Genomic DNA, 72,089 nt, shown 5'->3' on the forward strand with positions numbered 1-72,089 from the left:
TTGCTAAAATGTTGTTGATTCTTGTAAATAATGTTTGATTTAAAAGCGGTAGCATGTTTGTGAACAGATTTAGAAAGTGAGTGTTTCTAATGCAGGGAAAAAGTTTCCCATGATGTTTGTATTAAGGGATTAGCGCTTTATTGAAAATCTTAACGACTTAAAAGGGGTGATTTCGATTATCTGTGTAAATAGGTGGAAAAGATAATAAAGAAGAAAGGAAAAGTAAACTATGTACATGTAGTAGTATAAAGATAACTTAATTATGTATGATTATACTTTTTTATTGCAAACATGACAAGAAAAAAACATGGGAAAAGAACCTTTATTAGAAAAGCGCACGTTACGGAAATATGATAGGAAATAAACAGTTTGTATTCAAATTCAACCTTTTAATGCAAATAGCCTATCATATATTGTATATTTTTCAAAGTGTTTTTAATATGTACTTGCAACCACCCCGACCTCGAAAAAAATATGTTTGTAGATCTTACTTTATGTTTATTTGAATTTATCAATAATGTCCCTTTGTATAATCTTCGCAAAAACCTCAGTACCACACAGGCAATTATCTTATCTACCAAACTACCAGGAGTTATGTAGGTCTGACAAAAATAGGTATTAAGTACGAGAGAGTACGTATATAATACCACGTTTCCTGTGCAAAACTTTCAAGTTTGAATGCGTTATGTTAAATTTGGTTTATTCCCACTTAGCCAACATTCTGAAATTCTCAATTCCCACCTGGCCAACATTTTGATTTTCACATATGAGTGATCAGGAGGCTATAGTCTGTTTTCACATGTTAATGTATTTGTTATCAATTACCTGAGGCTAGTTTGTTGAAAACAAATAAGAAAAAATAGCATTTAATTTGACCTTGAATATGATAACCAGAATAGATAAATAAAAATAACCATTTCTTTTTAAATATACGTGTAGATCAGCAATTTTCTGCAAGATCATTGCACGAAACATTTTATATGTTGAAACCAATACGCGGGCACTTGCATGATTAAAAGGTTTATGTAAATAATTCTAAACTGTTTAAATTGGATGTATAATTATAATATGTATATATAAATAAGATCGATTAGCAGTTTTTAAAGAATATACTAGAAACATGTATTACTATTTTGTAATGTAATATTATATTTAATAAACTTTGACATTACAATTTAACGCAAATAACACAATACTGTACCTCATGTTCATGTGTATTTTAATGGTTTGAGAGAATAAACAAATTGAAATTTAGAAGCATTATTATGGCCATTAATTTACAGAATCGAAAGCCTGAACATTATGAGTTCTTAATCGTTTTATTGACTGCTAGTTGAAAGATATAAAAAATCAAAATGCCAAATCTTCAGATACAGGTCAACTTTATAGAAAATGACAACGGAGGATTTTATCTTCATAACACATGATGTATTGATCATCATACAACGAATCTTATTAAATGTGAAGTATACACCTTTAAAAATATAAGCAATGTACTCTAGATTTTTTGTGTTTTGTTAATTTTATATTCTGTAGATTGGAATTAAACAAAATAATCATAGAAACCAAAGAAAATTGAAAAAAAAAGAATCGAAATATGACCCATATGATGTATAGTTAAAATTTCAAACGTGATTCTTACATAATTACAATATTTTTTTAATGCCAAGTTTAAGTTAGGTCAGCTTATATAATTATCTCACTTTATGATGAAAACAGACAAACCATGATATTTGTACCCTACTTAAGGGCATGAATTATAGGAGAATATGTAACAGTTCATTTTTTAAAAATAACATTTTCATCTGAATTTATCGAATAAAATAAAGTACTGGGACATAAGCTCAATTTATATGTATTATTCTGTAGGCCAACAAATATGTATTATTTCTCCTACTTTCATCTGAAAACGGACTAGAGCTTACCTGTAATTAAATTCTTTTGTTCTCCACCTGCATCCCATTTCAACTTAACCAACACAAATCTACCTGTATTTTACATGTATTTTTTTTCAAAATGTTGGGTAAGTGGGAAGACACCGGTTAAATTTTACCCGGCAATGTTTATTCTGATTGTATAACTGTATTTCGTTAAAAAAGTAGCATTAATCGTATGTCTCAGCTTATAGGAGGGTGTTGCACCTTACATACATTGATGCAAACTGATTCCTTAGTTTTTAGTTGCACTTAAGGTATGGATTAATGACATGGAGCGATGGCACTAGATTCCAAAAGAGTTACCCCTCTTTCAGGTACATGCAAGAGCATGTACAAATGACATGTTTTACTCGAAAGCTACCTTAAAACGAAAGTAGCCAGAAATGTTTAAAAACAATTAATGGATGGATGTGTCTGTCCTCGTTTTTTGTTCAATTTTCAACAATTTATTTCTTTGATAAAGAAACAATAGAAACGGTTTTCAGTAAAACCTTTCGTTCCGCAAACCTCTCAATAGATGTCAGTTTTTAAAATACGGGTTTTTTTCTCCAATAGGTAAACTGTTGAAATGTTTAATTTGAACCATGTAGATAAGATATATTTTCCAGTCTGTAAGACTAAGAAGAAACTGTTTTCTTTTTGATAGGGCTTATTCAAACTTTAGTTCAACCCAGACTTATCTATTAAATTATTTATCATGTTTTCTTGCACGGGCAAAATTGAAGGATAGTTATCTTTTAAAATGGCGCTACACCCGATTTAAACCCTATGGATCAATACGGCATTATTCTCCTGCTTTTGTAGATTTTCAATGACCCGAAGAAATCCGGTCGATAGCTATATAGGTAATCAAAGTTTAACCAGGAAGAAAAAATACGTCTGAACGTTTAAACCATTCCATAGTCACATTCAAGTGAAAAGAAGCGGACTGCTAGAGTAATAAACTTCCTGAATCTCTTTTAGAACTAAGGATTTAACAATTTGCGATTTTTTCCAGGTATGTTTATAAATTCTACAATATTGCTGGAAAGCATTTCTCCTGAAGGTTCTTGAAATATGTTAAAATGTTTTTTCCACAAATTGTTAAGATATATTTTATCTTGTTCAGACTTATTTTCAAAATGCACTTTTAAAAATTTTTTTTAACCCCTTCCAATACTTTTACTTAGGATGAATAATTAATCCAATTTGGGAAGAATTTAAAGTTTGTCTTTAATTTGATACAAAGACAAGCGTCAATTTATTCATGTTGCACGGGTGAATTGAATGAAAACAATTACGCCTTTGTTGTATTGTTTTAGAATGTGAAATCACAAGGAGGTGAAAATGAGTGACCCAGACACTGCATCCACTTCTCGCGAGGACGAGACTACTCTGCGAGAAAAAGACGTAAGTTTTCCATACATTACAGGAATTTCATTGTCCATCCACATGTAACAATGTTGGTTTTTTCGTAATGGGAATAACGGGGTGGGTGGGAGTGGGGGGGGACGGAATCTTCCAGCAAACATATGTTGGATCGATTCCCTACAGTACACCTAACAATTTTTGTCTAATAAACTTAAGTATGTGCACGAAAGGGCCTCTTTCGGCATATGCGCAGTCTAAGAGTCTGTCGGGTGAGACCTTAGGTCTGGGTCCATTGTATGTCTTGTTTCAGATCGCATAACAGACAGATATTTAAATTGTTACAAGTTCTAATTTACGCATTAGTGACGAACGGATAGAGACATTAAGAAGTTTGTGTTGAAAAGATCGATTTTTTTTTTGGGGGGGGGGGTTAATTTATCTAATTTAAACCTGTTGTTTGTTCAAGCTTGGTTGCTATTTAAAATAACTGATAAAAAGATAAAAACGTGGAGAACCAATTTCTAAAAAAATCGAAGACGTGTTCAGTTAGGGAGTTTACAAAATGCAGATATAAATAAGACATTTTTTTTCATTCTGAACACTATAAACTTTAGCCGATTATAAAACGTAAATTACAAATATTAAATAAAATTAATTACAAAAATGTCGATTTTTATACGAATAAATATACCATTAAACGGTTATTAAAGAATATTTTGATCCAACTGTTTTATAGATAATTTAATTTACGACTCAATATGAAACAATTCAAAGGATCTTGGTCGTCAACGAAGTATTCATCAGATCTACCTTAACTTTTAACATAATAATGATTTTAAAGCTGTTTTAATATCTGTATAGCTGTAATATTTGAATATTTTCCTTTATTCCCATACAGACCTCTTCTGTTTAAGGAAATCAATAAAGTCTAAAATTGTCTTAAATATGAGAGCTAAATAATCAATTCCATATCGTTGTAGAAGGTTTATAAAATGTAAGTTACAGTCGACATTCTCGGTAAATGAAGATTTACTTTCTTCTATTATGTCAAAAAGGGCGATTGTTTGGATCAACATATTTCATTTGTTTGTTATTTGTTCAAAGAAATCATAATACTTGCATCTCTCTGTTTTTGGGGAAAATATATATATAAAAAAACCAAACATGTTTATAGCAAACTGTATGTCCACAAAAAGGGACAATTTGTTGAACAAACTATAAATTTATACCTAAGAAAGCCGAATGGTCAACTAATTAACCATCACGTGTTCCTGCATATTTAAAATGTGGTGATTTATCTGACATTAAATTAGTGCTTAAGTAAAGAAAAAAGTCCTTATTTCTGAGCGTTAAAATTTGATCAACTCCCTTCATCTTTTCACAAAGGTTTTTTGTAAAGAAGATACAAATCGTCACGAATACCGAGGTCTCTTAAGCTCTTTCATAGTTTATTATGCGATCCCGATTCAGATGGACAAACATGCCGTATCTGAATATACATAAGAAAATTCAATTACATTTGAATGTGTGTGTAAACATACAGTGTTTTTCTGCGACGTTATTCAATCTCTTCGCAAACAGACAGAAAGCCAGACATACGAAGCGACAGACTGAACAATACCATTTCTATCTTACGGAGTACGAAAATATTTAGAAAAAAAAAAGATTTTCAGTATTATGCATGGGGTATACAAATACTTGAATCACTTGAATCAATGTGTATTGCTTGCCAGTTTTATTACGTAGCAATAAAATTGTAAGGGTTATATAGACTTGATCAGATTCCAAGTAGTAAAAAACTTAAACATGTAGAAAAAAATCGGCAATATTGCTCATTAAAATCTTACCTCCATTTCTTGTGTCACTTAGAGGTTAAAACTTTGAGTTATAGACTAAAGACGTTAAAATTGTGCATGTTGTGCTTTGCCTTAATTCACTAGATGTTCGTCAAAAAAGATAAAGTTTATTATGTCTATGGTCTAGATTAAATTTTAAGTAGCTTCATTCGATATAATTGTTGACCGATGCAGACCTACAGGCTATCTTTAATTATGTGTGCATTGTTATAATTTTAAGCCCCCCCCCCTCAAAAAAAGGAGAAAAAATATAATAGTAAAAAATAACAAGATTAATTATTACAAAATTAGCCTTTAGAATTAAACACGCAATATTTCTTTTATTCATTTTTTTTAAAATTTATATTTTGTTGTTTCTCATTCGCATTTTTGTTGTTTCTCACGTTGAATATTTCTCTTCTGCAAAAAGCAATAATTTACCTATCAGAAACAACGATAAAAACTATTGCCACCTTACCAACAGCTTGACAAATGAAGTTTACGACCCAGTACATACTGCAGAGTTAGTTTGACAAGCGCATGCAGTTAAAATGAATGCTTGTAAAGATTGATCAAGATCATCGGGAAAAAAATAATAATCAATCTTAGAAAACCAATAAATTTATGCTTGTAAAGGACCATGGTCTGAAATTGCTCAAAAGTGCAGTGTTCCATGCGGTGTTCCGTGCATTCAATGCAAATAAAAGCTAGAGGCCCAAATGCATGTGCACATAGTTAAACTGGATTACATTGAAATTTATCAAACTGATTAAAATTCTAGATCTAAAGGTTGGACGCGGATAACGATATAATACAGTATAGAAAGTATTAATACAGCTATTCCAGCTGATTAACGCCATTTATTCAATAAAAGGTTTAAATGTTATGGTGCATCATGCGAATATTAATTAAGCAAGCATTAAGTAGTGCAGAAGAAATTAATGCATTATCTGCTCACGCCTAATTCAATCATTTTTAATGCAATTATCGCTTCTTTCATACCCCGATGATCTATCAACGACAGCAGCATTAATGTTAATAGTTTTAAACAACATCTGTATAAAAACTTCTCCTCAATTGTCTATAAAAGATATACAAAAAAACTCAATATGTGTATATTTTAATAGCAATAAGTAGGTTCAAGGAAGTTAACTATATAAGCCAAGCATTTCAAACTGAAACATACTAATTTTGACATACAACACTTTATGTACTATGTCAAAACTATTACTCTAGCCACTATACTCGTAGCATTTATTTACATTTTGAAAATTTGTCTTAATGTTGCATTTCAAATTAATACATACTTATTTTGACATACTTCACTAAATAAATGTCAAATGTAAAAAAGGTCAAATTGAATTAGTTTGTAGTATAAAAATGAATGTTTAAATGATTATTTTTGCATTTATTATACAATTGATTGTTTTACATTCAATTTCAAATGTTAATACTAATTATAAGCTTTCTTTTACTTCCCATACTTTCAAATAAAAAAATAATTACATTATGAAGTATGTGAATACCTTTGTCACATTATCTTTTAAATCTAAAAGTACATTAGAATTTAAGGATGAACATAGATCGACTTTTTCTTCCCAGGATTTCAAATGGTCATTTTTTCAAGCAAAAATTGGCGCGAAATAATAAAAAATAATAAAATGGTTAACAAACTTACGATAAAACATCATTGATTAGACTTGCATACAGATATCACACATACTCATTTGTTTTAATTCTTCGTCCATTGAAACAATGTTTGCTGCTCATTTAAGAGATAGCTAACACTTATAGAACCTACGCTGCTTCTAATTTGCACCCAAGTTTCTCGGTAATCAATGTCGCACTTGTGTGCTTTAGTGATGCAAGCAATATAATTCTTTCTCTTTGACAGATTCTCGCAATTAAACTTCTTCGAGCCATAAGAGAGAAGAAAGTCTCGGAGGCGAAGAAAATATTGACAGAAAACCCAAACATACATTACAGAGATAAGGTAAATCATACATAAAAACGGACTTCGAACTCTTGCACATTATCTACGAATATGAGTTCATATGTACTGTTTTGAAGCAACAAAGAAAAAAAACCATAGAGAAGTTCCCTAGAAAATGTCATTGTTTTTTAATTTCCTATTTTTTTTTAGGTCACTGTAGCTCATATCCCAGGATATGTCTCATTTTTATATTTTAGAAATACGTATATCCTTGTGCTTTAACTATCGACGCCACCAAATTCAATGTGGTTAAAAAGTCGAGTTTATTTGAAATTTTGACATTTGACAAATCAAATAATAAATTGCATATTATCATAATTGAATACATATTAAATTTCAGACCGGATGCCAAGGTTTACACTATGCAGCGCAAGAAGGTTTTCTAGATCTAGTCAAAACACTGATAGAGGAAGGAGCACATGTCAACTGTTTTGATCAAGTACGTAAATGCAAGTCTACAATCGAACAGTTCAAAATATCTTATGGGGGGATTAAAATCACCATTTTGGCCTGTAGAACAATATTTTACACGCATTCTGATATTGATTTTAAATGCCACCTCATTGTGCAAAACAAATACTGTTTGTTTGTTACTCTTTTGTCCTAAAAATAATTTATATTTGATTTCATGTTTACATTGTGGTCTTTAAAACCTTGTTCGAAGACAAATTGCGCCTACATTCATATGTATGCCAATTTTTTTTAGCATATCATAGAAGTTTTACAAATTTACAAGGGAGACTAATTATATACTTTCAATGAGTCAATTTAAAAAAAATTAAAAATTCCTTGAGATTGAGAACAAGAAGACTATTTGTTAGAAGGAGGTGCACGAGTATGCGATCCTAACAAAAAACTAAATAAATGAGAAGCAATTATGTATAATTTTTATAGAAATGTGCATTTTTAAGAGTACATGATAACATTGCGGTTTTTCACTTCAAAAAAGATCTTTACAGCAAAACTTTCAATTTTTTTCAAATAATTATAAATTCAGCCAATTCTCACAACAACAGCAATGTTCAAGATTCCTTAACCATTTCATTAAAGTTAAAACAGCACATAATTTTTTCACGTGTCGTTTAAATCATGATGATTTTTGAAAAATTTAAATCATGTTAAACAGTTTATTAATAAAGAGTCAACGAGCGATTGGATGTTTTGCGTTTTAAACATATATCATTGCAAATCTTTAAATAGGACGAATTTGTTACTAAAATGTAAAACCATGAATGATTGATCTTTCTTTGATACATTCATTCGATTGTTCAGACAAATTTTCATTAATTTATGATCTTTTGCTTGCAAAACTTACATATAGTAACAGTAAGAAAACAAACTGAAATCTTTAAAATCATTTAGAGAAATTAAATTATACTACATTTATATGTTGCCATATTTTTTATGAAAAAAAAATTTACATACACCAAATGCAAAGGTTGTAAAAAAGGAATGCTGAACTTTTCAAAAGAAAACATATTAGATAAGTACTGTGGTTTCATTAATTGTCAAGGGCATCAATTTTCGTGGATAAAGTGAAAACCACAGTTCAAGGATACGTAAATTCGTGGCCAATGACCCTATCAATAACAAATGTTAATAATCAAAGTACTGAAAGTACTGTTAGACGGTGGCGTCGTTTGAAAGTGGCATATTACATGTAACAATGAGTGATGTACATCGTATGATATAATTATTTTTGTCGAAAACCGCGGCCAGTATCGCATACATGTACTAATACTTAACGCTTACTCGTTTCCTACATGGATAATTCTGTGGAAATCGTAGCTGTGATCTCACTCTACACTTTACAAATGCTGTGTCTCTTGGTCGTCATCTTTTGGGAAAACCCCAAAGATTTATCACAGTAGTCTTTGTCGTATAGAAGATTGTATCTTTATTTTGTATCAATATGTTGGTATCTATATCAGTTGACATTAAAACCCCGTTTGAATGGTTGCCACCACATATTGAATGAATAAATCAAATCCAAAGCGATTTCATCACAGTACACCCAAATATTTGATTGTTTGAAGAAGGGGAATTTTGGTTTTTCCCTTTTGACCTTTGGGTTGACCCCGCAAAGGGGAAAAACTTTTGAAAAGTGTTGATTGGACTATTGTGCTTTAAATATATTGTAGATTTCTCAAAGTAACAAGAACAAATAAAGCTTTGGTATGATAAAATACTAATTTTTACTAACTTTTTGGGGATATATATATATAGTATGTTAATTGTCCCTCTCGACAGCATTTTCCCTCATTTTCTTCACGGGGAGAAAGTTGCAGTCTTGTGGATCATCACATTTGCTTTTTTTCCTCATAGTCAGTTAATACATTTAGGTGTAAAGAAAACGGAATGGGTTTACAAGAACCTGTTTGATAAAACTGGTATTGCTTTTGGAATGCACGTCATCATGAAACTGAAGAGTAAATCAATATCTTATCATCGACTTTAGTGGATTATTTCCATTTGCTCACAACGAAAGTGAATGAAAATTTAAAAAAATATCATACAACATTCGGTCGCGGAAGTTTCATTAATCAACGTTTTAAACATGTTTTCTATTGTATTTAGCTATAGATTTATTCAAATCATTTGAATGAATTCGGGAAAGTCACATGTATATTTTATCGCTTCTCAGTACACTTAAACACGCATAAATTACTTGCTACATTAAACTTTTCTAGTAAACTTACAACAAATATTAATCAATTATACAAAATAAGTTTTTAAAAACACCAAACAAACAAAATTCAAGATGAACGCACGTTTTTCTGACCGTACAGCTGTGTATATAAAGAATATGGGGGGATAAGATGGCGCAACTGCCCTTTTGGTTTAGTCGTAAAATACAATTCCAAATTTAGCATTTTTTCAAATGAATATATTTGATATGTTATTATACAAGTTTACAAAATGGTAATTTCTAACTCTAATTCAGTTTGAAATATTTCAAAAAGATAAGAAAAAAATTATAAATCTTTACGTTTTGGTGGTATCGAACCCACAACCTAAAATCCCAAGTTCTATAAAGTTTCCTAATGGCTGGTGCTCTAACCACTGAGCCATTTCATTCACAACACAAGTGCGTTGTTTAAATGCTATATGCGACTATGACCACGGATTTACGGACTTGTATTATATTTCTAAAACGTTCAATTGTTGAGCTACAAAATGACATTTTTGAACTGTAGTGGGTCATCTCTTCACATTTTTATTGAGTTCAATCGGTTAAAATTCCATTAAACCACATTTAGACTGTAAAAAAAAAATTTTTGAGCTAAGACCCACTCTATGAAAGAAAATGCATTGAAGTTATAAAAATATAAAAAAAAAAGTTTTGACACGCATACACCAGTTTAAATCAATATATTGCAAGTATTTAAAATATTTAAAGATTACAACCCGATGTTACGTTAAATATACATTGTTTTTAATTATTTTTTTTAAAAGTATTAGATTTAATGATATTTTAATTTTGCCGTATCTAATCATTCCTCATATGGGCATTTTACACGCCTTATTCACCCATCTTCTTTGATTTTATTCTTTGCATGTACCAGACAATAGATCTAGGGTTCGCAAATCCCGGCAATATTTTCGGAAAGCTATATTTCTGTATCTCAGCAGAATTCTAGAGTCATCTATGAAGCATATTTTTTTGCCTTCATGTTTCATTATTTATCGCAAATATAGCATGGATGTATACGCTACGGCCGATGTAGCATTGCGTTAAGTGATGACACTTTCTAACCGATGTGTATTTCAATTGCGAGTCGCAACAAACTGGCGCATTTATATATGCCCGCCTATTTGTAAATGCATGTTGACAAAATGCTGCTTACACTTGGAAACAAATGTCGAAGAAAGTTCATAATAGAGTTGTACTCGCGAGTTAAAAAATATTTGAGAACAAACCGGGCGATGTTTACGTAAATATGTATATAATGTTATCTGTTAGGGAAAAAATGCCCCCAAACCAAAGAAAAGATTTTCTAACACATTAAGCAGGGACGGGCGCATATGAATTAATGTCATTATTTGTACTTCGCTCATTGAATTGCGTTATTCAGTTCATTGTAAAAAAAATTCGACAGAAACTGTTTAGTTAACAAAATTATTATATCTTACATTACCGTTCACAATGTACAATAAATGTATATGGAATATCGCATGTTTTTTCTCACAAAAAAGCTAGCGTTTGCTGCAAATAAGAGATACACGAGCTGACACGCCGTAAAATCCATAAGACGTTTTACAGCATATGTAAAAAAAAATCTGAACAAAAAATCTTTGAAACATCGTAAAATAAAGTTCATAAACATTTAAAATGGCGACTCAATTTGCACGTGAATTTTACAATCCGACGTCGATTAGCATGTTTGAGAGAAAGTCAGCAGCAAGTAAAGCGTCAACATCTGCAGTAAATATTGTCTGATGAATATTGAGGTGCCTGTAATAAAATTAATGTTTCTACAGACTGAGTGAGGTACAAAATAAGGTACATTGTAAATCACAGGTCAGTCGAAAATTTAACACATTTGTATCTAAATTTAAAGTTTTTTGTGTGTTTGAAAACACATGCACACTTGTAGAAGAAACTGTGCCATTGATCGGTTGAAGTTCAATAAAATGTAATTTATGTAATATTCATTGTCAGTATCTGTTGTGAAATCTTTGGAATAAGCTACAACAACAAAAAATATGCTGCTCAACTAAAACTAATGCGTTGAAAATGGCTGAATTTATCGATGAAGCATAATTGCTGAAATATGAAATGGCAAACCAGTTTAAAAAGTGTGTTTCTGACAATTATTTATATCATAGAAAAACAAGAAGCAATTATTGTGAGATCTCTTGACCAATTATCGCAGTGATATAGTTTATGTAGTCCTGATAAAGAGTTAAACGTCAAAACTGTCAGTTGGTTCTTATATATATATATTATTAATACCGCGTAAGCAGATAGGGTAACGGCTCATTTAAAATAAAACACGATTTCATTCATTATTTAAATGTATGTACAAAATAATTAGCAGCTATAATGCTTAAAATATCTGATAAGATTAAAATTAGTTCTCATACTGAAATCGACACGTAGATAAAATATTGTCTGTATAACACTGCATACATGTACCTAACAGAGTTATCGTTCGTTATCCGCTAGGGTCCCCGTGAGAAATACTCTTCCGGTCAGGACCGTAGCAATAGACCGTGGCTATTTATAGCCACCGTCTAAAAAATGCACTTCAATGAATATTTAATTTCGTGGATCAATAAACAACGAAATCCACGAAAATTGGTATTCAACGAAAATTGATGAAACCACAGTATTTGATACTCAGTCTGATATTTTTCCTTAAAGAACGGACAATCTCCTCTACACAAAGCCAGTTCAAGGGGACATGTAGACGTTGTAATACATTTAGTGGCCAATGGAGCCCAGGTTGGATCGTTGGATTGGGTAAGTATTTATCTATTAGTCTTGAAAACTGTTTATTTTGTCAGAACGCTAAATATATAAATGTTAATGAATATCAAATTATAGAGATTAAAGCAATTTTCAACATATTTGTATCTTTTTGGGAGGAGAAAAATCAACAAGAAATGAATTAAAAGCTATACAAAGAATTCACTCAAAAACTGGTAGAATAATTGAAATTTAGGTAAACAAACCATATTCTTGCATAGTTTGAGCTTTGTTGAATGCTGGACATTCATAATTAAAAACTTCCGCATTATTGATTGCCATCTTTTGGACAGAATAATCACACACCATTTGAGAAAGCAGTAATATCACGTTCAGTTAATGTGGTGGAGATTCTTCTCATGTTTGGAGCGGAGCCAAACCTGCAGGATTGGGTAAATAGACATTTGTACAGTAACACTACTGACGTTATTGAACATATTTATTTACAAATGGTTAAACGCTCCCCCGTGTTTTTATAATTAAAATGTTGATTTCTTTAATGCGTCATACAGTGTTCATCAATGGTTTATCTCATTTACTTGCATACTCATATTTGCCCACTTTTAAAATGTGTTTTCTTCTTTAAGATAACTCTAAATTAGAGATAAATTATGTCGTATGTTTTATTTTAAGTCATGGACGATGGAAAAGTTAGGAGAGAAAGAAATAAAGATCCAAGAACTCATCACAGACCACGTCCCACTAGTGCCCGGATATAAATACGAGTAAGTCCCATGGATAATACAGCGTTTCTTTGTTTTAAACTACGGTTTGCAAAGATTTCTCTTATAATGATCTAAAACCTTTAGCGTAATTAGTTTCTTTCCCTTAGTCTTAAAAGGTTGAAAAAACTTATATGATATGAAAAATTACGTTTCAATTCCTTCAAATAAAAAAAAAATCTTTAACAGACAATTTTTACAAATTGATTTTTCAATTATTCAGTGATTGTTTCTTTGTTACCTAGTAATAATTTACAATTTCAACATCCAAGACAAACTTTTTACATTAAGTAACAACCTTTAACAAAATTCAGGGTTCTATTTCTTTGCAAATAAATTTTGACAGGCAATGGGTATACTTTATACTTACATGTAGCAGAAGCTAAAAGTTAAGAGAAATTATAGATCAGTGTGTGTTGGTAGACATGTTTATACTTATTGGCGAACCAAAAAAGTTGACACTGGCATCTTGTAATGAACGTGATTAACATCACATTTCAAATTCTCACGTTTGTTTCATTTTCATTTACACTTTTTTCGTCGCATATATTACAGGGGTATTCAATTTGAAGTTGTCTGTGCCAAGCCAAATGAGGACATTACCCTTGAGAAATTACGACTGACACTCTGCGCAATAGATGTGCGGAATTCCTTTATTTTCTTCTGTCGAAAAATGCAATCCGAGTACACAGAACTGAAATCGCTTTTGCACGAGGATCAGACACCATACAGTGATATGTTTGAGCTTCGGACATGGGGAGCCACTCGGAAAACCTTGTCGCTGAAGGTTATTGTAGAAGGAATTCCGAAATGCAACGAACATCTGTTCGTCGTATCACATGATAGACAAGTAGGACGAGTTGATAACTTCATTAAAAACGAAGATGAAAATGTAAGATTAAAGGCATTCAAAAATTTTACAGTTACATTGAACAGTCCCCTACAATTTCAATTATTTACAATATTGTTTCTTTTATAAACAGACAACAGAAGTTACGTTGACAATAAAAATGAACACCAAAGGACCAACACAATTTGCTATTGCCAGCGTCTTTAAGAAAGAAACATTCGCAATTTCGGAAGATGAAGTCGTAATTAAGCCAACTGCCGAACCAGAGGCGGAAATTGACATTCCAAAAGGAACGTTCGATAAAGCAGCCGAACTACAACTTAATGTACGTCTTTTTTTTCCAGATATATGATTATCATTATACAAGTAATAGATTAAACATATATCAGAACAACTGTTTAACTGTTTAAATAAACAGTAATTTGTTTCAATTTCTTAGCGTTGACCATATTAAGATTATCAAATGGGTATATGTTTATTTGAATAACCTTAAGAGTACATGACATTTTTATAAAAAGATATCTGACTTTAATGTAGTGAATGCATGCGAGATATCATTGTTTTTTTAAGGTGGTTGACACGAACGATGTCAACGAGGACGAGGAGGACGAGTCTGGACCTCTACTGATGACAAACGTCATCGACATGTCCATGAGTGATGGTCAACAGCCCAAAGAGGAGATAGTGATGAAGCTACCAATCCACAAGAAAGGGGACGATGTGGAGGAGATGTGTGTGTTAGCCACATCAGAAGAGGACCCGGATGATGTAGATGATTGGGAGGTAGAGTTAACGTCAAATCAGTTAAATTCGTGGAGGCTTATTTTCACGACAGTTAGTAATTGCGGACTGTCGATTTTCGTGATCTACTTTAAATTGTCAATAACTAAAATTAATGATAGTCATTGTGCAAAGATATGCAAATATCAACTTACATACATTCACATAATGCCCAATAAGATTTTGAAATCGAAAGTGTGATTAAAACTAATCGGGAAAATGCTTAAAATTTTTCTTTCAAGAAACTATATGAATAACAATTTAATTTTGTTATAACTATTTCAACCTCGTGATATAACATTCAGTCGAGCTATGAGCTACAGTGCTATCTTTTTTAAATAACATTGCAATAGTCTTGATAAAGTAGGATGATTAAAAAATCTATAACCACGATTTATGGAGATAAGAAAACTCTGAGAATCAGATGAGAACCATGTGTCAGATTGCTTTTCAATCGTTTCAAATATTTGCGACTTTGAATTTAATTCCGATTTTAATGATTATTTTTTTCTATTTCATCATAAGGTACACTCTACAGTTTTTATATCATTGTTAGTATTAATTCGTATCTAAAATAAATTGTAGGTTATTGAGGCTCAGACAGATTCAAAAGGAAAGGCTGCTGTCTTCAAGATAAAACACTTTTCTATGTAAGAAATTCTGTTTGCTGTTAGACATTCATTACAAAATATTTTATCCTGAAATAGTTTCAGACTAATACTTTTTTTAACCATGTATATAATAGCATCATTATGCATTATGTCATAGTCAAATTATCACAATTTTATTTATTTTATTTTAATAATGAATTCATCAGTTATGATTTTGTACATTTATGCACACAAGTATAAAAAATGATGCAAGCATACTGCAACTAGCTTTTAGTTATTTTTTATAAGCAATATATGCATTTTGCATTGTAATCCTTTAAACATGCAAGTATTGTTGTGGGAAAATAGCAATTAAGCACAATCACGTAGGCTTAAATCGTTAACTCATTAATTTCAAACATTATTTTCACAAATGATATGTCCCATTTAGTCAAAGTTCTCCAAGTCATTGTTGAAAGAGTTTAAGATTTACAGCTATGCTGGAGCCAATAAGAAGAAAGTTTTGGAGGACAAACAGGCAATAACTGAAGCCATTGCACGGTCTATCAAGAAGGAGAGGAAGGTGGAATTTCGACTTTTTACCAGATTGGAACAAGAAAGAGGAAAGTTTCAGTTTATCTTAGAATGCTGGACTCCAAAAAAACTTAAAAAAGGCGGAAAGTCCAGATTTGAGAACGATGGATGCGAGGTCATAGACTTACCTGCAAAATTGTACATCGTTGATGAGAACCAGACTTTCAAGGTACTTTGATAAGGAGTTGTTTGTTTAAAAATATTCTTTAAGGACCTAAAAACAAAATGAAGTAGTATAGTGTTAGCAACACTTACTTAGTAAATAAAAATATGATTCTTGCTACAATCAATTGCTACAATGTTGTAATTTTATTTAAATACGACTTACAGCAATGACAATACATTTGAAATTATTTGGATTATATAACGATTTAAATATTTTGTAAACTGTTTTTGCTACATAATTGTAAAATTATCATTTTGCTTTAAACATAATATTGTTCTTGGATAATTTTCATATTTTAAATGTTGCAATGTATAAGTAGCACACTATAATGTAATTCTATTAAGAATTGCAACTATATATGTATGTTAATTAAATGTTTATTTTTATTTTATTTCCATGAAAAATTTTTTTGAAAAAAAAATTACGAATAAACTTGATATTCTTTTAAAAAACCCTGAAATAGTGTTTGAGCTACATGTATATACCCATGGAAATTTATTCATTCGAGAAATTATTCAAAGGCAGCATTCAATTTCATTTCATTCGTTTTTAAAATCGGAATAACTTTCATGCGTTTAATTTGAGCCACTTTTTTAACTCAAAGTCCGATTGCACTTGTTTTTTTATCATCAAGAAAAACTGCATCACAGAAAAATAAAGTTTCTTTTGTGTAACGAAACATTTATTTACTGCATGGCTATAAAGACAAAAGCAAGTTTATTTTCCCCTAAGACAACAACTACATGAATATCCCGATCATTTTCTTTATTAAATAAGAAACCCTATGTGAAAATTCAAATAATAATAATTATTCTTTAAATATTTTTCTGTAGATAAAATCTGAACCAAAATATGATTTATCAATGGCTTTTAAGCATTTGGTTTTTTTTTTTGTTCAAACAGTTGAGATTTAAAGGCAACTGCAGGAAGGTTTCGAGTGAAAACACAACGAAAGTGAAAGAGGAAGGCAACAACGACGACGAGACGAATGAAGAACAAAATGAAAATGAAAACGAAGATGCAGACTCTGAAGATAATGACTTTGTTATATTGGACTTCGTAGGTAAAAAAGGTAAGGTTCATGTAATAAAACATTTTTTTTTATCTCAAACAAAATTTGATATGCAAAAACATGTCATATATGTTAACATATTATGACAATTACCGGGACAATCAAGAAAACTTTCGATTGTGTATTTGGTTACAGACATGGTACACAAGTTTTATATCATTAATGAAACCTCCTAAGAATATATTTGAATTACTTGCCTACAAATTCTTGAGACAAATCGTTCAGAACTGTTAAAATTACCTAGATTTTATGTTTACGATAATTCAAGCGACAAGCGATAAGCACGAGCTATGATAATTGTGAAGTCATGAAACAGAATTGAACGTTTTCGCTATTCTATAGGTTCATGTAAGGAAACATATTTTCAAATGTAAATAGTGCATTGTGACGTCACGTTTTTCCCTCCGTCTCAATTCGGGTGTACAAAAATTTACACCCGGCTTGTTAGCCAAACAAATTTTGTGTTGCAAGCTACATCGGATTTTTTTTATTGTGCTGGCACGTGATTGGCGAGAAAAAAAATCAGACATGTTTAATAGAATTTTGAAAATGAGTACTATATATATAATTTATGCTATTTAGGTTATTCATTTACTATTGTGGACATGATTGTTCTTGATACCGAGAAGCCTAGTGGAAAGGTGATCATTGATAAGGAAATTCGAACCATAGAAATGATTGAGCAGATAGTCAGCGAGCCAAGTGGTATCTGCAAAGGAAAGGGTCAGGTGGTCCCCGTAGAAAACATAACATTCCACTATGAAGACCTTGCAGAGGTTGCATTTGGAGTTAAACTTCCACCACCACCTAAGCCAGTGAGAGAGCGTAAGAGCTTAGTAAATCTAGTGGGCCTCTGTTTCAATATACAATAAAATAAACTACATGTATTCTTTATATAAATTTTAGATATGGCTTATTGAGACAAACACTTATTTAATTTCCATTATAGAACTTGATTTTGATAAAACTAACTCTTTTTTTATAGCTACAGACATTCAAATTCAGTCTTTGGTGGAAGAGAAGAAATTGGAAGAATTCGTCGAAAAAACGGACGCAGAATATCCTAGTAAGTTTTGTATAATTCACCAATCGCTCCTTTTACTAATCATTATTTATCATTCAAAGGACTTATCTATACTAACCCACAAACATAGTCTTACAGTGTTAGTGTTGACACTTTTTATGCAATTTGCGTTTTTAAGGCTTTGTCCCGGGCATGGACATGAAAAACCTTAAGTCTATTGGTGTCCAATTGAACACAGAGGAAGCAAGAATATTTGGTAAAAATTTAGGCCTCAACAACGACGACATTGAGGACTTTATGAAATTACCTTTTGGGGCTGTTTTCATGATACGAAAATACCGAGGCAGACGGCCCCATTATTCTCAAAAAGTGAGCATAAAAAGAGCTCTGGAGGCGATTGATCGCCACGATCTTGTTCCGCTTATCATGCCCGAAGAGGCAGAGAAAAATACCAATGCTGTTGCACGGGATGTTGACATTGGAAAAAATGACATAAATGGTACGCCAGATGACGAAGATGTCAGAAATAAAAGTGACACAAATGTAGAGAAATCAAACGAGGAACCAACAGCACAAGAGAATAGTAGCGTCAAAGAAAACGTGCAAGATATTGAAGAGACATGTATTCCAGCACAATTTGATGAAAAACAAAACGAACAATTCAATGAAACAGTTGGTCTGGAAAACCACCAAGGCGACGAATGAACGAAAAATCATTCTCTTACTATTGCATTTACAAAACTTTCAAAGATAAACATTGCATTGAATATGATTTTTTGTCGTTGGATATATACGGCATTAACTTAAGTACATTTACTATATGTTAAATCGTCAATTTTATGTTATTTGCAAAGCTTTGTAATTTGTTGGTCTTTTTTTCTGGAGAATTTGTTATTGTTATCTACGGGTACACATGAATAGGTTTGTTAGTGGTTTTATGGTGTTTGAAATTGTACATGTATTTTAGTGAAATTGATTCTTGGTGAACTTTCGTGCATTGGATAATTTTTAATTTCTTTCATATTTTTGTTTACTTTTTCAGCTGATAATAATCAAGGTATTTTGAATTTAGTATGTTCTGAGCACTACACCTTCATATCTTCAAGAGTGTTATTTCATGACAAATGTACTTTTCTGTTCACTGTTTATAGATCTAGACACTGTTTTAGCACCTTCTGTTTGCATTTTTATCATTTCCGATCTGATGATTCAATGAAAACTGATTTTATAGCTTGACTCGTAGACATAGTGTAGAAGATACTTGTTGTATACACTTAAATTTTCATATAGTCTCAAATTCAAGTTCAATATTTCACACTTTTACCTGGTTGTTATTGCACGAATTCCTAATACTAGTTTGTGATGTTATATTCTAATAAAATTCAGTATTGTTAGAATTGTTATTAATATTTGGAAGGCATATCCTTTGTAAAAGACTCAATTTTATATAACATTTTCCCCTTGAAAGACAGTAAACTAGCAAACTTCCGATATAGAATGCAATTACTTTGAGGATCAAAAAGGGCACCTCAGGACGACTTTCTTTCTGGTGATGGAATGAACTTTGTGTGGTGCAATCAAAGCATCAAGCTTTCTATCCTTACCTCCCTGCAAAGAACATGGCTTTATTACCGTAGATATGATCGATTTTCCTACAAACAGATTAGTTCAAATCTTTTCTATTACCGCTTGAGACTATTGCGTGCATTATTCAATCCAATTTTTGCTTCCACGAAATGTTTCCAATGAAGTGTACAAGAATTTATTATCAAAATGTCATTGAAATAGAAAAGAAAAATTAAAAACACCTTGTTATTAAATTCGCAAATAATGTAAATCGATTTCACGTTTCAAATAACCTCTACCTTCAAATTAGAAGAAACAAACCATGATAGAAATATGGATAACCTTGCTTCATACACAGAGCGTGTGTCTTCTACAGCTGGTAAGTAAATGTGGTACTCGGAAATTCATAATATCACCGTTGTTTGACTTTCTTGTATTCCAAATTGCTCACATTGACCCAAAAACTAAAATAAAATTCTACTTCCATAAAAAATTATTCACATCCCACATAAGATTTCTAATAAACCTAAATTCTGAAAATAAAATTTTAAAAGATTGAAAGTATAACTCTAGAGTGCCAAATCTAACCAAAAATTAATTATTTTGATCTTATGATTAAATTCGAAAACGTGACTACGAATTATTGGAAGATGCATTGCAAATTAATCAATGTAGTATCGATGCAAACAAGCTATTACTGTATATTCCTCCGCATTTTTTGACGTTGACATGCAAAATGTTGATAAATATATTATATTGATATTTCATGTAAGTATACCACAACATAACAAATTAAAAACATTTGCACAAACATGAAAGGACCATGGATCACATCGTTAACCTAAGAAACATCAGCCAAAATAAATCAGTTTAAGGAGCCATTCACTTACTATTGTATGAAAATATTTTCACAGTTTTCTCTATACATTTTTCTTTTAAACATTAAGCCCCTTTTAGTAACTTAATGATTTCATAATTATTTCACATTTTGAGCATTGCAATTTTCAGAGAGATCTTTAACAACTGTAACATGAATATAAAACTGTGCACCCATTGTGTGTTGTCCAGAGGCTACACTAAACAATTGAGAATCATTATGAAATTTGAGTGTTTTGAGAATCATATGAACAATACCCACCCCCTCCCCCCAACCTCTCGCCTCATTGTGGGTTACCTCTAACCCGAAGGATCATGATTTTACAAACTTGAATCACAAAATGCTTCAACAGAAGTTACCGCTTTTCTGGCTAATTGGTTTTAAGGTAGAAAATTTTAAAAGAAGACTACATATACCTCTGAACTAGGGATGTCAACGAGTACTCGAGAATTCAACTATCGCTCGGTCACAGCGATCATCGACTAAAATTTTCTTAGTCGATTACTCGTAATAAAGTGAATAAAATTGAAAAATATTCTTTTTTTCTTAACGCGGCAGTTTTTGTTCTACGAATGTTGATAACAGTTTTTCTTTTATTGACATGTTTGATCCGCAAGTTACGCTCTCTTCCATCGATGCCCCTGGTGTATTTTTGAAGCGGATAATAATTAATCTCTTTTGATTTACTTAGACAGACACAAACCGTTATTTGAGAACAATCTGTGTTTCCTCCAAGTTATACATTGGATGAGATGTTTGTATAATCAAAACTTTAATCATGTCAATAATAATCTTTAGGCGTTTGTTTTTATAATCATTAAACTTTGATTGTTGATTAGGCACGGACAATGACTTAGTACCGTGGAACAGGGTCTTTTTTGATTTGCCGAAGATGATACGGACCTCAATTTTATGTAAGAGTCATGAGAAAAAAGGAAAAGCCAGGCATTTTTTAACGGAAATATAGATAAATTACTATCAAATTTATTTTAAACCAAATACATTTAGTATATGTTATCATAAGTTTGTAAATATTTTTTAATTTAAGATGAGATCAATGTGGCAGTAACATTATTTGATTAAAAAAAGACTCACAGTTTCAAATACGCTTAAATCATCGAGTACTCGACTATCGCGCTACTACAGCCTCCGGTCAATCGACTAAGCCAACCGAATAAAATTGACATCCCTACTTTGAACACATTTGATCGCCTCCCATTACGGCCCTACCTTACCCTTTAGGATTATAATGTAAACAAACTTGAATCTCTTCTACTTAAGGATGCTTCCACAGAACTGACTGCTTTTCTGGCCAATTCGTTTTTGAGAAGATTTTGAAAGATTTTTCTACCTAGATGAATTTGAAATTATTTGACCCACAATTGTTGTCGAACCCTACACCCGGGGCTTATGGTTTGAACAAACTTGAATCTACACCACCTGAAGATGCTTCTATACAAGTTTTAGCTCCTCTGAGTAATTGGTTTTTGAGAAGAAGATTTTTGGAAAATAACGACACATTCATTTGATTATTCTTTATCTATCCTTATAAGGAGTGTTAAACGTTTTTAACGCACTTACACCTCATCACCCACCAATACTTTGTGGAAAAATTATTTGAAATTGGCCCAGTGGTTCTGTAGAAGAAAATGTCAAAAGTTATAAGACGGATAAACAGACAGTGAGACAGAGGAACGACAGACAAGGTCGGGTGGCCAGCAATGAAATATTCAGATCTGCCTCTAGGTTTTAGGCATGAATAGTCTTAGCCATTATATCAATTAAGCATGCAAAAATTTTAAAAGACAAAATTAAATTGAATATTATCCTATATTCTTAATGCAGAGCTTTTCTTTTCAAAAAGATCAACATAACCAAAAATGGCCAAGCCATACAGTTCTAAGACCGATGTTTTGTGAATGTGTGATTAAGTCAGAGATACCAGATTTAACAAAAATAGCGAAGGGGAGACAACTACAGCATTTGTATAATAAGCAATCATAAAAAAGTTCCAAAAATGTACAATGATCAATACTACATTAAAAATCTAATGAAATATATGTATTGCGTATATAATACAAAATTTTAATAAAATGTAAAGCAATATCGAACCAAAAAAATAAGATAAGAAATCATCAAGTTTTATACCCAGATTCAACCAAATACCCGTTTAAAAACCTTTCAGAGCCTAGAATACCGGGAAATCTAACTTTGATCATCACATAACTCAATCATGCCTATAAGATCTAACATAATTTTTATGTTAGGTAGACCTTGTAATATACACGTAGTCAATCTATTTAGCTCTATCAGATTTCATTGAAATCGGTTGATATTCAAATACGTCGGAGAAAAGCGGACAGTTTAAACACTGATTACAAATAATAGGATACATTTTATTTCATGAACCAATAAATATTGCAACTGATGTAAAAGACAGATACTATGCCAAAGCAAACACTGTGAATAAAAGCACTTATCATTATTGTTAAAAAAAACACACGCTTCATAAAACTAGTATTATCTCAATCACCAAGTATAAAGAGCAAAAAGGAGATCAATACACACGAATTGTAACGATTAAAAATCGTCTGTCAACAATTATGTTTTGATATATCAAAACAGTCTTATAAAGGCACAGAAACACCTTTAAAGTCCAAAGCTTCCTCATTTTCTAAATAAAAACTACAAATCTTTATTTACGACAAAAATTTCATCACACTGCAATGTGTGCAAGAAAAAAAATCTAAATGGCATTAGCTCAGAAGGATGTCAAGAAAGTATATGATAAATAAACATTAAAATCTCGATACCTTTGAACTGAATCAGATCATAATGATAAGCACGCTTTGAAACACCTTCTCCAATTGCAATAGACGGTACCTTATTTCGTTCATGCACAACAGTGCACGCAAAATGACCTTAATGTAGAAACATTATAGAACTGCAGAATAAATTGAGCTAACATGATGTTGTTTAACATAAAGTAGAGATTTCTTTGTATTTTTTATACTGAGTTTAATAGACAATGCACGGTAAAACCGAATAATTCTATATCTCATATATTAATAGATAAAGAAAAAAATCGCAGTTGTAATTGACAATATCATGAATAATTATTTCAAATTTTATGTCCAACATTGTACTTTTTAAAAAATATAAACTTGGTGATTTTCGTCAGATTCTGTTGAAGTGAAAGAGGAAGAGGACATTATGTCTCGAATATCAACTCCTGAAATAATTGACGATACGGAAGGTAAGCGAATATTATAATATAAATTGTTATATCAAATTTACTGATTTATTACAAATTTTGTATACTGTGCATTGCATAACGTTTTGCTTATCTATTTGATTTTAGAACACACTGAAGCAGAGAAAGAAGACGAGCCAGCATTGAGAACACCAACTCCCGAGAGCGATGAACCCACAGAAGGTAATGTATTCATATACATAGATGAGTTATATTTATATGTTAAAAACATAAAGGTGAGGATGCCTGTTAAGATGTGTAAAAACACATCCAACAGCTGGGCGATAGATATTACTGCAAATTACTGTATAGTGCATGTATTTTGCAAGTTATGAATAAACAGTGTAAATGTCTTGTCAGTTTGTGTATAAAGAATAATTTAGCTCTAGTTGTAACGCGGTGTTTGATTAGATGGAAAAAATAACTTAACTTGTATAACCTGGTTTGCACGTCACAATACACGAACGTCCAAAATGTACTAATATGCTTGACGTTACGTTTGAATTTTGAATAGATTAATATCATTTTTTAAAGCAAAACGCACTCAATTTGTACAATTAATTACAGAAAATAAAATCATAAGGTATGAGCTCAATGTCTACCCAAGTTATACGAGTATAACCTAGGTTGGAGAAATTAATGCTTTTTTATTATCCGCTTCGCGGATTATAAAGCGTAAACTACCCAAACCCAGGTTATACTCCTATAACTTGGGTAGACATTGAGTTCATACCATAATTAATGATTATACAGTTCCTTTAAACGGTTGACTTCTCAAACTCCATACTATTTGCTTAAATTCAGTATAGAAATATATCTTTGAGCATATAAAATTCGAAAATTAAGTAAAACACAAAAAACAAAATACAAGCCAAGTTGATTAAAGATCTTGGTTTTTAATAGAAACTAAACATTTGCAAACAACTCAACGCTTTTAATATGTGCAAAAAAAACACCTTTTTACTTTTGTTTACCAATAAAAAGTACTATGATTTGGCTTGATATTTTTTGGCGTAAAATGCTGAATATTCTACAGAGGATATAAAAGAAAGAGAACATGAAGTGCAGAAGCTAGTAGCAATGGGACTCAACGAAAATACGGAGCGTTCGTATACATTTTTATAAATATTTATAAAAACTGTTCTATATTTTTTTTCAATCTTGATTTGCATGTAATCAAAACGTGATTAGAATAACAATATTTTCAATAAATGTTAACATTAAACCAGATTTATGATCAAGAAAAGTAAGTTTACTAAATTGAGTGGTTTTTCCCCTTCACATTTTGTACTTTAATGAACATTTGAATTTAAAAATTGCACTCTAAACAAACATTAGTGTATTATATGTTAAATGTGTTTTATTTCAGCACAATATGAATTTATATGTAGTTTTCTGTCTCTGTAACATTACAGTTTCCTACTCGGTTTTAAATCCATCTAGTATCACCTCTCTTTGTAAATGTTTGTCCATGGAAGAAGCAGGACTTTTTGGACTTCAACTAGGGCTGCCATTATCCATAAAGGAAGATCTGTTTTACGCGGCTAACCCTGCAAAGGAATTGGCCTTTAGACTACTTGGGATTTGGAGTGGATCGAAACATAGTTCTCGTCGAGTAAGAAGGTATGTTTGATTAAGATATAACTTATACTTAATTTCAAAGATTTATTTATAAGATCTTATTATTTTTATTAATTGTTTTTCCTCCATAGATCATTATTCTGTTATATTATCTATAATGAAATATTTCGGCTAAGGTTCTTATTAATTATGGTTTTTATTATTTAATACATTAAATATATTAATTAATGATTTCTTTTTAACACACACATGATCAAGTGTTTTCTGCCCTGTACATGCATTGGAAAATGCGAGATTAATATAAAAACTTACATGCCCAGACTTAGATGTGTTCGTAAATTGTCATATATCATTTTAAAATATTGTACTTCGTTTTCTTCTAGAATTCAAGAAGCACTTCGTCGGATTAGCAGGGATGATCTTGCTCTTGCAGTTGGAGCAGCATTTGAAAATGACTTACCGTTCACTTAAAATACACTATCACATCTTTCTAGGAATTAGACTCGATTTATCACATTGCAATACAATTGGAATTTATTGACAGTTCACTGTACGAGTTAATGTATTATTAATATTATTATTTCATAATTATTTTATTATTGTTATTAGTAGTATGCATAAGTCGCATATTTTGTATAGCATGGTGCACAAGCTTGTAAAATTTAAGTTATTTTATGTATAAGGAAAAACTCCAAAAATGTTAAAGTAGTGATGCCAGTTAACTTTCAAACCCCCCAAATATTTACCGAAAACAATATCTTAAATGATTAACTTTGATTAACATGATTTTATTTCATCAGATCTGCACTAGGAGATATATGTATCTACCGTAAATCGAATTTTCACGATGTAGATGTAAAGTATAGTTGATATTTCACCTTAGATGTTAAAGTCACAATGGTCTTTTCCTCACAATATTTGAAAAAATAAAAACAATGTTTTGTTATTATTTCACTGTATTTAATTGCTTATGAAAATGATACAAATCATTCATATAATATATTTCAAATCCATCCATAGGTGTGATTTTCTCCTAATTTAAATCCATTTTTCTACTTCAACGGACAACAAAATTTGAAATAATTTATTTCAAATAATATTTTTTTAAACATGTACAGTGGAGCCTCAGTTATCTGGACGCCTTCGTTCCCAAGTTCAATCGTCCGGATAGATGAAGCGTCCGGATATCTGAAATGTGTCTATTGTTGTCATGAATGATAATGATAGTGTTGATACTAGGTTTTTTGCCTTTCATACCATATAGCAACACATGCTAGAGTTGTCTGTTGATATGAACGTTTTTAAGAGATAAAGAACTCTGGTTTATTTTATCATTTTGTCAAGAAATATTAACCGGACAATAATGATAACCGAATCTAGCTAAATTCTTTGTGTCCAAGTGTGATATGTGTGTGATACACTGTTGTTCGCAATTTTCCAATTTTTGAAAGTGATTTGGGAAGTCAGTGTTTTTATACAAGCTACTCATGAGGGTCTAGCATGTAAAAAAGGTGTAAAACTTAATTGACAGGGGTAATCTTTTGTTTTGAGTAGGGTATCATTAAATTTTACCGTCCGGTTAAATGAAGCAAGATTAGTAGTAAATCAGTGCTTTGTGGTAAAAACAGACCGTCCGGATCCGGAACACGAAATTCCGGATAAATGAGACAAAATAACGTATAAAAAATCTGTCCCAAATAATATCGTCCGTAAACTGAAGCGTCCGGTTATCTGGCGTCCGGATATCTGAGGCCCCACTGTATATACATTTTAGAAAACTTGTTGAAAAAAGAATTAACATTTTCGTGTTGTTCAGTTCTTTTTTTATTTCAAAACATCAACTTGTTTATTGCAAATTTATTCTTTATATAGTTTTTTTTAGATGGGCTGAAAAGTGATAAAACCATGGGTAAAAAAATTCCATCAGGGTTTTCTAAGGAAATACTGGTCAAAAAAAGTGCTCAACATCATATTTTGTTCGATTCGAATATGAGTAATTGTTGAATAGAATATTTTACTGTCATATATTGAAAAGCAAAATTCATGCATAATGTTGTACGTTCATTTTTATGTTACATATAAGAAAAAAGAAATGATTTTGCCGTTATTGTTTTTATTTGATGTTTTGGTTACACATCCTCCTTGAGAATTATTCTTTTATGTCTGCCATTGTTGTGTTTGATATGCTGAAAAAAGTATGGTTTCCAATAAAACATAAACCTGAAGTTATATATCTTAAGCCTCACTTTTAATGCTTCTTCAAATATTTTCCTGCAAATGATATTTTAGCAATATGTTGCTGTTTGCTTCAATAAGAAAAAATAATATCTTTTATTTCGCTGTCATTATATCGCTATTTAATAGCATCAAAATAATAACATACTACTCAATCATCAGCTTTTTTAATCATAATAAATAATAAAATTTCGAAGTTAATTATTTTTTCTTTTAATCCTGAACAAATCAAAACGTTATCAAAGTTGTAATCATGCAGACTCTGAGGAATTTCATAACGTGACACATTGAAAACAAATTTAAATAAAAAATAATGAAAAAAAAACTTCTTTCGACCTCAAAAATAAACAATCATTAATCTATAGGTCAGATTGTCAATAAGATACTCATGACCGGCTTGGTTTCGTTTTAAAGCTAAAATTTATAGTTGTTTGTTTTATTTTAAAAACATACCGGTATTTGCATATTTGAAAATTCACTATTTTCACGACATTGGTTTTTCCTACAGTTATGCAGTAACGAAGAAAAAGTTTGCAGATCAACCTGCTCAGCTTCAGAAAGTGGTAGAAAGCATCAATAATTCACTCAAGGAAACGAAACGTGTTCATTTTCTTGTTATGACAAAGTGGGATTTTGATGTAAGTTAAAGACACTTGTCATTTGATTTTATTTATTCCTTAAGGATGCAGTTGTGTAAAACTGAATATATTTTGATCATGTGTCAGTAAAAATTGTTGAAAAGACACTTTTGCAGAAGAACCTTTTATAGCCTTTTATATAATCTAGCCACATTTATTTTATTTTCATTTGAGTAATTGTAAGAAAACAATAAACGATGAAACGCTTATGCTTATGTAATTGATTTTTTGTTTTATCAGTCAACATTATAATGTACGTGTACCGATAGACATACTCTGTGTTTAGAACTAAACTTACTGCCTTATATATTTTCATACAACTATATTTGTAAATTGTTTTACTTTTTTGTTATACCAAGAGTCATTTTGATGTCGTAATTGAGATTATCCGAAAGAAACAATCTAAAGACAGAAAGAAACATTGGACAAAAGAAGGATATGAAGCGCTCGAATTGTCAAAAGAATGTATTATAAAGAAGAAACAAACTTTTAAAGTAAATGAGTAATATATGATCAATACAAACAGGTCAAATACATTTCTTTCTGACAAAACTTTCATTTTTAAAATTTGGATCAGAATTAGTGACTAAATAAATTAAGTGGCATTGAGGTACCTACGTGTATAAGTCATCTTATATGTTTGAATACATTCGTTATTAAAAAGAGCACTACACTGAAACGCAAATATATGGTGCATACAATTCTATCGCGAGGTGGTTTGCAATTATATTTCGTATATTTTAGATATTACTAGGAGGGGATATTGAAAAAGATGTTGAGACACAAAAAACAATAGAGTACCATCACAACCGCCAGAACAATAGCATTGTGGCTCGAGTTATAATTCAGAACAAAGTAGAAGAACCACAAGTAAATGTTGATATATTGAAAGGAGAAACCGTTTCGTATGAACAAAACGTCGTTGTAAATGAACGAATGGATGGCTTTTGTAAGCGTCAGAAGACAATTACTGAACAGGGAGAACATATTGAATATGAGGGCTTTCAAAAGATGAGCGCAAATTGTATATTTCCAAATGGTGTGTAGACATTTCTTCTTCTTCTTCTTCTTGATAGCTGAAAGCACAGTCATGTAGTAATGCAAGGTTTGCATGTGAATTTCTTTCTTTAAACGTTTTTAACTTACAAGTCAAAGGAAAACATACCTTCGGGAAACTAAAACATTTAAAAAACTAATACGAAGGACAAATGCATGTTTTGTGTTCGCTTACTTCTTATATCTTTAGAATTTTATACATATATTATATTGTTTTGTCAAATTTCATCATTTTATAAATGGCAATTTTGAAAACAACCCGAAGTTTAACCAGATGTAAATCCACCAGTTTCATCAACGTGTTGGTTAAGTTTTCTTGTCTCTATTACAACACACTTGTTACGGGAACAGCACGATTATACTTAATTTCATAGGTGCATTGCTACACTTAATTGTACATGAGAATAATAACTGGTACATGTACTCGATAAAATTCTTTTCTCGAACAGTTAGTCTTTTAATGTTTTGTTAATGACGTTCAAATGGTCAAATTATACAATGCAATAAGAATAATATCTTTATTTTTTCAATTACAGTATCATATCCCGTGTTGGATGCGCCCAGTCTTCAATTACTCTGTAACTGCTTCAGTTTGGATGAAGCGGGAATGTTTGCACTTCAAATGGGTTTCCCGTTATCAATTAAAGAAGATCTTTTTAAAGCACAATTTCCATCAAAGGAACTTGCAAATAGGTTGCTTCGTATTTGGAGAGGAACCAGACACAGCCTAGATAGAATCAAGAAGTAAGTATTATTATAAAAGTAATGATAACAATATTATTAATACCAGTAGTCTATGTACAGCATTTATTTTCTGAATCTATTTATAAACACTGTCTATTACGAAAAGAAGTAAAACAGAAGTTACAAGTATATTTATATAATCCGTGCATCTATTTTTTTTAAATATAAAATTACATTATCTTTAAATTGTTGTAAATATATAAAGTTTCAAATCACCAAACGTTTAGATGTTTCTTGTGAAAATGAAAAAGTATATCTGTTTTAATATTTATTGTATAAACTAGGTCTGCTTTTTGTTCATGAATATACTTAATCTTAAGTCTTAACACTGCTGTGTCAAAACTGCCTTTTCACAGAATTTTGCATGGCTTGGCAAGGATTAATAGAGGGGATTTGGTGGACGCCTTCGATACAGCATTCAATGAAGATCTTCCCTTTCCCGAAAATTTGAATGTTTAATTGATCACTTCATGTAAAAAAAATGTTGAGATAATAACTGCACGGACAGATTTGTACACGTTTTCATGGTTAACGTTATGTTCGTTTAGTGTATATACATGTATGTATTCATGCTTGATATTTAAAAAGTGACACTTTAATTTTTATATTTTTTTTTTTGAAAAAAAAAATTGCTTACCTGGATGTTGTTTATTTCATAAGTGTATTATTATAGAGACAAAGTTATAGAAATATTAACTTCAAATAGATGATATTTAATATTTTTTCAAGTCAAAGGAATGTCATTTTTATAAATATTTCAATGTAACATATTTATAAACCAATTTGATTACAATATATATATTTTTTCACTGCTTACGGGGGGTGTATGGCCATCTTGTACATTGGGAAATAAAAAAAATATCCGCGCCAGGCAACGCATAATTAAGTTTCAATTGCAAAAATTTTCTTTTGAAAATCAGTTGTAAATCTGTTATTCATACAACAAAAACATTTATTCATACAACAATGTTTTTTTAACGAACTCTTTTAAATCGTGCCAAAATACCATAGGTGTCAGAACTAGAGGGGGGGGGGGTAGGGGTAAGCCCAACTTTTTTGCAAAATTATGAATAACCATGACCAAAAACCTGTGTTCTTCCTGCTTGTCAAGATTTCTGATAAGTCTAGCCCCCCCCCCCTTTCATTTTGCTTCCGACGCCACGCCACTGAACACAGACGGTATTTAATGTTCACTACGTCATCAATTACAGAGAATGGTGATACGGTATCGGAAATCCACAGTGTGGTATCTAAACAAAATCATATCACAATTTGTGAAATTGACAGTATGAAGAAGGAAAAATAAATTTAGTTATCTGTTTCTTACAACAAAGCACGCACAATCATAACGTTTTACTCGAATCTAACCTTGAACTAAATTTAGGTGAACATTTAAAAACATGTCAGGATATTAACTTCGCATTTTTTATTCAGTCCTTGACAACTTTAGTAAAGAAAAACCAAATACAACTATTAAATTCGTCAGAAAAACTTCCAAAAAAGATGTCATTGAATGTCTATTTAATGCTAACAGTTTTTTCCAATACGTAAAATGTAGATATATTAGAAAGAAGATAAGAACTCTTTTGCAGTCTGTTAGAATCATATATGATTGCTGACTGTTTAACCTAACTTAAATCATGATATATAAATTAGAGATTCGATTTAGCATTAACGGATTTTGCACACAGTAAATTGCACTACTCCCAATTTAAAGCACAGCACAACTATTGATCAACATTGAATTGTTTTTCTGCTTGTGTTGGTACGTGTTTAATTTGCCCAAAGACACCTGCCGATCAACTTACAAAATATTAATCAAAAAATTAAACCAGGAAGGAAAAATACATTCAAACTTTTCAGACTTCGCGAAGAAAATTAAGCTTCTGTATTTTAAAGTACTAACCAAGGAATATAAAATTTTAGATTAACTCAGGATTGTCTATTCATTAATTTTGAAAGAAAAATACAGGAGACATTACTATTAAAGGTAAATATGATATTCATATGACAAACCTCAAAAAAAGATGGCATTAAATACTTATTAAATGCAAATATTTTTCTCCATTGCGTAAATTGTTGAAATATAAGAAAGAAGATAATAAATCTTTTGCAGCTGGCAAGCATAACAAAGCTTATTGGTTAACCTAACTTAAATCTTGATATTTAATCTCGTCGATCCATCAAGTATTGACGAATTTTCCGCACAATAAAAAAATAATGGAACAGTTGTTTTTTTTTTAAACTGCACTACACCTGATTTAAAGCACAGCTATTGATCAATACTGGGCTATTCTTCTACTTTGATTGGTAATGTTTTACCCAAAGTCAACCACTGATTCACAAAAAAGTAACTAAGAAATTTAACCAGGAAGAAAAATATTTTCAAACCTATAACACTTCGCAAAGAGAAGGACTACTGGGGAAATAAAGTTGCTTTATTTTAAAGTACTTTCTAAGATTATAAAACTTTAATTTTAACTAGGACTGTTTATTCGTTGATTTGGAAAAAAATACAGGATACATTTCTATTAAAGGTAAATATGATGTAAATATATACTAATATATATAAATTTTCAACCTATAACTTTAAACTGAGTTTCAAATGCACCTTTTAGATCCTCGGCCCAACATACACAAAAGTAAAAACGAATAATTGAATAGCTAAAGGTCATCCATTTTCCAATGGAAAACCCATACTATACATATGAAAAATGTCGATTGCTTCATTTTCTTCCAGTTTTTATTTTCATGTAAATTTTGTGCACGCAAGTTCTGGTAAACGACTCGGTTGATTTTTACGAACCTCTTAAATCTTATACGTGTTAATATTGATCTACAACTTTTTGAATTTTTAATAACGTCACTTCATTTTTTTATATTGACGTCAAAGCGACTTTCAGAAAGGTTTGTCAAGAAATCTCCTCTTAAACGATTACATTATAGATTTGAGTTGAAATTTTCAAGACTGATTGTCAAAATATTGTAGATGGGCCATTTGGCATTTGAATCTGTTCTCATTTTAATTAAATTAAACTACCTAACTATAATGAAAAGCTTTTCATATAATACGTAAGATAAATCTTATTTAAAACAGGCGTCTAAATTTCTGATCTAAATAAAGAACTATTTAAAAAAACAATATTAATAACAAAATAGCTTGGAATCATGTCATCTACGTCAGTCTTTCCTGCAATCTTCGTTAGACAACCTCAGTAGCGTTCAAACGGGAAAACACCCTTTCTATCCATATATCTCAAAATCAGAGAAGAAATCATGAACATTTGTAAAACAACATAAATTAAAACTTAAAGTATATTTTTTTATTTACATCAAGATATCGGCGCTGACCTTTTAAAATATAACCTTAAGGAATCAAGGAACTTATACTGTCTCGCATCGAGTTCTTTACTTAGAATTTGTTATGTTACAAATACAAAAATGTTTTAATGAAAGTTATACACCCGTACACTATGGAAAGCCAAGTAGTTCAATATTCTATCTATGTAATTATTTAGTTATGTTTTCTAAATGTGTTATTCGTTGAATGTAGATAAATAAATGCCAATTTTCAACTCCATTATTTAGTCTTCGAAGATTGTTTATATAAATGTGTTACTGTATAAGAGATGAATTTTAATTTTTAATATGCTGTACATATAATCATTTATGCTTTAACCCCATCTAAACTTTTCAAGGCAATTTGAATAAATTACGAGACCTCTCCTCGTAATTACGAGATAGTTAACTCGTATAACGAGATTTTTTTCTCGTACTTACGATATGATTGACTCTTAATAACGAGATCTTTTCTCGTAATTACGAGGCAAAAATATTTTTGTGTGGACCTATTCGTCTTTTGTATTTTATTTATAGCCTCTATCAAAAAACTTCTTAATCATTCGCAACTTAATATATGAAAGGACATGGAACTTTGAAGCAATGTTTCGTGTTTTTATTCAAACTATTAGTCAACAATAAACAGGCGACGCCCTTAAAAATTACTTCATCCTGAAAGTTCCCTGATCTGATCACCTGTCATGATGAATAAATGCTGATAAAATTTGCTTTTTATTTTGGGGGGTTTATTCTAGTCAAAAATCTCATTTTGAAATTGATAAAAAATTCTGCCATATACAGCGCATGTTGCACATCATTTTCCTTATTGAGGACCAACCTACACCGAAAATGCGCCTAATATTAAATTCTATTCTTTTATATTCATCAAATGTCACATTAGACAATGAATGTCCAAATTTTAAAGAAATTCATCTATGCGCATTAGTCTATATATTATGCATGCATACTGCACAAAGCTTTAATTTCTTTGAATTAATGAAATATATGGATAATGTTTGACAATCATTTACAAATGCACATGGTTTGGGGAGAGAGATAATTAAGCACAATAACATAGCATTTGAACATTCATTCATTTATTTTAAAGCATTGATTTCACCCCAAAAACTAAGTTCAATTTAATCCCAATTTACCAAGCCATTTCTTTTAAGAGTTTCAGATTTACATAAACAGATATGCCGATGCTATTTTAAAAGAAGAAATTTGAATGGAGGACGACAGACAGGCAATAACTGAGGCAATTGCACGGTCTATCAAGAAGGACAGGAAAGTGACATTCCGACTTTTTACCAGACTTGAGCAAGAAAGAGGGAAATTTCAGTTTATCCTAGAATGCTGGACTCCAAGAAGACTTAAAATAGGCGGAAAATCAGGATTTGAGATGGATGGATGCGAGGTCGTGGACTTACCTGCAAAATTGTACACTGTTGATGAGAACCAGACTTTCAGGGTAATTTTATGTACTCTTGAAAATATTAGTTTTTTTAGCTCACCTGAGCTGAAAGCTCAAGTGAGCTTTTCTGATCACACATCTGATCACACATCGTCCGTCTGTCCGTAAACTTTTCACATTTTTAACATCTTCTCAAGAACTACTGGGCCAATTTCAACCAAACTTGGCACAAAACATCCTTAGGGAACGGGGATTTAAAATTGTGAAAATTAAGGACCACACCCAGTTTCAGGGGTAGATAATTAGAAATTAATGAAACATTTAGAGAAAATTTCAAAAATCTTCTTCTCAAGAAACATTAGGCCAGGAAAGCTGAGACTTGTATGGAAGTATCCTCAGGTAATGTAGATTCAAAGTTGTGAAAATCATTATCCTTGGGAGTAGGATGGGGCCACACTGGGGGGGGGGGTGTTAAAGTTTTACAAAGGAATGTATTGAGTAAATCTGTAAAAATCTTTCTCTCAGACACTAATCAGCCAGGAAAGCTGAAACTTGTTTGGCAGCATCCTCAGGTAGTGTAGATTCAAAGTTGTGAAAATCATTATCCCTGGGAATAGGCTGGGGCCACACGGGGGGGGGGGGGGGGTGGGGGTGGGTGTTAAAGTTTTACATTGGAATATATAGAGTAAATCTGTAAAAATCTTCTCAGAAACGAATCAGCCAGGAAAGCTGACACTTTTGTGGAAGCATCCTTAGATAGTGTAGATTCAAAGTTGTGAAAATCGTGATCCCTGGGGGTAGGATGGGGCCACATTGGGGGGGGGGGTGTTAAAGTTTTACATAGGAATATATAGTGTAAATCTTTAAAAATCAAAAATATGGCTGACAGAAATTTTAAAACAATGATAATTTTAGTAGAAAAGAACATGTTAGCAAAAAAAAATTTCAACATGAAAAATGCAGCTCATATTGCTTAAAGGATCTTTCTGAAAACTGCTATACTCAACATGTGATATGACTATAAAATCATCCTGTTAGAAAAGGGACTAATGATTATAAACATAAGAATATCCAGGGGGAAAATGGATTTTATTTATACAGGATCTACATGTATAATTGCACAGTGTCCAGATAGTTTGTATTATGACTCCATTAAGCTGATTTTTTCATACATATTGTTCCTCAAGTGAGCGATGTGGTCCATGGGCCTCTTGTTTATAAATTGAATAATTTGATTGTCATGCAATTATATGATATTAAATTTTTCACATTTCGTAATCAATCTTTCTTATCAACAATAGCACAGATAGCATGAATTAATACTGACTGAAATATACTACCCGTGACAGAACATCAACGAGGAAATTGATATTTTTCAACACGTGCGTTATATTAACAATAGCATTTTACGATTTCAATCGATGTTTAGTAAAGTTATCATATGAAAATCACTTAAAAAGCACAAAATGACTATTTAAAAAACAAATTTTTTGAATGTGGGTGTCTGAATTCTTCTTATCACAGGTTGTATTCGCTTTAAATATACTGTTCATTTCTCAATCGATATTGTTTTGAATAATTGGCAATCCTTATAAAATGCTATTTAAACAAAACTTAAATGCTACATGACATGATAATAGTGTTTTGTCATTTCCATCGACAGCAATCCTAAAGCTTAGTAGGAAACTCAGCCAAACCGGAAGTGGCAACCAGAGGTCAAGATCGCTTCTTTATTGTTATACATAGAAATAAGCCACCCGACGCCATTAAAACCAATGCATTTATTTCATATGATCAATATCATTAATTATTAGGTTTCTTACCGACTAACTACAGAAATATATTGGGTTGATTAATCTCATAGATGGCGACGTTAAGTCACGTGCTATGTTTAACCAACGAAAGTGTGACATTTCATTCCAAGGGAAACAATATGTTATATTGGGTGGACATTTAGAACTATGGTTCACCGTATGATATTTACATCAACCGTAAATGATTCTTCCTATTTCTTACGGAAACTGATTATTATTCATAGCTTTGTAGAAACTGACAACACTGAAATCTATCTACACGCCCCTTTATCGCTTGGTCAAACTGTCAGCGACCTCAGATTAATCGCGGAATGCACGAAATAGTCATGATGATTTCAGACTTAAATTCCCATAGGAAACGATTACAGTAATTTAGTTAAATTTACTAACTTACTTTTAACAATCCATTTATTCATTTGTTAAAAGAAATGAATAAATAAATATTTACAACAGAAATTTTTTGTTGGATGATTTATGCGGGTTATTAAGGTAGCGATCATTGCATGAAAAAAAAATTACACAACTCACTAACGTGGGTAATGTATTTTTTCTGCAATGTCGCCACCTGCAAATCCTGCATGAAACACCAAAAAACACATTTTGTTACTTATATAATACGCCTAAATAAGTACCCTTTATGACCTTTTCAGCGTACGGACTACTAAAGTAAGTGAGTAGAAGCAACGCGCACAAAATAAACAGAAATATGATTCCTGAAATAAACAGAAATATGATTCCTGAAATAAACAGAAATATGATTCCTTTCGTGGTACTCGTAGTCTTTATTAAAACACGATTGATAGCAATGATAAAATGGTTGAACAGCTGTTGCGTTTTATGCCAATATGAATTGCATGTATTGGTATATATCTCTGTGCTAAATAATTACAGTTATGAAAATCATCAATTATCTTGCTTTTAAATATATAAGTATCAAATGTAAAGATTAACACACTATGCTATAGATTAAAATTAACAAATATTCGTTAAGATTACTCTGTAAAAAGTTTTAAGGCAGAATTCCATTTTGATAGAATTAATCAATTATATTTTTTTCTTTTGCATACAAAACGAAACATTTATCTGACTTCTAATTTATTTTACATATCTAAATTCAAATTCAGACAACACACAAGGAACGTATTAACTTGTTTCAAACATATACAGGGTATTTTTTTTAGTTAAAATATATAATATATATCTCAAATATATAGACTTGATAGCATTAAATGCTAAATTAAATAACACTTAATAACACTAATATACATTAGTTTTCAAATATTTTATTTAAATTTAACAGATACAATTCGAAGGCAACTGCAGAAAGGTCTCTAAAGAAATGTTTACGAAAGTAAAAAACGAAAGCGACAACGAGGAATATGAGGATGAAGAGGAAAATGAAGAGGAAGACGCTGAAGATAACGACTTTGTTATTTTAGATTTTGTAGGTAGAAAAGGTAAGTGTAAAGATTATTTTCTCGTTCTTAATCATATACCATACTAGTATTTGGTATGTGAAAAAGATTGATAACATATGGGCGGCAGAAAAGGTAAAAAGACGTTAATGCAAAACGAACTGATTTTTAAAATCGTGTAAAATACGAAACAGAGCAGCACAGGATGAATGACCATCTTTTAGTTCTCCTTAAAGATGGCTTAAAGATGCTTAAAAGTAGTTTAAAGACTGTCTTTAAGCCACCTTTAAGCTACCTTTAACTTTTAATGTGGCTTAAAGGTGGCTTAAAGATGGCTGCTAGGTCCTTTCAAGGCTGTTTAAAGACTGTCTTTAAGCCACCTTTAAGCCACCTTTAAGGAGAACATGTAGGTCCTTAATGTCCAAACTTCTTTAAGCAACTTTAAGCCATTTAAAAAATCTTTATTCAGTATTTTGCTTAATTTACCGACAAAATGTATTAACCTTATAACAATTTAATCAGCTGTGATCAATGGAAAAACATATATTCAACCTATATGCGAAGTATTTATTTTTATAAAGCATGGCCGTGCGTCTGGACAAAAAAACACCTGTTGTGTATGTCCTGTATATTCCGTGTTAGTTCTAGGTTTTTTTAGGTTTATCAAACAATGAGTTTTAATTTGATATACACAAAGAAATAAAAGCATGTCTAGACGCAGCGATTTTAACAAGTGAATTTGATTATACATGGACATGTACAATAGATAAGTAAATAAAATGAAAAAAAAATTCTAAACGCTCAAGACAAGGATTGAACCCGGTACGCTTCGTTTACTAGCATCACCTCACTTTTTTAACCTCACTCCCTCTGCTCCACGGCAACTTATAATCTTTTAGGTGGTTTTTATACCCTATGAATCGGTGGCTATTGAATCAATGTAATGAGTGTATTTTTTACTTAAAAGATTTGGACTTCCATTCAGTTTGTAACAATCAATTATAACTAATTTATAAATTACACACACAAAAAAATATACCTGAATGGAAACTGTTAGTCTTACTAGTACTTTGTTGATAAATTTAAACCGTGAAGATATACGTTCACCTAATTCATAACTGATTGAAATGCAAGGAAGAAGATGAAACTATTTTTTGAATTCATTGAAACTATCAAGGTATTAGTTCTACGCATTTATCCGGTTTTCATGATCACGGCGCCGTTCCACCAAATATAATTTTAATAGTATTGATCATTATACATTTACAACAGATCTAGAATAACAAATTAAATGATATATGTTTAAATATGTAACTCTATACATGGTTTTTAAACTATCATTATCATTTAAACTGCTTAAAGATTGTTTTTCGCCCTGTGCAGCTTAAAACAAAATCATCAACCTCAATAGACTGTGATGCAAAACAAACGATCACCGATGCAAAACCAACAGTCAGGCACTGAAAAAAACGCTAGATGCCGAGCAAAGAGGTATCAGGAGAAATCGTACCCAGGAGAAATCGTAACTTGGAGAAACGAACTATTAAATTACCGGGAATGTTTTCATGCGCGGATCTAGATTTTTTTTCTCCAGGAAAAAAGGGGGCTTTAGGGATATTAAGGTGTGCCAGGAATGGGGTGGTGGTGATGGTGGTGGTGATGGTGGTGGAGGTCCGAGCCATATACATATTTGGTTATTTTACCATGGAAGTTTAAAAAGTTTGAGTTTTTCAGGAGTGGGGGAGGGGGCTTATCTAAATAACAAAGATTTGTAAGCTCTGTATTTCGTTTGTAACTTGACTTTTAAAGTCCGGTCAAGCATATAAAGCCTTTATTTACAATTCTAGACAAAAATTGGAAAAATAGTTGTTTTTGATTTTTGGGTTTTTTGGGGTTTTTTTTTTGGGGGGGGGGGGGCTCATCAGTTACATTATATTTTGTTTAAATAACAATTATGCAAAACAAACGTAAAAGAAATGAAACAATATCATTTAAATCCAAGAGAATGTCATGATTACCATTATTGTAGATAAAGATTAAGGCCCTTAATCCCCGTAATTATCATGAATGATATTGCTTATTTCTGCTGGTTAAACTTTTTCTCGCGGCAACAACGCAGCACAGTTAAGGCTGTCAATAAACTCCGTTCAGACAAAAAGTACGGGAAATGTGCATTATGACATCACAGTATATTACAAACCTCGAAAATACTTATTAATCTATTTATTAGTAAAATTAACTTATACTAATCTTTTAATTAAAAACAACAAATGCTATTACTTACAATTTTGATGTCCGTTATATCGTACACACTGAAAAATAAGCGAGATGTCGTTCTCGCTGTACTACAAAATATGACGTCATATGCCTCAAAATGACGCATTAAGTTAAATCATTGAAGGCTATCGTGCAGTTTTATAGCGAAGAAAAATAAATGTCATACATTAACGGAAATGTATAAATGAATATTTTGTTTAAAATTATTATTAATAGAATGCTACCTATATAGTCTTATTTTCATTTTGTTAAAAGTATGCATCGTATAAAGAAGCCACCTCGGTTTTGTATAAAATATCGTATATCTAAAATCTGAATACCTAAATAAATCACTTAATTGCAAGGGCATACACTTACCTGATCCCGACAAAGTTTTACATGTGAATTTGAAATATGCTATTTAACTTAAAAACTTCTACGATCCTTGTAAAATCTTACAAATTAATTATTTTTTAATGAAATTAACCCTGTGACCTTCAAAATTATTCAACATATGCATCATAAATTTCGTTTCTACTAACAAATATTCTTATCTTAAAAAGTTCGCACCGTTTTTCAAAATCTACGATATAACATCAAGTTATTTCATAATTCAGTTGTGAATTTTGACATGATTATGCCCTTGCAATATTGAATTTTTTAAATGACCTCAAAACCACAAATACATCTGCTTGTACCATGCGACTGCCATATCACGTGACCACTATGAACATAAAATATTGTACTGTTATATATATATAGATATATATTGCATTTGAGTGACTGTTATTGATTTTAAAAAGGACATGCCAGTTTAACTAAAGTATACGTGTTTTCATCACAAAAATTTGCCCATATTTTTATTGACCGCCTTAACTGTACTGCGAACTTTTTCGGGGGCATGTATGAAATTAAAGCGTATTTTCCACCTGTTCCTATAATCTCAATTTCACGGTTAATTTATTTCCTTTTACTTCAATTTCAATTCTTTATATGTGAATTTAAGAAAAATGGTTGCCCCCTCCCTTTGCTACGTGCCTGTACATAATCGCATACATCAAATATTTACACAATACAAGGACAGGGCTTCGTTTTTGAAAGTGGAGGTTGGGGTCGGGGGCAGACTCATCTCAGAAACATTGGCAAGTCAAAAAAATTAAAGAAAAAATCCCAAATCATGAAAACCCTAAATTGTTGTGGGGGGGGGGGGGGGGCAGAAGTATGCGTTTACTGATTACATAAACTTCATTTTTTACGTGCTCCGAAAAAAAGGTGGGAACAAACTCCTTGTTAATTCGATTTATAATGTTAATATAAGATAAATATTTTTGCTGCAAGAAAAAGTGATAAATGCAGGCTTCCCTGGTCCCCCTGATGCTACGTGCCTGCAATAATAGAGTATACAAATAAACAAGCATCGCCTAAGCAACTAAACCCAGTCGGTAATTAATCAAACGATACAGTAAATTTGAAATCATTTTAAAACATCTAATAGTTTTTAGTGCATTATAATTTTATTAAAACAAAAGGAATGTTATGATAAGAATAGTGTGATGATTTGTGTATATTTGCTTACATTGTGTATTCATTTATTTATTCATATACGTTATGTGTATCTGTATACATGTATAATATGTGCATTTGTTTACTCAGCAGCAATTGGCAATGTTATTCATTATCGATTAGACGTATTACGTGGATTGGGGCTTAAATATCTACCTACGGTTATGGTTATTATCACAGTCTTGAATTTTATATGATATTGTTTCATATCTTCTACGTTCTCTTTGTTGGCATGCTTGTTATCTGCATAACATATAATGTAACTGTTGAGCCCAACGCTAATCCCCAAAAATATCCTTTTTTCATATTCATGGCTAGAATAGTAAATTGATGCTTTATATGCTTTACCAAACTTTGAATATCAAGTTATTGTCTTTGTTATTCAGATAAGCTGAAGTCCTCTCCACTACTGGAAATCTCAATCTTCTTAAATTCCCATAGTAAAAATTACTATTGATATATAGCTCTAACCCCCACAAACCCCACCACCCCAGCCCCCGGCGCTCCTATATATCTATCTGACCCCTCCTTTCTCCCTGAAAAAAAATTGGATCCGCGCATAAAAACGTTACCTGTAATTCAAGGGTACGTTTTCTCCGTGTTACGATTTCTCCAGGATACGATTTCTCTTGATACCTCTTTGCACGCCATCCAGCGTTCATTGATGTCTGTTTCGTATTTTAGCATGATTTTAACAATAGGTTGTACGTTTTGCATTAACATTTTTGTTTATTCTTTCCGCCGTCTATAATAGAGAGGTTGAGATTTCAAACGTGTACTAATATCTTCGCGAATTACGTCATCAGTTTTTGTGACGACATGGTTTCTACACGTTCTCTAAACTTGTAGAGTGTCGTCTACACGTAAGTACAAACGTGTAGCTTTTTACAACAAATAAAATCTTTTTGATGAGTGAATGTATTCTTGTGATACATTATATAGATTTTTAAGCTTCATTTCATTGAAAATTGATAAGAAATTTACCATTTATTTGGAATTAACTAAATAAATTCATGTCACAAAACTGCGTCGATTTACGTACACATTTATATCCCACAAGTTAAGAAATCTCAACTGATAAATTACAAAAACGTGTACGTGTACGTGTAGTTTTAACACACGTACGCATACCCGTACACGTTTTAAATCTCAACCTCTCTAATAACAGGTATATTCTCAAGTCACAAACACACACAGTTGGCTATTTAGTTAGAAACACGATATAACATATTAATGTATGTTTCATTGCTTAACAATAATAATCAAACAAAAATGAAATTGATACTATGAACTCTAAAGAGTATATCTAAAAACATTTAATTAATATAAGTTTAATGTTGATAATTACACATAATTTTTAATCTTTGAAAATATATTGAAAACATTGAATGATGGCATCAATTATCTACCCTACATTTGTTCATAACATGTGGATGAATATACATGTTTTAATTAATTTAATGATTGATGCAAAGCATTGTTGCAACCACTATTGAAATAAAACCACTGTTAAAATAAATTATTTCAAAAGTGGTTAGTAATGCATTTTATTAGAAAAAATCACTTTGCAACCACTATTGAAATAAAACCAGTATTGAAATAAATTATTTCAATAATGTTTGGGAATGTATTTCATTTGAAGAATCACTTTACAACCACTATTGAAATGAAATATTTAAACAGTGTTCCGGGATGCATTTTGAAAATCAATTTACAGACACTGTTGAAGTACAACTATTGAAAAAAAAAAATTATAATCGTAGCTTAGAATGACTTTCCTAATTAATATAACTTTGAAAATGTATATTTTTTTCTTTACATTTCTCTTTCTACATACATTTCATGTCATATAATAGTGTATGTTATTTTCATAATAGTGAACATTTTATAAATTGCCAGAACTTCTATTCAAAACCCCTGTATATTGAATAATTATTTGTTCATGAATATTATTATAAATAACACTGTTAATATAAATTATTTTAATAGTGGTTGGGGTGTACTTCACTACGACCACTATTGAAATAATTTTTTTCAATAGTGGATAAGGATGCGATTCATTTCAACCACTATTGAAATAATTTATTTCAATAGTGGTTTGGGATACCTTTCATTTCAACCACTGTTGAAATAAAGTATTTCAAAAGTGGTTGATGATGCATTTGAGTTTTATGTCTATTATTATGTCTGTTTGTAATACTTTCCTTTCTGCTAGGGTAGTTTCTTAAGAAAAGAAGTATGTCTTATGAAATGATGCATTCCTTTTTAGCTCACCTGAGCTGAAAGCTCAAGTGAGCTATTCTGATCACATTTTGTCCGTCGTCCGTCTGTCCGTCTGTCTGTCCGTCCGTCTGTAAACTTTTTACATTTTGAACTTCTTCTCCAAAACCGCTAATCCAATTTCAACCAAATTTGGCACAAAGCATCCTTATGGGAGGGCAAATATAAATAGCAGAAATAAAAGTCCGAACTGTATTCAAAGCGGAGAAAACCTTGAAACTGTAGAAAAAGGGAGGTGCATTAAAAAAATCTTCTTCTCAAGAGCTACCGAGGCAAATTCAACGTAGTTTAGCATAAATTATCCTTATGGGAAGGAAAATATAAATTGCAAAAATTAAGTGCTAATTCTGTTTCAAATCTGAGTTATTACGAAAATAATAATAAAGGAAAGGCGTGTTTCAGCTTCGCGTTCGGCATCCGGTAAAATGTGTAGGCAAGACTTGGTCTGGGCAAAACAAAAGATTGGCAGTTATTAATCTGCCAATCTCATTAAAATTTCAAGATATTTGATGGACCAGTATATTTGTATTCGCTGTAAATATTGTGCAAAATAATGCATATTTGGAATTGACGATTGTCGATCTGCCCCGGCTTTTATTTTGCCACGGCCCGGGTTTGCATACCCATTTTACCAAGACTCGTATTCCATACTTCTAAAACGAAGTTCTTTGTTTAAAGCAGCCATGACATTATACGAAAAAGGGTCAATCTGACTATGATGAATTTACTTGTTGTGCAACAGTTTGCGTATGAAGGGAAATTTTTGAAACATGCAAAATATATTGGTGCCGATTTTGTGAAGTAAATTGAGGCTAAATATTTCAATGCGTTGACAGTTTTCACACATGCCGTGGTGTTAGCTTGTTCTGATTTTCGTTTCGTTTTCATTATTTATGCTTTGTAACCTGGGAACTATCGTCTGTATTTCATGATTTTTACGTATCAAATCAAACAGAGACTTCGGTAAATCAAACAGTTAACTGTTTACCTGCGCAAATTAAGCAAAATCTGATGCATAAAAAATGACTGAAATACAATTCATTCTACCGGTAATTCGGCAGTATCTTTTGCGTAATGGTAGATTAATGCAATAGGTTTTGTTGAGATGCTCGGCATTTTCTCGAGTTTATTCAGTTTAAATAGAGTTCGATATCGCTGACGGAAATATGTAGGTATATACATGTATATATATATGATTCATTTCGAAAAAATAAATTGTGTTCCTTATTTGTTATAGTGCATGTTTCTTGTGTTTAATTGTTTACAATTTCTATTTACTAACCATATTTGAGTGTTAAGCTTCGAATTATAAGCAAGATACAGAGATTTGCTCATAATTTTATGTTTGTACACAGATCTTAAAAACTAAAGATTAAAAAAGTAAAAAGTTTGTCAATATTTATGAAGAAAATTTTCATAGTCTGTTCTTCCAAAAACCAACTTTAACAACTAATTGTATTGTAAACTGAATTTTTTTTCGTCATTATTACTCCTACTGTACATGTGATCCTGGACTGTGTTTATGTACATTTGTATAAACTGATTTTGAACCTCAAATACGTGAACTGGTCTTGAGTGAATAAAAGAATTGAAAATCATAGACCATTCTTTTTTTCCATTTTAATTGCTGAATAGGAAATACCAAGTTAAAAATCTTAAGCAGAATGTAATAAACTCATGTGAACAAAATATGACTCAAACCTAGGCGAACTGTGAGCTCTGTATCTTGCTTATAATTCTACGATTGACGCTGAAATTTTGGTTGAACATTAGAAATTCTATATGAATTAGAGTATGTTAAATACTTGTACAAACAAAATAAAAGAATGATATTCTGTATATACCTACTCTCTGGGGCCCCCTCTTTATACAATAAATAATGTGAAATTTACATCAATTTTGATAGTTTTTCAAACACGAGTAAATAAAAACGACATCTTTACAACAGTTTCCATAGTTCTGACACATTTCTGTTGCGGGGATAAAGTAATTATCGCTATTCCTAAGAAAATATCACAGCGGAAAATTATCCTGGTTTGTACGCGAGGTAAATAACAGTCATTTAATTATAATGGAGAAGACAAATTAAATTTTTGAATGTTTTAAATTTGAGGAATTGAGCACATTGAGGTACAATTTTCTTCTTCACATCTATACATGTAGTTTTTTTTAAATAAAATACAATAACTATTATATTTTTTTTAAAAATGCAATAACTAGTAAGTAGTTGATGAAAAAAATGTACCTATATGCTCTCATATATTTTGATCGCTTTACAAAGGGGGGGGCAGAACGAATATATATAGGGAATTGGAAGTTAACAACTTAACAGTGTACACCTACCAAATGTTTACTTTTATATCTTGCGTAGGATTTTCTTATTCTGGTAAAAAATAGTATCTCATGAAGGTACAATGTCAAAGATTACGTGTATGCAAAAATAAGTGTAAAATTCGAATACTTGACAATATTTATTTTTTGTTATTCTACCGAGGGACCATATGGCACAATATCTTTTGAACGCCCATTGTTGCGCAGGTGAGCGATGTGGCCCCATGGGCCTCTTGTTTATCATGACGTTCTTTGATTTTACCTCTATATGGTCATGTTTCCTATACCACCTGTCATCTGGAACAGAAAGTGTTATGCACAGTCGGAATAATAGGCATTAAAATAACATCCTACCACAATTGAAATATTTTATTTCAATAATGGTTGTAATGAACCGCATCCTTAACCACAATTGAAATAAATTATTTCAATAGTGGTTATGATGAAACGCATACCCAACCTCTATTGAAATAATTCATTTCATTCAATATTGGTCTAAAAAGTACATCCCCAACCATTATTAGAATTATTCATCTTGATATTCATTATTACATAAATCTATAATGATAAAAGCTATAAATTACTTTTTAATATCCAGAGGTTTTGAATAGAAGTTCTGGCAATTTACATCGTTGTCTTCTAGTACAAATAATTTACAATTTCCATAAAACATGATATATCTATAGAAAGAGAAAGGTAAAGAAAAAATATGAAAATAATTCTATATGTTAATATGTGAGGATTGGTTATTTCTGCACAACAGTGAAAATCCTAAAATAAGTACATTTATATTATAGTCTTGATTACTATTACTGTAAAATATGCAAGTCTTTAGTACCTTAATTGTGTATTTGAATTGTTTGTTAGATAAAAACAAATGTATATGAACGTTTATCTGCGAGAATTGGTTATTTACTTCTACACAGCAGTGAAAATTGTTACATAATGATGTATTTGATATTATTCGTTAGATTTCTTGGCTTTTCAAAATAGTTTGCAAATATGATGTACAACTTCTTTCATTCCAAATGTGTTACAATAGTGATCACATAGTTATATTTATAAAGTAATTCATCCCCATCTACGATTAAAAAATCCCCAACCTCTATTAAAATCATTACTTCTATAGTGGTTGTATTTCAATAGTGGTTGCAAAGTGATTTTTCTAATGAAATTCGTCCCAACCACTATTGAAATAATTTATTTCAATAGTGGTTTTATTTCAATAGTGGTTGCAAGGTGATTTTTCTGATGAAATACATTCCCAACCACTATTGAAATAATTTATTTCAATAGTGGTTGCAACAGAGCATTTATATTTTCTTTCTATTAATAAGGGTATTACATGAATTAAATTGAACATTAAAATTCTTGATATGTTATAGGTTATTCATTTACCATTGTGGACATGATTGTTCTTGATACGGAGAAACCTAGTGGAAAGATGATCATTGAAAAGGAAATTCGAACTATAGAAATGATTGAGCAGATAGTCAGCGAGCCAAGTGGTATCTGCAAAGGAAAGGATAAGGTGGTCCCCGTTGAAAACATAACTTTCCATTACGAATACCTTACAGAGGTTGAGTTTGAAATTAAACTTCCACCACCAGCTAAGCCAGTGAGAGAGCGTAAGAGTTTAGTAAATCTAGTGTGCCTCTGTATCAATGAAAGTTTCACTATGCAATAAAATAGACAACGTGTATCCTTTATATAAATTTTGAATATGGCTTATTGAGACAAACACTTATTTAATTTCAATTAAAGAACTTGATTTAGATAAAACCAACTCTTTTTTTATAGCTACAGACATTCAAAGTCAATCTGTGATGGAAGAGAAGAAATTGGAAGAACTCGTGGAAAAAACGGACGCAGAATATCCTAGTAAGTTTTGTATATTCACCAATCACTCCTTTTACTAATTATTCTTTAATATTCAAAGGACTTATCTACACTAACCCACAAACGTAGTCTTACAGTGTTAGTGTGAACTTTTTATGCAATTTGTGTTTTTAAGGCTTTGTCCCGGGCATGGACATGAAAAACCTTAAGTCTATTGGTGTCCAAATGAACACAGAAGAAATTTAGGCCTCAACAACGACGACATTGAAGACATTTTGAAATTACCTTTTAGGGCTGTTTTTGGGAGTTGATTTTAATCAACTCTCCTATGCAGTTACTTAGACAAACCGAAAGTGAAACAGTGTTTGGACCTCAGCACAAATCATCGCTGCTGACAAGACTTAGTTCTTGAAAATAATTGATAAATTCGATGTAATGTATGCTAAAGCATTGTTTTTCAAGGAAACTTATTTATTAATACCTTGAAAAAAGTCAGATTTTAAATGGTACGAACAATTTAGATATTTTTATAGTCGTATGTATTCCTACGCCATGCAGAGTTCAATAGTGTCTCGTTCAACTCGACGCTCGGTTGTCTCCGTAAATATCCGACAAGCAGAGAGTCTCTCTTGCTTGTCGGAGATTTACGGTGTCAGCCGAGCGTTTGGTTGAACGAGACTAGAGTTCAATATTTCTTGGATCCATACAATTTTCGAGAAATATTTCTATTACTGAAACATAGTTTGATTGAATTAATTTTATCTTTAAATATTATTTAACATGATTCATATGGGGGTTTCTCGACATTCTGGTCAAAAAAGTCCAAACATTCATATCATGAAAATGTGCGGGATTCAAATACAAATTAGAAACTACATGTACTTGTCATGCAAAATAACATATCATTGATTTTAAAATAAATAAACATCGACAAAATCAACTCCCGTCAGTTCTTTAGTACTTTGATTATGATACGAAAATACCGAGGAAGACGGCCCTATTATTCTCAAAGAGTGGGCATAAAAAGAGCTCTGGAGGCGATTGATCGCCACGATCTTGTTCCGCTTATCATGCCTGAAGAGACAGAGAGAGGTACGAATGCTGTTGTGGGAAAGTTTGACAATGGGAGAAGTGATATGAATGGAAAGACCGATAAAGTTGACGTTTTTGAAATGAATCATTCAATTATTATGCATGAGGAACTACCTAGAGAGACCGATACAAACACCGTTGCAAAAAATATGGACAATGAAAAAAATGATACCAATGGAATGATGAATGACAATGTTGTCATAGAAAAAACACACACAAAAAACGAGGATATATTTGCATATGGTATCACGTTCAAATGCTTTGATATAAAATTTAAATAGTATGCAATGATGAATGTGAAAAGATATTTGCTCTAAACGTATTATATTACACGTAGTCGTGTATGAAATTTGGCGTAAATTAGTTTTGATCAAGTTGGTGTTGATTTGAATTAGCGTTTTCCTAAATGTGACTATTCCTATTCATATTTGCATGGCATGAAGCGATGCTCTTGATTTAGCGGAAGCTGCATTCCACCAAAAAGCGATAAATAGAATACACAGTCAAATGTAGTACATTTACAGTACTTTACTGACTGTACCCAAGTTATCATAAATTCCTTAAGTGATTTCCAATTGTTTTTGCTTTAAAAATGCTATCTTTGCAATTATTCCTATTGCTATTCTTTAATCACATATGATCATATTTACATTCGTTGTCCTTTTCCTTATCAAATTGCATGTACATATTTGTTAACAACTAAATGAAATCAATTTATTCATTTATTATTATACCAAAGGTTAAATTCATTGAATGACAGATTAAAAAAATAAAATCGTGTACTTAGAATTTATAGCACCGTGCACTATTTTTTGTCAGCATAATTCTACTGCTTCAATGGCTCTTCCGTTAATTCTGTATTACTTGTAAGCATTTGAAATATAAAGTGTAATAACTGCAATGGTATATGCACACAAATTTTCATATTAAACGCGCTAACGCGCTTTATTCAATTTGTATGCACACACCACCGTTGCATTGACATTGGATATAAGATCATATAAAGTATGAAATGTGACCTTCTCTGCTCACAACTAAAATGTATTACTTGTATACGAAGAAAAGCGACGGAGCTTCATAAAGTTATATATGTGATATTGTACATGATACCCTGACAGATTTAAATTTTACAAAATTAAGAATGTTTATATTCTTCTTAGTTATGTCCTGAAAAGGTGGGTGAAAATGTTACAGATAATCAATATATTTCAGTGACGTACTAAAAATCAAAGTACTGAGAGTACTTAAAGACGGGGTCTTGAAAGTTTGAATTTGTAATTGTTCACGTTTTCCTCGATTATGTTCCAAAAATTATGAGTTTGAATTAGTTGTTTCAATCTAGTATGCTAAAGTTCGGCTTTTTACAATTGCATGATACTTTGTCATAATTTTACCAAATCCCGGCCGGGATTGCTCTTCATAATTGTCAAAAATTGAGACAACGGTATATTATATAAAATAAGACCCCAAGAAAAATTTAAAAAACTACAACTAACCGGGAAAATCAGAACAACTCTATCTAGGTATATAATTTCAATCGTTATATTTATTTATTTTGTGATCAAAGGGAAAATCTATAAGTCGGACGGTATCTGTTATACAAGGTTTATGAAAACTCCAAAAACTCTCAAACTGTTGAATTACCGAACAAAGTAAACATTTGTATACCGATAACAAACACAGGCATCTAACGTTAGAAATATTTCTTTTTTACAATAAGATTATTTCAAGTACTATTTCCTTAAAAAAAAGTTTGTCGCGGTAGCCATTTTGATTTTTTAGACCTTCTTACCTGTCATGATTTTCTTGCAGCGATTCATATAAAATTAATAGGTTAAAAAATAAATTCGTTCGCCACTTACTTTTTTTTTGTGTAAACTCGTGCATCATTTACACGAATCACGATACAACCGTTTCTGAAATTTCATTAAAAATTATACTCCGAATTGTGTCATCTGCTTTTCAAATCGATAAAACTAGAAAATGGAGATCAAAAGTGAATGAATAACGTCATATTTTGGGGTAGACCTCTCCTGATTGGCTGTTATATATGATAATTGTAAATTGTTAATTTTAACTATTAATTCAGATTTATTTGATTTTAAGGTCAAGATCTAGTAAATGATTCTAGAGTGTCTTTTTGGTGCTAGAACCATTATGATGTCATAATTAATTTTGATGAATCTTTTCCTGTATTTTACGGCTTTAAAGGAATTATGTAGAAAATAAAACAATATTTTGACATTCTATATTTAATCAATTGAAAAGTAATCCCGGTACCTATATTTAAGTTGACATCATTTTAAAGAGGAGGTCAAGAGCTTGTTTAATGCAGTTTAGTAGAGACTGTAGGCATTCTAGATATATTTCATATGTCAAAAATGGACAAAAGTCCGAGATTTGTTATTTTTATCCTTCATATTTCATAGAAAATGGTTGTTCAAACCATGATTTTTCATTGAGGTTACCAAATATTTAAGCCCCGGCACACCCTATGAAACAAGGATATTGTTATGAAGCATCATTTAAAGAATTTATATCTTGAATTTCATAAACCTGTAAGCATCTTTCATTTACTAGATCTTGACCTTAACATTTCTAAAATATGCAAAGTTAACGCTTTAAACAGTAAAATCAACAAATGTTGTAGGACATTGTCATTTCAGGGATCTTTGTCCTTTCAATACACTCTCGTCTATTAAACGGGGTTCGAAAGCGATTTAATTTCAAATTTTCCAAAGAGCTACAATAAAGGATTTGTAAATCAGATTTTTTTAAAAACTACGATAAAAAAATTTTTTTTATCTTCTTTAAATTGGGATAAGTCCTATTCATTTACATGTACTACCACACAATAAATTAAAAATTTAAAACATAACAACCATGCGTTATCTCTGAATTCATAAGTCTAATATTGGTGCGAGATATTTATCAATGGAAGAAAGATCAGCTGAGTTTCTGATGAGAGGCATTAAAATATTGATGAAGAATTTTGAAAAATCATAAATATGACTGGTTTTGTCCGTTATAAAGGATAGAAAATGTCTAATAACATTAAACAAAGGACTAAGTGCGGTTTTATGCAATTTTTGCCCCCCAAAATCAAAGCTTTAGAAAGAGCTTTAAAATAAGATGAAAGATAGTTAAAATCATATTGGAAATAAAGGTGTAAAAGGTTATCACCACAGTGACGTCATAATGTAGAAATGACGTCATGAATATTGCATTATTTTGATAAATTGATGTTTTGTAGCAAAATATGGGTGTTTTCCGATGGTTTTTCGACTGGGAAACATCGAGCGCAGGCTTGCTCAAGTACCATTTTTTAGTATAATATGTATAACTATCTGAAGGAAAACATATGTTAAAATTGTACTTGAGCAGACCTGCGCTCTATACATCCGAATGCATAATATAGAGCAAAAATGAGAATATCTTCATTTGTTTGCTAATTTGCGGGAATTAGGTCATTTAGGTGACGTCATAGATAAATAGCGAGTGAGCAATGATGACTAAAATCAAGATTAAAGTTATAGGCATCCTCTTTACAATGATTTGTGAAGATTTCATTTTTATACGATACTATTCAAAAATTGAAATCGGGGGCAGATATTTGACCATACCGCATATAGTCCTTACATGATTGTATATTCCGACTGAGCCGGTGTAACGAAGAATATTGACCCGGGTTGAAAATTGACCCGGGGGTCATTTTTCAACGTTGAATATTGACCCGGGGGTCATTTTTTAACGTTGAAAATTGAGACCAAAATCGTGAAATTTATACCCGGGGTCATTTTTCAACGGTATGAGAAAGATTTTTCTAAACTCTGATGACCTCGACCCGTTGAAAATTGATCCTGTTGAGAATTGACCCAAACCTCAGAGTTTTGATCTGAACTGGAACTTACTCTACACGGTTTAAATGTACAATCATGCACATATTTGAAAGTTTCAGTTTTAAAATGTACATACTCTCCGATACATATGCGGACGTGGCTAATTTCTTTTAGGCTGATATGTCCAATTAATCATTTAGTTTTTAGATTGAAAATATGATATCCATTTATTATTACAATACTATGTAAATAAAGCTAAGAAGATGACCGTTTGCTTCGGAATGAAGCAGGCGAGTAGGGCTAGAATACTCTTTGACATAGATGGCATGGTTTTCATTCCCTCATGTGACAGAATTTAAAGTTTAAACTTGTCACAATCTCTGATAAATATATCTAACAAACATATTGCCCGTTATCGTCACTTTTAAGGCAATTCAACAGAGCTCTTTTAGACAGGCACCTGACGTTGTATATTTTTCTAATAATTGAAAATATATAACCTCTATACTGCTTTATTGGGTAAAGGGTAAATATATATTTATATCAAGACAAAAGGATATAATGTCAGATACCTATGCTTAATTTGAAGAAGTCAGAATATTTCACTGACAAAATAATAAATGAATGGTTGTCATATTTTTATCCTAATTTTTTCTTATATACTGGTTTTTTTATACGTATATATACAGCATATACATATTTACACATGTTTTTAATTTTTTACGACTCAAAAATAATTTTTCATAAACTTGTCTGATTAACTTTATTGAAGCACCATCCAATTTTCTGCATATACAGTCATAGTTCTTCTTAAAAATGCAATTTATTTCTATTTTTTTGAGTTTTCAATTCTATTATTTACCTGTAAATTAGAAACACAGGCAACTGACGTAATATATTTTCTCAAAATTAAAAACATATACCCTCTACAGCAAAAATGTTATCAATTTAAAAAAAAAGTAGGTTTGCATCTAAATATACAGTCGGAGGATGGTTGATCTAATTATATTAATGGTATATACATGAAAAGGTATGTGAAAAGTATACAACTGATAGATATGTTGTTTGGAGCAGCTGTATCAGGGAAAAATCCGAATTTCTTAAACATGTACAAATTGAAACAACCCGGACAGTGACAGGGATCAGAGTTAATTCTTGTAAAATAATTTTATATAGTGAGCTTAATTTGGAAACCTTGCAATCTCGAAGGGATAACCATAAACTAATTATATTCTACAAGAATATAAATGGTTTTGCACCACAAGATATGTTAGATTGAATTCAATCATATTTTCTTACTGAACATGCATATAATCATAGATCAAATTAGCTTGTTTACTATCTACCACTATATACTTATTACAATAGCTTTGCTCCGTCTACATGTAAATTATGGAATAATCTTCATGCAGAAAAGAAACTTTCATCAAAACTTATAAAAACAAAATATACCTAGAGCTTACAAACCTTTCAGTTAAGACAATAGAAAATATTAATTTACGTCAATTACGGAATAAAGTTAGTAAAGCTTAAGCTTACTTATTTAAGGATTTTTTTTAATCTGATGTGAGCCGATGTTTATACTGTGGGTCTAAATCTGAAGGAAATGTGATTTTTCCCCTGGATATCCAAGATACACTCAACAAAGAGACGAACTTTTTAAACAACTTATTGACATTAGTGTACCATTTTATATGAACTATATACTTTATGGTAGTTCTGATTTTTCATATAGATAAAATTGTAAAATTGTTTCCCATGTTTATACTTATATTAGATCTCCAAAGCGTTTTTGATTCTCTTAAGGTACACTGTTTAAACCTATTTAAGTATTATACCTGTATATTTACGTAATATACAGTTCCCTTTTATTTACTGTTCTTTTCAAATGGGCTGGATCATGAAAATCTCATTCTTATGTTTGTATCTCTGCAGGTATAAATGAAGGTGATATGTTTGTTAATATAGGTGTGAGTGATCATGTCTACCAACAATATGTCATACAATCATATATGATAAATATTCAGATAATTATTTAATAATATTCAAGTACCTCATGTCTTATATACACATAATATACACATTTAACACGTTTAAATTGAATTAATAATGTAGGTGGCTGTGATAGGAGGGTCAATCATCTACTCCAACGCTGCTGCATGATCTTCTACTACTTATTTCTATTCAAAAAATGCAATTTTAATTACCAATTTATTGACGAAAACAATTACTGTTAGTAAATATATGATAAAGTTTTGTGATCAAAGCAATTTAGAAACTTAAGAGCAAAATTCTATTGTCATCCTGTACAAAAATTAGGTTGCTAACTTGCTACAGATTCCATGAAGCAGAATTGTTAATGCCTAGAAAAATTAGCGATTGGATGATATTTAGTTACATCAGAAGTTATTCTCAAATAAAACACCAAAAATCGGCTTCAAGATATAATTACTACAGCATTGTTCATGAAAGAGACAATCATGTTAGCATATCATCAATTTGTAAACTGTTATTGTCTGGATGGGTGTGAATACAAAATTCAGATAGTCACAGTTTTAACAAACTGAGTGGGTGCAAACACAAAAATCTCAATATGACATACTGTAATTTTTTTTATTTACACCCACTCAGAAAATTTAAAATGAACAATATCAAAGTTTCAATTTACTGGGTGAACGTAAAACCAAAATTAAATAATATGACGTATTGTATTTTTTTTTAATTATTTATATTTGTACACTTCTCCAGCAAATTAAAAAAAGAGTTTTACTGCATTGAATATTTTAACATGTAACCATGTATACTAATATTATTAAAAAAACATATATTTCTTTAAAAATATATAGATATCACACAAAACAGCAATTATACGCGATAAGTTTATTATGAATATAATAGTTATTGCATGTACATATTTAAAGGGATACTATGTAAATTCAAAAAAAAATTATTTAAGTCTCATTTTAATACCCCCCCCCCCCCCCGTTGAAATCTAAAGAATAAATATATAAAAACTGATAATTTTTGATTAAATAAACTCGAGTTATAATATTGATTCGTTAATTTGTGCTTCTTTGCTGTTGAATTTTGAACCGGTTTCATGATCAAAATTCCACGATGCGGGTCAAATTTCAACGGTTTAGGGTCTTTATTCAACACCTTTGGTCTCAATATTCAACGTGAAAAATGACCTCCCGGGTCAATTTTCAACCCGGGTCAAAATTCTTCGTTACACCGGACAACATGAACATTAATATTTAACTTGGTTCTTCAATCGATAAGATTGTATATATTAATTAATCTATTGGTCACCCAAAATGTATAATCTATATAGATTTTGCTTACAATGTATTGTTCAAAATTTAAATTCAGTTTAATTAACTAAAGAGTCAATGAACGAGAAGGCAAATTCAGATTTGTCTCATTTTCTATGTACAATTTTTTTTTTTAGAGATGAACAGCAGTCATAACGTGTGTTGACTGGAAGCCAAGGAAACACCTATTTAGAACCATTTTAACAGGGGCTTGGACTTTCGGTAGTTGAGTCAAACGGCAAACGTGACGTAGGCTTGTCTGTTTCATTGTAGGCAACTCAGCCATGTCTCTTTGAAATCAACAAGATTTGTCTGGCTTTTGGGCGAAGACTACGCAATCGGTGTATATTTCGCTTGAAACCAGCGTCATTTTAACTTGTTTTGACACAAGAAATAGATCGTTACATCCTACTGAAAGTCCAAGCTCTTTTTAAAAAGCGTATACATGGTTCTAATATGTAGGACATCTGTGTATTTTAACCTCAGCTCGCGCATGAAATTCGGTATTAAAATTCAAATTTTTCAAAAATGGCACATTGCGTTTGGGAATTTTACTTTCGATTGAACCTTCAACCTCTTCTATTGATTTTATGAGCTCGTCCACCAACTGAATCGTTGACGGCGTTGTGCATTCAGTTACGTAACTCCATTCCACAAAACACTACAACTATCGAACCCGAGCAAGAATATTTTGATCAATAAAGCTATTTCTTTATTTTCTTTATAGAATTCGGTTTACACATAGAGGACTTAAAAAGATTTAATGCGTGTTTTTATAATATATATTTACAGAAATGCATGAAAAGTTTCTGCACTATTTTCTTTCGCGTAGACTCAATTCATGTATTCTACGCGTGCCATCCGGTTTGAGACTTCGGCTGACAGTAAACCAATAGATATTGAAGGTGTTCCCATCCTAAGCCTCAATGTATCTTTTTCACCATAAAGTGTTAATTATCCTTCAAACTTTATAAAATGAAATAAAATAAAAAGAAATTGTTTGATGTCATTCATGCATTTTACGAAACAATTTGGACACAATTGATATATATAATAAAACGAATATACAAGTTGCGAAAAAAAAAAAACCTGTTTCAGTGCATCGTTAGCTCGAACCCCTTTATCTTTATGTAGTAAATCTCAGTAGAGCCCCTAAGTCAAGTGGTAATATAAATAGTTGTATGTAATGTGAACACTACGGTACTAGTTTAATTTGTCTCTATGAAAGACGTATACAGATGTAAGGTTATTATTAAGGTTATTATTAAGGTTATTATTATAGTGATTGTAATGTTTCTTTTTATTAAGGTCTTCCGTTTCCAACGGAAGACCTTATAGTGATTGTAAGGTTTTTTATTATTATTATTTTTTTCCCAGTTTTTGTCCACAAGATTTCTCAGAGATGACTGGATAGATTTATGTGAACATTTCTGGAATGGAAGAAAATGACAATATCTCGAGGCGTTTTTTTCATTTTGTCAAAAATCGTTTCCGGTCGTCCGTTTCCTGTCCCGCGTTGAAAAAGCTTGTACCAACAAGATCTCAGAAACGGTAAAGACTTGAACATCCAAACTTTGTGGGATGATAGACCTATAGTTGTAGATGTGTTTAAACATTTTTGTTTTGTTCGGCGTAACTTCCGGTCGTCACCGGAAGCTCTTGAATTTTTTTTGTTTTTACGTATTTAATTAATTTTCCGTAAAATAAAGATATTAGTATAGATCCTTACATATGTCATCTATGCGATGTTAAATCAACAAAAAAAAATTATTTCCGGTGAGACATCTCAATCATCTCAGGAAGCTTTTTTAAAACATATTTTGTACCCGCGAGATCTCAGAAACTATAAGTGATCAAGACACGAAACTTTCATGGATGATAGACAATTGATTAAAGATGTGTTTAACCGTCTTTTGTCTTCCGTCACTTCCGGTCCACACCGGAAGAGGTCAAACAAATCGAGCTGTTTATCAGTTTAACTATTTTCCTTTCATATTTTAGTTAGATAAATGAAAAATAATGTACAAAAGGCAAGTATACAAGACATATTTAATACAATTTACATTGAACACTTCCGTTTGCCCGTTTCCTGTCCAGAGACCAACAATCTTATTTCGACGAGATCTCAAAAACGGGAACGACTTTAACAACCAATCTTTGTGGGATGATAGACCTATGTATGTACATGTGTTAACACTATTTTGTTTAATCCGGCGTAACTTCCGGTCGTCACAGGAAGTACTCCAATTTTGATATTTTTAAAAATATTTTGGTTATTTAGCATTGAAGTAACAATTTAGCTATAGAAATACAAAAAGTCATCTACACATGGTAAAAAAAAGTTCTACTTCCGGTGAGACATCTCATATATCTCAGATAGCCTTCTTTTTTAAAAACAAAGTATGAATAAGATCTCAGAAACTGTGATAGATCAAGACACAAAACTTATATATATATTATATCCATTTTCTGTTTACAAGATAACTGGATTTTTTGTGCAGATTCATACATGAGGAACGGAAGACCTTTTTGATGCTATAGCAACAAGAGTCTAGTTTATTATTATTTTTTCCCCATTTTTGTCCACAAGATATCTCAGAGATGGCTGGATCGATTTACTTCAAGTTTTCAGGAGTGATAGAAAATGATCGTATCTCTAGGCGTTTTTTTCATTTTTTCAAAATCGACTTCCTGTCGTCTGTTTCCTGTCCCGCGACAAAAAGCTTGTCACATCGAGATCTCAGAAACGATAAAGATTTGAACATCCAAACTTTGAGGGATGATAGACCTATAGTTGTAGATGTGTTTAAACTTTTTTGTTTTGTTCGTCATTACTTCCGGTCGTCACTGGAAGCTCTTCAAAAATTTTTGTTTTTACGTATTTAATTTATTTTCCATAGAATAAAAATATTAGTATAGATCCTAACATATGTCATCTATGCAATGTTAAATAAACAAAAAAGTTCTACTTCCGGTGAGATATCTCGATTATCTCAGGAAGCTTTTTTAAAACATATTTTGTACCCGCAAGTTCTCAGGTACTGTACGTGATCAAGACACAAAACTTTCACTAATCATAGACATTTGATTGAAGATGTGTTTAAACAGTTTCATTTTGTCGTCCGTCACTTCCGGTCCACAGCGGAAGAGTTCAAACCAATCAAACTGTTTATCCGTTACACTGTTTTTATTTTGATAGTTTTAGCTACTTTGATGAATAATAATGAAAACTAGATACGATCTCGTTACGAGTAACGAGTAGGTCTTCCGTTCAATTTTTAAACGATAGCATTAAAATATCAATGAAATTTTAGAATTCTCCTCAACCACTCCCTTTCAGAAAATGTAAACGATTGTCAATATCCTTTAAAATGCTTAACAAAGAGTTTTGCTTTTTCTCATACAGAACATTAAAGATGTAAGATTTTTGTCCCCTAAAATCCCTAATTTCGTCATCAATGGGTTTGGAAATGAGTTTTACAAACTGATATTGTTACGATCAATAACTTTGTTCCTACAATGCATTACAAAATCTGTATCGTTTTTAAGTTATCTGTAATAGAGTTTACGACAGTCTTGGCCCCTAAATAAAGGGGCCAGCGCCTTTTTCTTGAGTTCATTCGAAAGGTCTCACGAATTATAACATTTTTTGTTCTTACACTTATCTAGAATTGTTGTTCATTTTATAATTACAAATGATAGAATATTTTAGGGGCCAGCCCTCTAGATCCTTAATGGGGACAGACATTGGTGTTTTGATTAATGGAATCGATTAGAATCATCAATACAGATATTTTCTCTTCTACAATGATTAACAAAATATGCCTCCTTCTCTAGATATATTGCGTCAAAGCTTTAGTACTTTGGCCAATAAAAATCCATAATTACGTAATAAATGGACGTGGCAATGATTTTTCTGATAGATATTGTAACGATCAACAACTTTGCTTCTATAATGCATTACAAAATCTGTATCGTTTTTACGTTATCTGTAATAGAGTTTACGAGTGTCTTGGCCCCTAATTTAAGGGGCCAGCCCCTTTCTCTTGAGATCATTCGAAAGGTCTCACGAATAATAACATTTTTTGTTCTTACACCTATCTAAAATTGTTTTTCATTTTTGAGATACAAATGATTGAATATTTTAGGGGCCAGCCCTATAGATCCTTACTGGGGACTGACAATGGTGTTTTGATTAGTGGAATTGATTATTTTTATTAAGACAGACATTTTCTCTTCTACAATACTTAAGAAAATATGTCTCCTTCTCTAGTTATATCGTGATAAACTTTTAAGTACTCTGGCCCCTAAAAAATCCTAATTACGTCATAAATGGGCGTGGCAATGATTTTACCAGATAGATATTGTTACGATCAACAACTTTGCTTCTAAAATGCATAACAAAATCTTTATCATTTTTAAGCTATTTCTCATAGAGTTTACGAGTGTTTTGGCCCCTAATCTAAGGGGCCAGCCCCTTTTTCTTGATTTTGTTGAAAAGAACTTTTAATTTTCTACCACTTTTGTTATATATGTCTTAACAAAATACCAACTAATAAAAAGATACAGATCAAAACGTATAAAAATTTTGGATAAAAATTCGTACCCAATTTTCGTGCCCAGGCGAGCTCCAAGAAATGGCGCCACTGGCGTAAAACAAAATAATAGTGCACAACTTCAGACTATAGACTACCTATCCTGAAAATTTCATAATCATATCTCTGATAGTTTCTGAGATCAGCTCTGCACAAAATAGGTCGTAAAAAACTACAAAATGGCCGATAAATCGGTACCGGAAGTGACGACAACAAAAATTTCAAAAACATATAAAATTCAGATCATGACTCCTCATCTCTGAAAAAATGGTTGAAATCGGCTGAATAGTTTTCGAGAAATCGCGTGCACAAAATTTGGAAAAAAAAATAATAATAATAACTAGATACGATCTCGTTACGAGTAACGAGTAGGTCTTCCGTTCAATTTGTTAAACGATACGATTAAAATATTAATGAAATTTCAAAATTCACCCTCAACCCCTTTCTTTCAGATAATGGATACGATTGTCAATATCCTTTACAATGTTTAACAAAGTGTTTCGCTTTTTCACCTACAGCACATTAAAGATTTAAGATTTTGGTTCTTTAAAATCTCTAATTATCTCATTAAATGGTTTGGCAATGTGTTTTACAAACTGATATTGTTACGATCAACATCTTTTCATCTATAGTGCATTACAAAATCCTTATCGTTTTTAAGTTATATGTAATAGAGTTTACGAGAGTCTTGGCCCCTAATTTAAGGGGCCAGCCCCTATTTTTTAAGTTTATTCAAAAGTTCTCAAGAATACTTACATTTTTTGCTCTTACACTTATCTAAAATTGTTGTTCATGTTTTAGATACAAATGATTGAATATTTTAGGGGCCAGCCCTCTAGATCCTTCATGGGGACAAACATTAGTGTATTGGTTAGTGGAATCGATTTGAATCATCAATGCAAACATTTTCTCTTCTACAATGCCTAACAAAATATGTTTCCTTCTCTAGACATATTACGTCAAAGTTTAAGTACTTTGGCCCTTAAAAATCCCTAATTACATAATAAATGGGCGTGGCAATGATTTTTTCTAATAAATATTGGTACGATCAACAACTTTGTTTCTATAATGCATTTCAAATTCTTTATCGTTTTTAAGTTATTTGTAATAGAGTTTATGAGTGCGTTGGTCCCTTATTTAAGGGGCCAGCCCCTTTTTCTTGATTTCTTTGAAAAGGTCTTAAGAATACTAACATTTTTAGTTCTTACACCAATCTAAAATTGTTGATCATTTTTGAGATACAAATGATTGAATATTTTAGGGGCCAGCCCTCTTGATCCTTAATGGGGACAGAAATTCGTGTTTTGATAAAAGGAATCAATTTAAATCATTAATTCAAACATTTTTTCTTCTATGATGTCTTACAAAATATGTCTACTTCTTTAGTTATATTGCGTCAAAGTTTAAGTCTTTTGGCCCCTAAAAATCCCTAATTACGTAATAAATTGGCGTGGCAATGGTTTTTTCTAATAGATATTGGTACGATCAACAACTTTGCTTCTATTATGCATTACAAAATCTTTATCGTTTTTAAGTTATTTGTAATAGAGTTTACGAGTGTCTTAGCCCCTAAATAAAGGGGCCAGCCCCTTTTTCTTGATTTTGGTGGAAAGAACTTTTCATTATCTAATACTTTTGTTATATATGTCTTAACAAAATAACAACTGATAAAAAGATACAGATCAAAACGTATGGAAATTTTGAATGAAAATTCGTACCCAAATTTCGTGCCTCAGTGAGCTCCAAAGAATACAGCCACTGGCATTAAGTTTAATAGGGCCTAACTTCAAGCTATACTCTACATATCCTGAAAGTTTCAAACTCATATCTCTGAAAGTTTCTGAGATCATCTCTGCACAAAATAGGTCGTAAAAATTACAAAATCGGCCGTAAATCGGTACCGGAAGTGACGACGTCAAAAATTTCAAAAACATATAAAATTCAAGTCACGTTCCATCATCTGTGAAAAAATGATTGAAATCGGTTGAATGGTTTGCGAGAAATCGCGTGCACAAAATTTGGAAAAAAATAATAATAATAATAATAAGAAACAGTACGAAAACAATAAGGTCTTCCGTTGGAAACGGAAGACCTTAACTAGATACGATCTCGTTACGAGTAACAAGTAGGTCTTCCGTTCAATTTTTTAAACGATTCGATTAAAATATCAATGAAATTTCAAAATTCTCCCTCAACCACTTCCTTTTAGATAATGTATACGATTGTCAATATCCTTTAAAATGCTTAACAAAGAGTTTTGCTTTTTAACATACAGCACATTAAAGATTTAAGATTTTAGTCTCCTAAAATCTCTAAATACGTCATCAATGGGTTTGGAAATGAGTTTTACAAACTGATATTGCTGCGATCAACAACTTTGTTTTTATAATGCATTACAAAATCTTGATCATTTTTAACGTATGAGTAATAGAATTCAGGAGTCTATTGGCCCCTAATTTTAGGGGCCAGCCCCTTTTTCTTGATTTTATACGAAAGGTCTAATGAATGCTAACATTTTTGGTTCTTACATCCATCTAAAATTGATGTTTACTTTTGAGATACAAATGATTGAATATTTTAGGGGCCAGCCCTCTAGATCCTTAATGGGGACAGAAATTCGTATTTTGATAAGTAGAATCAATTTAAAACATTTAATCAAACATTTTCTCTCTTTGATGTCTAACAAAATATGTATACTTCTCTAGTTATTTTTCGTCAAAGTTTTAGTACTTTGGCCCCTTAAAATCCCTAATTACGTAATAAATGGGCGTGGCAATGATTTTTTCGAATAGATATTGGTACGATCAACAACTTTGCTTCTATAATGCATTACAAAATCTTTATCGTTTTTAAGTTATTTGTAATAGAGTTAACGAGTGCCTCGGCCCCTAAAAAAAGGAGCCAGCCCCTTTTTCCTGATTTCTTTGAAAAGGTCTTAAGAAGACAAATATTTTTTGTTCTTACACCCATGTAAAATTGTTGATCATTTTTGAGATACAAATGATTGAATATTTTAGGGGCCAGCCCTCTAGATCCTTAATGGGGACAGAAATTCGTGTTTTCATAAGTGGAATTAATTTAAATCATTTATTCAAACATTTTCTCTTCTATGATGTCTAACAAAATATGTATACTTCTCTAGTTATTTTTCGTCAAAGTTTAAGTACTTTGGCCCCTAAAATTCCCTAATTACGTAATAAATGGGCGTGGCAATAATTTTTTCTTATAGATATTGGTACGATCAACAACTTTGCTTCTATAATGCATTACAAAATCTTTATCGTTTTTAAGTTATATGTAATAGAGTTTACGAGTGCCTTGGCCCCTAAAAAAAGGGGCCAGCCCCTTTTTATTGATTTCGTTGGAAAGAACTTATGATTATCTTCCACTTTTGTTATATATATCTTAACAAAATATCAACTGATAAAAAGATACAGATCAAAACGTTGGAAATTTTTGAATGAAAATTCGTACTCAATTTTCGTGCCCAGGCGAGCTCCAAGAAATAGCGCCACTGGCGTAAAACAAAATAATAGTGCACAACTTCAGACTATAGACTACCTATCCTGAAAATTTCATAGTCATATCTCTGATAGTTTCTGAGATCAGCTCTGCACAAAATAGGTCGTAAAAAACTACAAAATGGTCGATAAATTAGTACCGGAAGTGACGACAACAAAAATTTCAAAAACATATAAAATTCAGATCATGACTCATCATCTCTGAAAAAATGACTGAAATCGGCTGAATAGTTTTCGAGAAATCGCGTGCACAAAATTTGGAAAAAAAAATAATAATAATAACTAGATACGACCTCGTTACGAGTAACGAGTAGGTCTTCCGTCCGATTTTTTTTTTTTTTTAGATAAAATGATACCATGAGATATCGATACAATTTCAAAATTACCCCCCCCCCCCAAAAAAAAAAAAAATTTGAAGATAAAGAATAAAAACCCTAATTACGTCAGACATGGGCCTGACGATGACTCTTTCAAACCGATAATGTAGAGATCAACAACTTTGATTTTTATAATGCATAACAAAATATTTATCGTTTTCAAGTTATTCGTAATAGAATTTACGAGTCTCTTGGTCCCTAATTAAAGGGGCCAGCCCCTTTTTCTTGATTTTATTGGATAGAACTTTTGATTCTCTACTACTTTTGTTCTATATGTCTTGTCAAAATATCAACTGATAAAAAGATACTGATCAAAACATATGGAAATTTTGATTCGAAATCTGTACCCCATTTTTGTGCCTAAGCGAGCTCCAAGGAATAGCGCCACTGGTGCAAAACAACTAAATAGTGCACAACTTCAAACCATGCTCTACCTATCCTGAAAATTTCAAAGTCATATCTCTTATAGTTTCTGAGATCAACTCTGCACAAAATTGGTCGTAAAAAATTACAAAATCGACCGTAAATCCGGACCGGAAGTGACGACGACAAAAAATTCAAAAAAACATATAAAATTCAGATAACTTCCCATCATCTGTGAAAAAATTGTTCAGATCGGTTGAGTAGTTTTCGAGAAATCGCGTGCACAAAATTTGGAAAAAAAAAATAATAATAAACTGTACGAAAACAATAAGGTCTTCCGTTGGAAACGGAAGACCTTAATTATCTTGTAAACAGAAATTGGATATAATATATACATTTTGTTTTTCCTCAAAGGTTGGATGTTCCAAGTTTCTGTTACCTTTAGTATCTCGTTAAGAAAAGAGTTTTATCTCGGGACCGGAAACGGACAAACGGAAGTGATTAAGGAAATTAAAAGTAGATATTTTTAGTACATTTACCTACGGAACGTTACTGTTCTTCACATTGAGTAAAATGTTAAAAAAATCTAAAGTAAAAAAAGTCATCTGCTTGAATGCTTCAAGTGAGAACCGGAAGTGACGTACGACAAAATGAAACCCGTTAAACACATGTACAAACAAATGTTCATCATCCATATAAGTTTGTTGTCTTGATCTTTCACAGTTTCTGAGATCTTGCGAGTACTTTATGTTTTTATAAAATAAGGCTATTCGAGATATTTGAGATATCTCACCGAAAGTGGATTTTTTTTTTACCATTTGAATATGACCTTTTATATTTCTTTAGCTTAAATGTTACTTCCAGGCTAAGTAAACAAAATAATTTTTAAACAATCAAAATTTTTTGTACTTCCTTTGACGACCGGAAGTTACGCCGGATTAAACAAAATAGTGGTAACACATGTACATACATTGGTCTATCATTCCACAAAGTTTGGTTGTTCAAGTCGTTACCGTTTTTTAGATCTCGTCAAAATAAGAATTTTTGACTCGGGACAGGAAACGGACAAACGGAAGTGCTCAATGAAAATTAAATTTATAATTTCTTGTTTACTTGCCTATCTTACATTATTATTTATCGAAATAACTAAAACTATCAAAGGAAAAAAGTTAAACTGACAAACAGCTCGATTTGTTTGAACTCTTCCGGTGTGGACCGGAAGTGACGGAAGACAAAATAAAAGCGTTTAAACACATCTTCAATCAAATGTCTATCATACGTGAATGTTTCGTGCTTTGATCACTTTTAGTTTCTGAGATATCACGGGTACAAAATGTGTTTTATAAAAGCTACCTGAGATAATTGAGATATCTCACCGGAAGTAGAATATTTTTGTTGATATTACATCGCAGAGATATCCTATGTATAGATTTATACCTTTATAATTTTTGTATGGACAAAACAATTAATGCCTAAAAATAATTATTTTTGAAGTGCTTCCGGTGACGACCGGAAGTTACGACGAACAAAACAAAAGTGTTTAAACACATCTACAGCTATAGGTCTATCACCCCACAAAGTTTGGATGTTCAAGTCTTTACTGTATTTGAGATCTCGAGGTGACAAGCTTTTTGTCGCGGGACAGGAAACGGACGAACGGAAGTGAATTTAGAAAATCTTTTACTAAAAACCACTAGATGTTTATATTTTCAGTCATTCCTGAAAATTTAATAAAAATTCATCAAGACATCTCTGAGAAATTCACAAGACAAAAAGGGGAAAAAAATAATAATAATAATAACTAGACTCTTGTTGCTATAGCAACAAAAAGGTCTTCCGTTCCTCATGTATTAATCTGTACAAAAAGTCAATTTCTCTTGTAAACAGAAAATGGATATAACATATACTGTAAAGGAATTCCAAAGAAATAAAAACAAAAAACAAAAACACAAAATGTCAATTTTTGAGTACTTTCTGTGACGACCGGAAGTTACGCCGGATCATACAGAACATAGTAAACATATCTTCATACATTGTTTTGTCTTTCCTCGGAGTTTTGATGTTCAAGTTTTTGTAAGTTATAATATCTCTTTGAAAAAAGGTTTTTAGTCTCAGTACCGGAAACGAACAAACGGAAGTGATTTAAGAAATTAAAAGTAGATATTTTAGTACATTTACCTACGGTACGTTTCTGTTCATCAAATTAAGTAAAATATTAAAACAAATCTAAAGATAAAAAAAACCTTCTATTCCTTGAACGCTTCAAGTGAGAACCGGAAATGACGTACGACCAAATGAAACCAGTTAAACACATGTTTAATCAAATGTTAATTATACATATAAATTTTGTTTCTTGATCTCTCAAAGTTTCTCAGATCTTGTGGGTACTTTGTTTTTTAAAAAAGAAGGCTACCTGAGATATTTGAGATGTCTCACCGGAAGTAGAACTTTTTGTTGTTTATTTATAATGTGTATATGACCTTTTGTATTTCTATAGCTTAAATGTTACTTCCATGCTAATTAACCAAATATTTTAAAAAAATCAAAATTGGGTGTACTTCCTGTGACGACCGGAAGTTACGCCGGAAAAAACAAACTAATGTGAACCCATGAACATACATAGATCTATCATCCCACAATGTTTGGTTGTTCAAATAGTTACCGTTTTTAAGATCTTGTCGAAATAAGGTTTTTGGTCTCTGGACAGGAAACGGACAAACGGAAGTGCGCAATGTAAATTGTATTAAAAATTTCTTGTATACTTACCTTTTGTACATAATTGTTGATTAAAAAAACTTAAAATATCAAAAGAAAACAGTTAAACTTATAAACAGCTTGATTTTTTTTAAGTCTTCCTGTGTGGACCGGAAGTGACGGAAGACAAAATGAAACCGGTTAAACATATCTTCAATCAAATGTCTATCATTCATGAAAGTTTCATGATTTGATCATTTACAGTTTCTGGGATCTCGCGGGTACAAAAAGTGTTTTAAAACAGCTACCTGAGATAATTGAGATATCTCACCGGAAGTAGAATTTTTTTGTTGATATAACATCGCATAGATAACTTATGTATAGAATTATAGTTTTAAGTTTATTATATGGAAAAGAAATTCAATGCGTAAAAACAATAATTTTTGAAGTGCTTCCGGTGACGACCGGAAGTTACGACGAACAAAACAAAATAGTTTAAACACATCTACAACTATAGGTCTATCATCCCACAAAGTTTGGGTGTTCAAAACTTTACCGTTTTTGAGATCTCGAGGTGACAAGCTTTTTCAATGCGGGACAGGAAACGGACGATCGGAAATGAATTTTGAAAAAATGAAAAAAACGCCTAGAGATATTATCATTCTCTCTCATTCCAGGAAATTTCCAAAAAATCTATCCTGCCATCTCCGAGAAATCTTGTGGACAAAAAAAAGGAAAAAAAAAAATAATAATAAAAAACCTTACAATCACTATAAGGTCTTCCGTTGGAAACGGAAGACCTTAAAAAGAAACATTACAATCACTATAAGGTCTTCCGTTGGAAACGGAAGACCTTAATAAGAAACATTACAATCACTATAAGGTCTTCCGTTGGAAACGGAAGACCTTAATAAACTAGACTCTTGTTGCAAAAGCAACAAAAAGGTCTTCCGTTTTGATTTACATGTATCAATTTAACTGTAAGACATTACTTCTCTCACATAGAAAAAATAGTGGATGTGATAATTATTGTGAATGATATATCCAGACGTTACTTCTATGTAAAACAACCGGAATAAAAAAGAAATCAGTTTTTGAAGTACTTTCTGTGACGACCGGAAGTAACGACGAACTAAACAAAACATGTTAACCAGTTTTACTATCATAAGTCAATCTTTCGTCAAAGTTTGGTTGTTCGCATCTCTGCCAAATTTGAGATATCTTTGAAACAATGTTTTCTGTCTCGGGACCGGAAACGGACGAACGGAAGTTTTTTAAAAAAGGGCTCGTATTTCGCATACATTTGCTTAGCGTGCATCACTGTTTATGGGGCTAGATAAAACACACAAGAAGGTTAGTTAAACTTGTTAAAATCATGATTTGTTTGAACCCTTACGGTGGGAACCGGAAGTGACAGTTGACAAAATAAAACCCGTAAAACACATTTTCAATTAAATGTCTATCATTCACGAAAGCTTTGTGTCTCAATCACTTACAGTGACAAAAATCTCGCGGGCATCACATTTGGAAAAGCTACATAGAGATATTTGAGATATCTCAACGGAAGTAAAATTTATTTGCTAATTTAACATTATATATATGTAATAACTAAGATTGTATACTGATATATTCATTCTATGTCTTATATATAAATTAAGAAAAAAAAATTGATGAGCTTCCGATGACGACTGGAAGTTACGCCGAACCAAACAAAATAGTGTAAACACATGTACATACATAGGTATATTATCCCACAAAGTTGGATTGTTCAAGTCAATACTGTTTCTGGGATCTCGTCGAAATAAGGTTTTTTGTCTCGGAACAGGAAACAGACAAACGCAAGTGCTCAAAGTAAATTGTATTAAATATTATTTGTATACTTGTCCTTTGTACTTTATTGTTCATCGAGCACACTACAAATGTCAGAAGAATTATGTTAATTTGATTAACAGCTCGATTTGTTTGAAGTCTTTCTGTGTGGACCGGAAGCGACGGAAAACAAAATGAAACCAGTTAAATACATTTTCCATCAAATGTCTATCATCCATGAAAGTTTTGTGCTTTGATCACATTTAGTTTCTGAGATCTCGTTTGTACGAAATGTGTTTTAAAAAAGCTACCTGAAATATTTGAGATCTCTCACCGGAAGTAGATTTTTGTTGTTGATATAACATCGCATAGATAACTTATGCTTAAAATTTATACTTATATATTTATTTTATGAAAAAGGAATTAAATGCGTAAAAGAAGTTATTTTTTTATGTGCTTCCGGTGACGACCGGAAGTTACGCCGAGCAAAACAAAATAGTGGGAACACATCTACATACATTGGTCTATCATCCCACTTAGCTTGATCGTTTAAGTCGTTACCGTTTTTGAGATCTCGCCGAAAAAAGGTTTTTTGTCTCGGGACAGGAAACGGACGACCGGAAGTGTTCAATGTAAATTGTATTTAATATTTTTGTTGTACTTGCCTTTTCTACTTAATTGTTCATCGACTTCACTACAAATATAAAAGAAAAACAGTTTAACGAATAAACGGCTCTATTTGTTTGAACTCTTTCTGTGTGGACCGGAAGTGACGGAAGATAAAACAAAACCGGTTAAACACATCTTCAATCAAATGTCTATCATCCATGAAAGTTTTGTGCTTTGATCACTTACAGTTTCTGAGATCTCGTTTATACAAAATGTGTTTAAAAAAAGCTACCTGAGATATTTAAGATATCTCACCGGAAGTAGAATTTTGTTGTTGATATAACATCGCAAAGATAACTTAAGCATAAGATTTATACTTATATATTTATTTTATGATAAAGGATTTAAATGCGTAAAAGTAGTTATTTTTTATGTGCTTCCGGTGACGACCGGAAGTTACGCCGAGCAAAACAAAATAGTGGGAACACATCTACATACATTGGTCTATCATACCACTAAGTTTGATTGTTTAAGTCGTTACCGTTTTTGAGGTCCCGTCGAAACAAGGTTTTTTGTCTCGGGACAGGAAACGGACGACCGGAAGTGCTCAATGTGAATTGTATTTAAAATTTCATTTGTACTTGCGTTTTCTACTTAATTGTTCATCGACTTCACCACAAATATAAAAGAAAAACAGTTTTATGGATAAACGGCTCTATTTGTTTGAACTCTTTCTGTGTGGACCGGAAGTGACGGAAGAGAAAACGAAACCGGTTAAACACATCTTCAATCAAATGTCTATCATCCATGAAAGTTTTGTGCTTTGATCACTTATAGTTTCTGAGATCTCGTTTGTACAAAATGTGTTTCAAAAAAGGTACCTGAGATATTTGAGATATCTCACCGGAAGTAGATTTTTGTTGTTGATTAAACATCGCATAGATAACCTATGCATAGATTTTTCCTTATATATTTATTTTATGGAAAAGGAATTTTATGCGCAAAAGTAGATATTTTTAAAGTGCTTCCGGTGACGACCGGAAGTTACGACGAACAAAACAAAATAGTTTAAACACATCTACAGCTATAGGTCTATCATCCCACAAAGTTTTGATGTTGAAGTTTTTACCGTTTCTGAGATCTCGTTGATACAAGCTTTTTCAATGCGGGACAGGAAACGGACGACCGGAAATGAATTTTGACAAAATGAAAAAAACGCCTCGAGATATTGTCATTCTCTTTCGTTCTAGAAAATTTCATAAAAATCTATTCACCCATCTCTGAGAAAT

General features: G+C 31.5%; 2 protein-coding genes across 7 annotated transcripts; both read left to right on the forward strand.

The window, feature by feature from the left end:
- The first annotated feature begins 2,776 nt into the window (after positions 1-2,776).
- Positions 2,777-30,837, forward strand: LOC128162835 (uncharacterized). Of its 3 annotated transcripts, XM_052826237.1 has the most exons (22): positions 2,777-2,934; positions 3,239-3,326; positions 7,017-7,115; positions 7,456-7,554; positions 12,484-12,582; positions 12,882-12,980; positions 13,222-13,313; positions 13,866-14,202; positions 14,294-14,485; positions 14,731-14,943; positions 15,526-15,590; positions 16,026-16,293; positions 17,194-17,362; positions 17,945-18,187; positions 18,348-18,428; positions 19,429-19,443; positions 20,263-20,331; positions 24,011-24,085; positions 24,191-24,265; positions 25,119-25,187; positions 25,498-25,705; positions 26,047-27,888. In XM_052826237.1, exons 2-22 carry the CDS (start codon positions 3,264-3,266, stop codon positions 26,132-26,134), a joined length of 2,718 nt encoding a protein of 905 aa, XP_052682197.1. In that variant the 5' UTR covers positions 2,777-2,934; positions 3,239-3,263; the 3' UTR covers positions 26,135-27,888. The 3 variants fall into 3 exon arrangements, with proteins under 3 accessions (XP_052682197.1, XP_052682196.1, XP_052682195.1); XM_052826236.1 differs by lacking the exons at positions 16,026-16,293; positions 17,194-17,362; positions 17,945-18,187; ... (6 more) ...; positions 25,498-25,705; positions 26,047-27,888 and adding exons at positions 28,407-28,536; positions 28,896-29,030; positions 29,281-29,575; positions 30,129-30,336; positions 30,693-30,837; XM_052826235.1 differs by lacking the exons at positions 20,263-20,331; positions 24,011-24,085; positions 24,191-24,265; ... (1 more) ...; positions 25,498-25,705; positions 26,047-27,888 and having other exon boundaries at positions 2,778-2,934; positions 18,565-19,783.
- Positions 30,838-31,574: 737 nt separating this feature from the next.
- On the forward strand, positions 31,575-50,419 carry LOC128164256 (uncharacterized). Of its 4 annotated transcripts, none has more exons than XM_052828030.1 (6): positions 31,575-32,326; positions 34,870-35,146; positions 38,204-38,360; positions 48,134-48,376; positions 48,549-48,629; positions 48,763-50,419. In XM_052828030.1, exons 2-6 carry the CDS (start codon positions 34,904-34,906, stop codon positions 48,831-48,833), a joined length of 795 nt encoding a protein of 264 aa, XP_052683990.1. In that variant the 5' UTR covers positions 31,575-32,326; positions 34,870-34,903; the 3' UTR covers positions 48,834-50,419. The 4 variants fall into 4 exon arrangements, with proteins under 4 accessions (XP_052683990.1, XP_052683989.1, XP_052683988.1 ...); XM_052828029.1 differs by having other exon boundaries at positions 31,578-32,326; positions 34,848-35,146; positions 48,763-50,416; XM_052828028.1 differs by lacking the exon at positions 31,575-32,326 and adding an exon at positions 32,378-32,873 and having other exon boundaries at positions 48,763-50,417.
- The last annotated feature ends 21,670 nt before the right edge of the window (positions 50,420-72,089 follow it).

Source organism: Crassostrea angulata, chromosome 9 (assembly GCF_025612915.1).
Source record: "Crassostrea angulata isolate pt1a10 chromosome 9, ASM2561291v2, whole genome shotgun sequence".
Taxonomy (NCBI): domain Eukaryota; kingdom Metazoa; phylum Mollusca; class Bivalvia; order Ostreida; family Ostreidae; genus Magallana; species Magallana angulata.

Coding starts and splice junctions, on each gene's coding strand:
- LOC128164256 (XM_052828030.1), top strand. CDS start 34,904: ATGGAGGACGACAGACAGGCAATAACTGAGGCAATTGCACGGTCTATC. Junction 38,361..48,133: donor AGATTTTGTAGGTAGAAAAG/GTAAGTGTAAAG, acceptor GATATGTTATAG/GTTATTCATTTACCATTGTG. Junction 48,630..48,762: donor AACGGACGCAGAATATCCTA/GTAAGTTTTGTA, acceptor TGTGTTTTTAAG/GCTTTGTCCCGGGCATGGAC.
- LOC128162835 (XM_052826237.1), top strand. CDS start 3,264: ATGAGTGACCCAGACACTGCATCCACTTCTCGCGAGGACGAGACTACT. Junction 14,203..14,293: donor TTAAAAACGAAGATGAAAAT/GTAAGATTAAAG, acceptor TTTTATAAACAG/ACAACAGAAGTTACGTTGAC. Junction 17,363..17,944: donor GGACTTCGTAGGTAAAAAAG/GTAAGGTTCATG, acceptor TATGCTATTTAG/GTTATTCATTTACTATTGTG.